Source organism: Equus asinus, chromosome 26, assembly GCF_041296235.1.
Source record: "Equus asinus isolate D_3611 breed Donkey chromosome 26, EquAss-T2T_v2, whole genome shotgun sequence".
NCBI classification, from domain to species: Eukaryota; Metazoa; Chordata; class Mammalia; order Perissodactyla; family Equidae; genus Equus; species Equus asinus.
Genome location: NC_091815.1, coordinates 22,012,404 through 22,083,185, shown reverse-complemented (window position 1 = coordinate 22,083,185; position 70,782 = coordinate 22,012,404). Strand labels below are relative to the sequence as shown.

General features: G+C 39.0%; 1 protein-coding gene across 1 annotated transcript; it reads right to left on the bottom strand.

Annotated features, from left to right (window-relative positions):
• Positions 1-22,259: 22,259 nt before the first annotated feature.
• LOC106836089 (zinc finger protein 420) lies at positions 22,260-67,844 on the bottom strand. Its single transcript, XM_070499527.1, has 8 exons — positions 67,691-67,844; positions 66,242-66,334; positions 55,463-56,811; positions 41,566-41,787; positions 36,951-37,037; positions 32,767-32,893; positions 31,562-31,660; positions 22,260-23,764 (listed from the first exon to the last, which is right to left on the bottom strand). The coding sequence occupies exons 1-8, from the start codon at positions 67,827-67,829 to the stop codon at positions 22,398-22,400; spliced, it is 3,483 nt and encodes a 1,160-aa protein (XP_070355628.1). The 5' UTR covers positions 67,830-67,844; the 3' UTR covers positions 22,260-22,397.
• Positions 67,845-70,782: the final 2,938 nt, after the last annotated feature.

Genomic DNA, 70,782 nt, shown 5'->3' with positions numbered 1-70,782 from the left:
TGCCTTGCAACGTAGAAGTTAATGCCTTACTACTTTCTGAAACTCGCCATTAATCTACAGGACTATATGTCCATTCCCGACAATTTCAACCTGGACTGAACCCTTTTCAATTAGGTGAAGAAAAAACGTGCCTTCAATCTGCATTTTCTTAATTGCCAGTGAGGCTGAGCATATTATACCGTGCCTAAGAGTCATTTGAATTTTATTTCCGTGAATTGCTTGTTTTTATCTATTCCCTTTTTTTAATTGGAGTCGTTTTGAAGTAATTTGTAGAAACTGTTAAGGAGGTTGTTTTGTCATTTACTTTGTAGTTTGTTTGCTTCGTCTAACATCTATCTTTTCCCTTTTTATGGCAAAAGGAGTCAACAAGCTTTTTCTGTGAAGGGCCAGATGGTAAATATTTTAGGCTTTGTGGTCATACATTCTCTCCTCCGCCTTTGTAGCGTGAAAACATGGACGACAGAAACCAGCGGTTCTGAACTAGGGCTAATTTTGCCTGCCTTGCCCCCAACCCTAGGAAACGTTTTCCGGTGTCACTATGAAGGGAGGTGCTGCTGGCATCTGGTGGGTAAAGGCTGGAGACGCTGCTCAACATCCTCCAGTGTATAGTGCAGCCCCCCACAGGAGAATTATCTGTCCAGAATGTCACTAGCGCTGAAGCTGAGAAATCCTGACCTGTAAGCAAATGGGCATGGCTGGGTTCCAATAACACTTTGTTTACAAAAATAAGCAACTGGCCACATTTGGCCTACAGGTTGCAGTTGGCTGACCCCTGTTTTAAATAATCTTTTTTGCTGTGTAGTATCTAGTTTTCTGGTTTTGTTCCTGAATTGTCTCTCTCACCTCATTTTCCTAAATTTTCTTCTATCTTATTTCATGGTTTTAAATATTCTTGAGTGAATAAAATAATACAGAAAAACAGCACCTGTGTAACTACTATGTAATAATTAGTCATCTTACTGTCTCTTGATTAAAATTTTGTAAGAGAAGGAAATCATTTCAGAAACAGGCGAAGTCTCTGTTCCTTTCTTCAGTCCTGCTCTCCTCCCTGTGTCTACAGTGCGCCTGGTATCTACAAAACCAGTGCTTAGGTGCACACACAGATGGCACATGGTATTATGGGGTTCTAAGTAACACAAGTGGTGACACATCTTTCTGTAATTTTCTTTATTGACGAGATGTAGGATCTAAAACTATTGAAAAATACTGATCCAATTCTTTTATCTGTGTTGTATTTTTATACAGTTTATTCATTGATGTCTCTTTATTGGTGAAATAGAGAAAGATAATTGTAGATAAAATCCATTCTATATATTTTAAGCAGAAAGGGATTTAATAAAGGCTATTTTGTAATTTGAAGAATTTTCAGGAGACCAAGGAATCAGGCTTATGGGCTGCACAACCCTGAAGAAAGTAGTAAGGATAAAGGCCCAGCTATACCACAAGTATGCAGATAAAAGCTCAGATACACTGTTCCTCAAATGATGCTTGACACAGGACAGTCACGTGCCACATAACAATGTTTCCGTCAACGACAGACTGCATAACGGCTGGTGATCCTGTAAGATTAGTACCCTGTAGCCTAGGTGTGTGGTAGGCTGTACTGTCTAGGTTTGTGTAAGTCCACTCTATGATGCTCACCCCATTATGCTTGCTTTCTCCACCTCCAAAGTTCAGGTAGTGGCTGGTGGAACCAAGATTGCCTGCCAACTTCCAGCCACAGTGGCGTTGGGGTGAAGTATGTAAATTGTAATGAGTAGTCACAACTTGGGGGATGATAAGGCAGATTCATTCTTGTCTGGCACTGTCCCATTAAATTTTTTTGGTGAAACAAATACTTTCTCTGACCCTGGATGAAATCATGTGCAAACCATGCCCTGACTTTGAATCCTATGTAGAAAGCAAAACCATAAGCATTGTTCACAGATGGGGCTTCTCCCCTCCCTTAGCTCAGGCGTGTTGCAAGGTGGGTAAGATGGCAGATGAGGAAAGAACACATAGGATGGCATCTGCCTTTCCAGTCCTCTTTCTCATCTCTCAGCTTGCTGTCCCTGGTTTCTGAATACTTCGTGGGTGAGCTTAAATATTGGAGAGAAAAAGAGATCAAGTTCCTACTTGCATGATAACTCATGGTCTTGCCACACTGCGCTCTGCACTTGGCTGGTTCCCTGCTGGAGCCCTTTTATAAAATTCTTTGGAGGTCCTCGATATATGAGAGAGATCATCTGTCCAATAATCTTTTTGCATTCCTTTTCTGATTTGTGTCTACATTGCTGTACTCTTCTTAAATTTGTCTAAATAATATGATTTTTCTTATTTAATCTGTTAATGCAATGAATTATATCACTCAATTTAGTTTGTTAAAGGTTTCCTCATAATTCGGTTCAGAATATGTATCTTTGCATTAATGAATTTTTGACAGAAATACTATATAATATATCTTCAGGCATTATGTCGGGGTGCATGATGTGGCTCTGACCTATTGGTGATGATAACTAATCACCTCATTAAAGTTGCACTTTCCAGGTTTCTCCACTGGGAAGAACACTTTTCTCTTTGTAATTAAGCAGTAGTATGTGGGGAAATGCTTTCAAATTATCAAAATAGAATCCCATTCCACATCAAAAGTTTAATATCCATTGATGATTCTTCATTGAATCAATTATTAGTATGATGGTCATATCCTATATGATTCTAATCCTTTAGAAATTTGTTGAAATTTGTTTTATGGCTCAGCATATTTGAAATTTGCAGAAAAGTTCTGTGCTTGCTTGAAAAAATGCCCACCCATCAACTCACTATTCATGAGCTTCCCAGGCTGCTTCTAAAGGTTGTACAAAGAATCATCCATTCAATGAATTAATATGTTTAAAGTGTTTAGAACAGATCTTGATTGACCTATTAACTGTTGATGATAATAATAATTCACATACTATTATGTAAATACATTTTAGCTGCTGTTACAACTGCCTTCATCAACAGTTGTGAATTTTCCTTTATTGTATAGTATATTAATATAATTGCAGCAATGTCCCATTGTGGAATTGACTCTTTGGTTTCAGGCTGAGTCTCTAGAAGGAAAGGAATCCAAAATGGAAATGCGTTCTGTCTGCTAATATTTGAGAGGGAAACTCCCCTGAGTATAGGTAGAAACTGACAACAACAGTTATCCATAGTCTTGACTACCTTTAAAGATAACTTAGCACATTTCAGAAATCTACATATTGTGACAATTACGATGGAGGTGTGATAACAAAACTGGGAGGGTTCACATAGGATAACTAAACAAGGAGCAGAATGACCAGAAAAGTGAAGAGACACAGACTAGTGAATGCATACAGTGCTTAATTCTGTTCCTTCCTAAAATCCCATTAAAATGACAGTAAAGGAAAGGAAGTATAAAATCAAAAGAACAGAGAGAAGGGAAGGGGAAATAGTAGAAAAACACGTCAAATTTTTGGAAGCTGGAAAGCATATGGAAGATTGTCAACTGATACCATAACCTTAGGAGCGTAAAGAAGTCTTAAAGAAAAGAATCTTAGAAAAGTGAGACATTTTATCAGAGAGGCTCCCAACAATCCCATAGCAGCAATGGCGGTAACAGCAGAGGCAGCTGGGCCAGTGCCTAAAATTCCAAGGGAGGAAAACCACCCTCTGACCAGAGGAACTGTTTCTGAGAACATATGGGGAATCCTGTTGCTTTTTTTCTCTCTATCCTTTCGCTACTTGGCCCAAGAGGTTCATAGGAAATGCACGGCAGAACAGAAAAGCTAATTCCCTCACCTTTCTACCCAGAAGATAGGGAGGAGGGGTCTCTGAGTTGGAACATGTTAGGAAGATTGGAGAGAACGGAGCTCAAGGAAACAAACTCATAAAGTTGTGTGAACTGGAGTCACCCCCAAGATGTGCATTTGTGGGACTAACCTCAAATAGCATATCAAAGCCTTGAGAACTGAAATATGGGGTAGACTACTGCCCAGGTTTCAGACTGGCCATCGTGTGGCACAAATATGGAACTGTTCTGAAGAGAACTGCAACGGCCTTGAAAACTGAACTGATATTGAAACCACAGAACACGGAAGGTGAGTAGGAGCTTGTGGTCTGAACTTTACTGGGTCAGTTGTCTGCTAATCCAAAAAATAATTTAAACACTATCCAGAGAAACATAACAGTAAAATGTCCAAGATGCAGTCCAACATTGGCTGGATGTAGAAAGAACCAGGAAAACCATGTCGTCTCTCAGGGATAGAGATAATAAAAAGACACCAATCCTGAGATGACACAGGTGTTGGAATTATCAGATAATGACTTTAAAGTAGCTATTATAACCAAGCTCCTTATAGCTATTATAAGGGTAAATACACTTGGAATAAATGGAAAAATAGAAAGTGCAGAGAAATGAAAGATATAAAAAATATACAAATGGAAATATTAGAACCAAAAAATACACCATCTCAAATAAAAAGTTCACCATAGGACTCACTATCAGAATGAAGATGATAGAGGAAACATTAAGTGAACTTGAAGATTGATTAACGGAAATATTCTAATCTGTGAGACAGAAAAAAAAAGACTGAAAAAAATGACCACAAACTGCTGGTTTCAGCACTGACATGCAAAATGCTTGGAAGTCATCACTCGCATCCTCACAACAAGAAAAAGCTGGACAAATTAAAAATCAATAACTTTTCTTAGACACATGAGAAAACAGGTTGCAGAGCAAATCACTTCCCTGAAATCTAGAGAGACAGGCAAACCCAGACACAGTCAAGATCTGTTTACCTGGATCACAGCAGACTTCAGAATAAAGAACATTTTCAGGGATAAAGGGGGCACAGCATAATGATAAAGGAGCAATTTTCCAAGAAGATGTAATAACCATGAAGGTGTATGCACCTGACAACAGAGCATCAAAATACGTGAAGCAAAAAATAATAGAATTGAAAGGAGAAATAGACAAATCCACCAGTGTAGTTGAAGACTTCAACACTCTCCTGTCAGTAATTGATAGATCAAACAGGTAGAAAATTAATGAGGATATAGTTGACCTTAACAGCACTATTAACCCACTTGATTGAACTGACATTGTTTTTTTTTGAGTTTTGAGTCATTTTTATTTTTTCTCAGTTTTATTGAGGTATAATTGGCATACAGCACTGTGTAAGTTTAACGTGTACAACATAACGACTTGGCATACATATATTGTGAAATGATTACCACAATAAGTTTAGTTAACATCCATCACCTCATATGGTTACAGAAAAATATTTTTCCTTGTGATCAGAACTTTTAGGATTTACTCTGTTAGCAACTATATACCATACAGCAGTGTTAACTATGGTCATCATGTTGTACATTACATACCCAGTACTTATTGATCTTACAACTGCAAGTTTGCACCTTTATAGAATACTCCATCCAGCAACAACAGAACACACATTCTTATGCTCCCACTGAACATTTACCAAGTTAGACTACATTATTGGCCATTAGACACCTTAACAAATTTCAAAGAATAAAAATCATGCAAATACATTCTCAGGCCTCAATAGAATTAAAGTAGAAATTAATAACAGAAAGATAGCTGGAAAAATGTCCAACTGTATGGAAATTAAATAACACGGTTCTTTATAATAAATGGATGAAAGAAGTATCAAGAGAAATTTTTAAAAATATTTTTAACTAAATGAAAATAAAATACAACTGTAGTAAGTTGGAAAAATGGCCCCCCAATGATTCCTAATCCCTAAACCTATGACTGTTACCTTCTTTGGAAAAAAGTGTCTTTGTAGATGTGATTAAGTTACAGATCTTGAAATGGAGAGATTATTATGGCTTATCTCATTGAGTCCTAGGAGGGAGATTTGATGCACAGAGAGGAAAAAGTGATGTGAAGACACAGGCAAAGTATATTTGAAGATGCCAGTGCTAAAGACTGAAGTGAAATGGCTCATGGACTGAAGTGAAATGGCTCAAGGACGGAAGTGAAATGACTCAAAGACTGAAGTGAAATGGCTCAAGGAATTCCAGCAACTGCCAGAAGCTGGGAAAGTCAAGGAATGGATTCTCTCCTGGAGCCCATGGAGGAAACCTGACACATGAACCCTTGATTTCAGCCAAGTTCTACTGATTTCAGACTTCTGGCCTCCAGAACTGTGAGCGAATGATTTCCTGTCGTTTTAAGCCATTGAGTGTGTGGTAATGAGTGAAAGCAGTGGTTAAAGGGAAATGTATAGCATTGAAGAGAGAGATAAACTCAATAACCTGAGCTTTCACTGTAGGAAAGTAGAGAAAGAAGAATAATTTCAGCCTAAAAAAAAAAATTTAGAGCAGAAATCATTGAAATAAAAGACAAGAAAACGATAGAAGAAATCAATGAAAGCAAAAGCTATTGAAAAGATGACTAAGTGAAAAGATGACAAATCTCTAGCCAGAGTAACCAAGAAAAAAGAGAAAAGACACAAATGACCAATATCAGAAATGAAAGCGGGGTCATCAGTACTGATCCCACAGACATTAAAAGAATAACAAGGGAATCCTATGAACAACTCTTTGTCCACAACCTTGATAATTTAGATGAAATGGACCAATTCCCTGAAAACATAAACTACCAAAACTCACACAAGGAGAAATAGACAACTGAATAGCCCTTTATAATGAAGAAATTGAATCGATAATTAATAACACCCTGAAGAAGAAAGACCAGGCACAGATGGTTTCAACAGTGAATGCTACCAAACATGTAAGGAAGAAATGACAACCAATTTCCACAATCTCTTTCAGAAAGTAGAATCATGACAGAACACTAATAGCTCATTCTATGAGGGCAGCATTATCTTAATACCAAAAGCAGATAAAAATATTATAAGAAAACTACAGACCAATATCTCTTATCAACATAGATGAAAAAATTATCACAAAATATTAACAAGTTGAATCCAATAATATATTAAAAGAATTATACACCACGACCAAGTAGGATTTATTCCAGTTATGCAAGGCTGGTTAGCATTCAAAAATCAAATGATGTAATCTATCACATCAACAGACTAAAGAATAAAGATCATATGATCGTGTCAATGACACAGAAGAAGATTTTGACAAAATCCAACATCCATTCATGATAAAAAAAAAAAAATCCCAGAAAATTAAGAAAAGAGGAAAACTTCCTCAACTTGATCAAGAGTGTCTACAGAAAACCTGCAGCTAAACGTCATCCCTAGTGAGGAGAAACTGGATACTTTCCTCCCCATCAGATCAGGAACAACACAAGAATATCCTCTTTCACCATTCCTATTCAACATCACACTAGAAGCCCTTACTGGTTTAATAAGACAAGAAAATTAAATAAAAGGTATACAGATTGGAATAGGAACCAAAACTTTTTTTGTTCACAGATGATACAATTGCCTACGTAACCCCAAAGGATCAAGAAATTCCTGGAACTAAAATGCAAGTATAACAAGGTCACAGGATATCAGGTTAATATACAAAAATCAATTGCTTTCCTTTATACCAGTAATGAACAATTGGAATTTGAAATTAAAAATGCCATTTTAAAAAGTGTTGCTTTTAAAAGTACCATTTATATTAGCGTGAAAAAAAAATTAGGTACAAATCTGTTGAGAGTTTAGCTAAGCTACCCATCATATTGCTGCCTCAGCATCCATTTTGTTCGGCCAAGCAGCCTGCAGGGGACCTTAAACTGACACTCAAGCAAGTGCATACCCTAAATAACAGCCCACCGCGTCACAAGCAAACGTAAGCTCCTGATACGACGTCCTCAATAGCCCTTGCGATCCACACTCTCCTCTGCCTCCAGCGCCTTCTTGTGCACCCTCACGTAAGACTCCTGTGGGACCGACCAAAACGCCACTCTTTTGGTTTGAATTGACCAATCCAACCTTAGCCCAGGAAGCCCAAATCACTCCAGCATGGACCCTAATAAAGTGTGTGCCCCGCGTCCTACCTCTCTCTATCCGTGCTCTGCCTTGACCTCCCCATGTGGCCCCTGAGGCATGCCTGCTGATTCCTCCAGGACCTGTGAGTGACAAACTTCTTTATTTCAGTTTCTCTTGTGGTCTGTTGTTGAACCATGGCTCACTCTCTGGCACCCTGTGCTGCCCTTAACAAGTGTTAATTTGACAGATTCATAACAAAATCTAAGAAAATATGTGCAGGATCTATGCGTGGAAAACTACAAAGTTCTGACGAAAGAAATCAAAGATCTAAATAAATGGAGAGGGAATCTAAGTTCATGAATCGCAATACTCCATATTATGAAGAAGTCAATTGTTCCAGACTTGATCTGTAGATTCAACACAATCTCAACCAAAATGCTAGAAAATTATTTTGTAGATATCAGCAAAGTCATTCTAAAGTTTATATGAAAAACAAAATCCCCAGAATAGTCAACACAGTACTAAAAAGGAAGAACAAATTTGTATGGCTCACATTACACATTTTCAAGACTTACTATAAAGCTACAGTAATCAAGGCCACATGGTATTTGAGAAAGAAAAACACATACATCAATTGAACAGAATAGAGAGCCCAGAAATGGACCCACACAAATGCAGTCAACAGATCTTCGATAAAGCGGCAAAGGCAATTTAATAGAGAAAGGATAGTCTCTTCAACAAATGGTGCTGGAACAATTGGATGTACGTATTTAAAAAAAGAACCTAGACATGACCTTCCTTATACCTTACAGAAAAATTAAAATGATCATAAATCTAAATGTGAAATTTTAAACTACAACATATCTTGAAGAAAACATAGCAGAAAATGTACATGACCTTGGGTTTGGTGATGAATTTTTAAATACAGTGTCAATAGCAAGATCCATGAAAGGAAATATTAATAAGTTGGACTTTTTATTAAAATTTAAAATGTCTGCTCCATGGAAATATGCAAAGATAATGAAAAGATAAATCACAGGCTTGGAGAAAATGTTTGCAAACCACATATCTCATTAAAGATTGTATACAAAAAAAATCCTTTTTTTTTTTTTTTGAGGAAGATTAGCCCTGAGCTAACATCTGCTGCCAATCTTCCTCTTTTTGCTGAGGAAGACTGCCCCTCAGCTAACATCCGTGCCCATCTTCCTCCAGTTTATATGTGGGACGCCTGCCACAGCATGGCTTGCCAAGCAGTGCCATGTCTGCACCTGGGATCCGAACTGGCGAACCCCGGGCCACCAAAGCAGAATGTGCGCACTTAGCTGCTGCACCACCAGGCCGGCCCCAGAACTCTTAAAACTCAACAAGCAGAAAAATCAAAAACCTATTAAAAAATGGGCAAAAGATCTAAGTAAACATCTCGCTAAGGAAGATATACAGATGCCAAATAAGCATAAAAAGATACTTGACATTGTTTTTTGTCATTAAGGAATTGCAAAGTAAAACAAGATACTGTACACACTTGTTAGAATGGCTAATATCCCCCCAAAACTGACAATACACTAACTGCTGGCAACACTAACGTGAAGAGCAACAGGAACTCTCATTAATTATTGGTAGGAATGAAAAATGACACAGCCAGTTAGGAAGGCAGTTTGGCAATTTCTTACGAAACTAAACATCATCTTACCCTATGATCCAGCAACTGCACTCCTTAATATTTCCCCAGCTGAGTTGAAAACTTATGTCCACACAAAACACTGCAGGTGAATATTCATAGCCACTTTATACATAACTTTCAAAAAGCTGGAGGCAACCAGGATGTCCTTCAATAGGTGAACGGACAAGCAAATGTGATGCATCTATGAAAATGAATATTATTTGGCAATAAAAAGAAATTAACTATCAAGCTATGAAAAGACATAGAGGAATTTTAAATGTATATTGCTAAGTCAAAGGAGGCAGTCTGAAAAGTCTACATACTACACCATTCCAATTATATTGGAAGCCAAATATATGACATTCTGAAAAATGCAAAACTGTGGAAATAGTAAATAGGTGAGTGGTTGCCAGGAGTTCAAGGATGGGAGTGGGAGAGGAGAGTTGATAAGTGAAGCAGGGAGATACTTTTTTTAAGGTAGTGAAACTGTTCCATATGATACTGTTAACGGTGAATCAAGACATTAAGCATTTATCAAGCCCACAGAACTCTAAGGCACAAAGAGTAAACCTTAATGTATACAAGTTTAAAAATATTTAGGAGATCAGAGAATCCCAAGATGGGCTGCAGAATGTGATAAAATAATCTAAATGTGTTGTTCAGGTTAGCAAGTCCATTATAACAGACGTGATAGTGAGAGTTGGAATCATCATGAAATTGTTCTCTTTGGCATTTGTATTGTTTGAACTGAGTAATTAAGGAATTTTTGTGGTTTTGTTGGCATTCATTACTCCAGTTCTCTCACATTCAAAAACATATTGGGGATGCTGGCCCGGTGGCGCAGCGGTTAAGTGCGCACGTTCTGCTTCACAGCCTGGGGTTCGCTGGTTCGGATCCCGGGTGCAGACGTGGCACCACTGGGCAAGCCATGCTGTGGCAGGCGTCCCACATATAAAGTAGAGGAAGATGGGCACGGATGTTAGCTCAGGGCCAGTCTTCCTCAGCAAAAAGAGGAGGATTGGCAGCACTTAGATCAGGGCTAATCTTCTTCAAAAAAAACCATATTGGCTCTCTTTAACAGAAGCAGTTGAGAGAATCCTCAGTTTATTTGAAGCATTAAAGTCACAATTTAATTCTGAAGAAAAGGCCGTCCCAAATTTTTGTGGACTTTTTAAATAATCTATTGAGCGAAACTTACTTGTTAAATAATCTAACAATGAAGCCTACTTCTCTCTTGTCCATAGTTTTTAATATCTCTTTGTGATGGTTAATTTTATGTGTCAGCTTGGCTGGGCCATGGTGTCCAGATATTTGGTCAAACGTTATTCTGGATCTGCTGGATCACATGGCCGAAGTGACAGAGCAGCTTGCACGGCAGCCTGTTGCAGAGCTTTCTCTTGTTCTGGGCCCCACTCAAAACTAGCAGCTTTCCAGGTCACTTGGCCAATGGGCCAGAATAGCACATCCCAGTGAGGAATATATTGCCTCCAAAGTCCAAAGAGGCCCACTGGGCACTGCGCCCCCTTTTTGGTTCTAGGAGTCGGACGCAACAACATCCCTCACCTTAGGAGGGATATCCTGCCATGCCCCACACCGCCGGACCCATGGAAATTTCACTGAGGTAGAAGGCCTCTGAGTGTTTCTCAGATTTATTTCCCACCCTCTGACACACAAATATTTTACCAATAAATCTAGAGTGGTTGCTACTTCTTGCTCACTAGATCCAACCAGCAATAACGTCATTTTGTTCATTTTGCTTAGAAGGAGAAAAAGCCAGACGTATGATTATGTACCAGTTCATGGGCGTAGCCAATGGTTCAGCTGGATGGTCAGGGACCTGGAAGGAACATGATTGGAAAATTGATGACAAGGATGTCTGGGTAAGAGATCTGTGGATAGACCTCTCTGAACCGGCGAAAAATGTGAAGATGTTTGTGTCTCATGTGAATGCTCACCAAAGCATGACCTCAGCAGAGAAGGATTCTAATAATCGAGGGGATAGGAGGACGTGTTCTGTGGATATCAGTCAGTCTCTTTCCCCAGCCCATGGGCTCATGAACAAAGAGGCCATGGTGGCAGGGCTGGAGATTATGCACGGGCTCAGCAACACTCACCAAGACCTACCCGGCTACAATCGCTGCTGGGTGCCCAATCTGCCAGCAGCAGAGACTAACGCAGGTCCTCAATGAGGCATCATTCCCCAGGTTGATCAGACAGCTATCTGGCGGCAGGTTGATTACACTGGACTGCTTCCGTCACAGAAGGGGCAGCATTTTGTTCTTACTGGAATAGATACTCTGAACACGGATTTGCCTTCCTTGCACACAATGCTTCTGTGCAAACCACCACCCATGGACTCACAGAATGTCTTATGCACCATAGTGGTGTCCCAGACAGGGTTGCTTCTGATTAAGGAACTGACTTTACAGCAAATGAAGTGCAGTGATGGGCCCATGCTCATGGGATTCTCTGGTTTTATCATGTTCCCCACCATCCTGATGCAGCTGCTGTGATAGAATGGTGGAATGGCCTTTTGAAGACCGAGTTATTGCACTTGCTGGGTGGCAATGCGGGCTCTGAATCAGTGTCCACTATATAGTGCTATTTCTCCAGCAGGATCCACTGGTCCAGGATTCACTGGTCCAGGGGTGGAGAAATGGGAATGGTACCACTGCTATTACCCCTACTGTCACACTAACAAAATTTTTGCTTCCCGTTCCTGCAACCTTATTCTCTGTTGGCCTAGAGGTCTCAGTTCCAAAGGAGGAGTAGGGGGCCGGCCCTATTGCCAAGTGGTTAAAAGTTCACGGACTCCATTTTGGAGGCCTGGGGTTCCCCAGTTTGGATCCTGGGCACGGACCTACACACCACTCATCAGGCCATGCTGTGGCAGCATCCCACATAGAAGAACTAGAATGACTTTCAACTAGGATATACAACTATGAGCTGGGGCTTTGGGGAGAAAAAAATAAAAAGAGGAAGATTGGCAACAGATGTTAGCTCAGGGCCAACCTTCCTCACCAAAAAGCATACTTAAAAAATAAAAAATAAATAAAAGGGAGGAATGCTTCCACCGGGGGGCACAACAATTCCATTGAACTGGAAGTTAAAATTGTGATCATTTGGATGTTGAAGGTGAGAAAAAAAATGGCATTCTCACACGATGCTGATGGTAGTTATATTATATCTTCTTGGGAAATTCAGTTGCTTCATATCCCAACATTATAGATGAACATATAATTTGAACTTCTGATTCCACCTCCTAACATTTAATAGTTTAAAATAAAAAAGTGAAAAAAAAAACGGAAAAAGCATGTGACTGTTTAAATACACTGTGATCCATCTGTCAAAGTCGTGAGGTAAGTTCACATGTGGTGACACAATGACGCTGCACTGATATTTTCCGAGAGCTCTACAAACTTTCAACAGTGGCTGCCTCTGGGATGTGAGATACAGACGGTCTCACGTGCCACAGAGTTTTACATTTGATCATGGACTCTCATTTTCTTTCAAAGTTTTACCATATGCAGGTGTATTTTTTTACTTTTTCAAGGAAAAATATTCCTTTTCAAAAGCATTTTTGCGTCTGTTTGAGGATCCATGCAACTAACTATATGCCTAGAGGCAGGATTTCTTTTCCCTTTTATCTCAAGGAAACCAATACAAAACATGTTGCCTGAAGATGTTCACTTTAAAATTATTTAAATAGTAAAACATTTGAAAATCTAAAATTTTCACTTATAAAATTATGAAAAAATAAAAACTAATTGTGTCCTAGTGGCAATTATTTTGCCACAACACCAGATAAGAAAAAACTAAAATGTCATTGCATAGCGAATTCTACAATGCCTGACACTGATGAACGTGGCCCCAAATCAGAAAGTAACAAAAAGCTGTAGTAGTCAGTTGTGCTATGATTGATTTCTCCCTTTTAATATTCTTTATAACTTTTATATTCTTTTAAAGGACATTCTATTTTGTGGTTGGGAATTAAGGAATAGAAAAAAAAACCTGTTAGGTAAGAGAAACAAATTTTAATTATTTTTTGAGCATAAAGGTAAATTGGCTCATTTTATATTGGTTCTTAACAGCATATACACATATGTGCACTAAGACGAAAAGCCTTTCTCTCCCCATTTACCACTCACACAAATGCAGTGGCCCAGGACTCGACTACCAAATCACAGGGCAGTGCAGCCCTTTCCAAAGAGATGTACTAACCTGATTACATCGCAGTATCCCCATCCCACCCCAAATTCACACATCGCGTCTCATTCAGTTTCTTGTTCAGCCTGAAACAACCTATTAATGGCAGAAATATCAGCAAAAGTGGGAAGTAATTAGCTGTTCCCTGTTTTCACCGATTGAACTAAAAACATTTGTCACAGGTGATCTTAAGGCTTTGATTAAATAAGGAAATGTACAACTTCCTTAGTGTTGAACCCAACTAAGCTTCTCGTCAGTCAGTTCAAAAACTGAACCCTAAAGAAAACCTGTGTATCTTTATGCTAATATTTTTCACTGAGCATATGAGTTACATGGCAAAGGAGTGTCAGCGTCCTCCAGCCAAACTCCACCAGGAACGTTACTGTAGCCAAGCAAGTTTGGTTTACTGCTCATTGCAGCAAAGAACACCATTGGGAGCCAAGGGGACCTGTCTGCAAAAAGGTGTTAGAAAAGATTTGGGCTTGTGTTTACTAACTTAGAGGTTTAAGAAAGTGGGGCTTTGCTCCATATTGGGATGTTGTCAGGAATCAGGGGTAATTAATAAATCTTACCTCTAGGGAGGGCAGACTAAAGCAAGGCTAAAATTGTAATTGGTAAAGAAATCGCAGTCATTCATATTACCCAGGAGTATGTCTGGCATTCTGTGGCTTGAACAATGTTCATGTTTCATCCGTGTTTAGATATGATTACAGAGTGCTCTTGTTTTTGTCTTGATCCATCAGAGTCACAGAGCTGGCTACCTGTTGATGTTCTGTGAATTCATTTACGAGCAACAAGATACCAAGATGTACCAGGCCAGGTCCTGCCCATCAGGGGCTGCTTGTCTCTTTCTCACGTGCATAAAGGGCATAAATCCTAACTGTACAGCTTGATGTCATTTTATCCACTTTATTGAGGTATAATTTATATACAACAAATTGCACCCATTTTCTCCCGTCATCACAACACAGTTACGAAACTTTGTTCTTGTGATGACAACTTTTAAGACTTACTCTTTTAGCAACTTTCAAATATACAATACACCCATTTTAAGTGTATAGTTGAGTTTTGAAAAATGACATACATGTAACCACCATGACAGTAAGATGCAGAACATTTCCACTGCTTGAGAAAGTTCCCTCATGGTCCCTTACAGTTAACCTCTCCCTCCACACCTTGTCCCAGACAACCACTGATCTGCTCTCTGTCAATTGTATTAGTTTGAATTTTCCAGAATTTCACAAAAAGGAATCACACAGGGTTTGCTCATTTGCATATGGCTTTTTTCACTTAGCATGCTTTGTGCATATAGTTGTATTTCTTTTGGGTAAATTCCTAGGAGTGGAATTTCTCATTTGTTAAGTTTATTTCTTATTAGAAAATGCTAACCTGCCTTCAAAAATGGTTGTACCACTTTTTACTCCCACAAACAGAATTTAAGAGTTCCAGTTGCTCCATATCCTTGCCAACACTTTGTCAATCTTTTTAATTTTGGCTATTCTAATGTTTCAGTTGTGGTGTCTCATTGTGGTTTTAATTTGCATTTCTGTGATAACGAGTGACATTGAGCATCTTTTCACGTGTATATTGGCCATTCCTGTATCTTCTTTTTGAAGTATCTATTAAATAAGACTGAAAGTTTTTGCTGCATGTCAGTACTTTCCTCAAAAGAGCAAATAGGGCCCAGAGGTCTAGGTTCTGAGCATGTTGGTTATAGCAGAGAAATACTGGGTAATACTCGGATACTAAAGATGTAGAGGTCTGAAGGACTGCACGCTCGAATAATGGAAAGATAGAAGAACTGACTGTTTTAAAAAATATGACCTATAAGCAAGAGTCCTAGACCAGAGAGGGGGACATTTTTCCTTCAGTTGAGATTTGACCTGAAGACTCAATTCAATAGAGAACTAGACAAAAATTTGATAAGAACCAATTAAAAAGAAACCTGAATATGGAGTACTTAATGACCCCAGAAGAGGCACTTCCACATAGTTGGTTTTCACACCCTTCAAATATCTCTTTATCAAATTCCCCTGCTCCTCCCACTTCACATGAGACAGAGGGAAAGAAGATAAACACCAAAATACCCTGATATGTTGCAGCACAGCAAATAGATAAGTCTGGTTCAAACCGTAAACGGGTGCTGCGTAATAGGATGACCAACTTTTTAGAGAGGCAACTGGGGCACAGCCCTATGGAACAAACAAAAAACCTCCCACAGCAATATGATATATAATAAATAATCATACACGTATGTATTAATATGAAAAATTAGTTTATTTGAAATTGAATATCATTCTGTATTATTTACTCTTCTGTTACATATAGGCTATCATTTAAACAAAACAGGACTAGTTAGTAGCTAACTAGTAATAATTTTTATTACTAATAATTAGTAATAATTATTGGGGCTAATTAAATGTGTAAGAAAATATAACAGTACTTTTATAAAGCTTCTGTTCTCTGATTCAGCAACTTAATTCTACTTGATATTTAAATTTCGTATGGGGCTGGCCCCGTGGCCGAGTGGTTAAGTTCGTGCGCTCCGCTGCAGTGGCCCAGGGTTTCACCAGTTGGGATCCTGGGCGCGGCCATGGCACCACTCACAGAGCAAGCTGAGGCGGTGTCCCACATGCCACAACTAGAAGGACCTGCAACTATGATATACAACTATGTACCGGGGGCATTTGGGGAGATAAAGCAAAAAAAAAAAAAAAGAAAGATTGGCAACATTTGTTAGCTCAGGTGCCAATCTTAAGAAAAAAAAAAGATTAAAAAAAAAACGAAAACAAAAAAATAAAGAAATAAATTTTGTAGGCCATAGTACTGTGTATTCTTAAGATACATATATGTAAGACTTTCTAAAAAGAGGACGGAAATATAATAGGACCAATTAAACAGATACTACCTATACATAATAAAAATTAACAATGACATGTTTCTGTCTATCCCTTGGTGTAGCAGGGTATTTTTACTCGTTTCCTTTTCCAATAACACTTCTTCTGAACTGCCCGCAGCCTTTAAGACATCATTTTATTCTCATACATTGGTAGAATGGAATACAGGCAAACAGAAAATTCACTCTGACCTGCAGCCTTGCTCTTCTCAAGCCCACATTACACTGATCCTGGGTGTCAGGCCAACGTGATGACATCACATTAAATATCCTCTCAACGAAAGCATTTGAGCACGGAACATACAGGATTTTACTTACAGGCAAGAACATGTTTTTAGACTTGCAGGTGATGTATGGGCCCCTGGAATGTCCTGCCTGACAGGAGTGTCTTTGTTTCCTTGGAGACTTTGAACACTAGAGGTCTGGGGCCATGCCCTATCAGTTCTGACTTCTGGAAGAACTGGAGACTAAAGGTATGAGCTCCAACCTTCTGAAGGCGCTGAAGACTAAATACCAGAATGTGACTGACCCCAATAAAAACTCTGGAGACCAAAAGTCTAAGCAACCTTTCCTGTGCATATTGTCACGTGTCATGGCCAAGAGGAGAAAACGCCATCCATGACTCCAAAGGGAGGGGACGACTGGAAGCTTGCAGGTGGATCTCTCCCACACTTTGCCCTATGTGTCTCTTCCTTTAGCTGATTCTAATTTGTACCTTTTCACTATAATAAAACTAATCACAGGTGCACTTCTTTCCTGAGTTCTGTTGGTTGTTGTAGTGAATTAGTGAACCTAAGAATGGTCACAGGAACCCCTGAATTTGTCAAGAAGTCTGTATAATTCATCACATAAGGAAATTAAAGGAGAAAAACAAGTTTACCAATGGATGATAAAACAGCTCTGATAAAACTGAGCAGGCATTAAGTAAACTAGGACTGAATGAAACTACTTATATACAACAAAGACTATTTACTCTAAATCAATAAGCACCACACTAAATGTTTAAATAAAAATGTGATTTCCATTAAATTGGAAAAATGAGGGAAATGTCTACTATCTCCACAAATACTCAAACTTATTCTGAAAATTCCAGCTACTGCAGTAAGAAATGTAAACAAAATAAATAATATAAATATTGAGGAAACATTTCTATTTGGAGATACCATGACCAAATGGCAGAAAACACAAAACAAATAAAAAGAAAAAAAAAGAATACAAGTATTTGGTAAGGTTGAAAACAAAGACTGCATCTAAATTTTAAATGTTAGCAAGACAATAAACACCATAACACAATTACAACACAAGCCACCTTGAGAGAAAGTAAATCCAACATTTATAAATGTATAATGCCTGGAATTACCAAAACCTGGATTCAAGAATCCTGAAAAATCAATGAGATAACCAACAAGAAATGGAGAAAACGCATGAATCACAAAGCGCTGTAAGGGAAACGTGATTGGCCAACAAACACACATGAAAAAAAGATGCTCAACTCACTTGTAATCAGGGAAACTAAATATTGAAACCCGTAACCGAGGCAGGGAAATACGGACACTCATACTCAATAAGTGGAGGGAGTCAAAATTGGTGCAATGATGGGGCAACAATCCGGCAACACGTGAAACTGGAAGTCCACACAGCCTACAGCGAACAACTTCACTTCTATACATGCACCTGTGAGATTCTCGACTCTTTAAAGAAAATACACAAAACGGTATTCAACACTCCATTTTTATTATAACGAAAAATCATTTATGTCCTAATCACTGTTTAATAGAACACTTAAGCATGTTATATATATCTATTAGCAAGGACCAGGCTGGAATCTTTTCCGCTCCATAGAAAAACAGGGAGCTGCTTTCAGAGCATGATGTGAGCTGCAAAGAAAGGCGCCCTTCCTCAGCCCTTCCCAACGCGCTCGCTCACCGCACTGCCCGAAACGACATCTGTGAAGACATTCATTGTGGGTACGGTAGCAGCTACCGAAGTGGTTCACATTCTAAAGATGTTAAGAGAGACTGGAGTGAGAATTCCACGATGAAGTAAGCTTGAGATACACTGTGTTAAATAAAAATTTCTTTCCTTTTTTTGACAAGCTGATAACGTGTACTTGAATTTCCCCGAAAGTAGATTTTTCATACTTTGCTTCATTTACTCTTTTTCCCAAGAAATCTTTTTTCCAAATATCATCAAGGACTAGCATTCCATGAAACAAACTTGCGCAGACTGTTGGGTTACGGCCTTATGCTGTGTTAACCACAGGTCGTGTGGAGATACCTGCTACCTGGGAAAGGCCACACACGGACCCCCATTAGCAAAGACTGATTTCATAATACAGTCTAAATATACCTTATTTAGAAATACGAAGAATAGATTTTTCATAAATGAAGCTGGTCTACACTTTGCTTTTTAGGAGCTATCTTCATCTAGTTTTCTATCAGGATTATCTTAGCTGTGTAAAATTAACTAGTAAAATCTTAAGGATTATCTGTTTCTTAAGGCCACAACTATCAGACTTTTTCTTAAACAGGAACTTTATACCCACACACATTTGTTTGTTGGCCTATTTGGGTCATACAACAGTCAACTGCGGTAACATTCTTATAGAAAAAAATGTAATCCTTCTAAATTTTACACGTACTGGAATACTTATAGTCCACACATATAGTATTAACTTATGAACAAAACAAAATTTCCTTGGTAATCTGTAGTTATGTCACTTTTATCATCATTAATGCTCTAAATGTATTATCTTTCTTTTTTTTCCCCTTGACTAGATTTGCCAAAATATAGTCATTAACATTGGGTTAAGTATACCGTTATCTAGCCCCTTACTTTCTCCTTTTAATTGTACTTTGCTTCTTGTGTTGATTTTATTTTGCTGTTTCTAGTTTCTTGACATAAATGCTTATTTATTCCTTTCACACATTTATCTGTGTGAGAGGTCCAGTGCTGACTGCTGCGACTAAGTGAAGAGGAAGATGAAGATGGCCCCCAAAGTTTCCTTACTGGATTAATGCAGTAAAGGGCACTAATTTCTCACTGAACAGAACTTTGGTGACATTTGACAATTTTAGATATGCAGGCATCTGATTAACAATCATTTCATTTTGATTTTAAATACTTTATTATTGAAACTTTCAAATACATAAAAAAGTACAAATATTAGAACAATGAACCCCCACAAACAAAGCACTCCACTTTAGTAATTATCAACATTTTGCCAATCTACTTTCTGGCTCTGTTTGCCAATTTCTTTTCCTTTGCCGGAGTATGGTAATGCTAAACTGGATAGCTTATCATTTCATAAATATGTAAGTGTCTCTAACACATACGATCCTTTATTTTTTAATAACCACATTGATATTATCATCCCTAACAAAATTAATATTTCTAAATGTCACCTAACACTGAGTGCACGTCCACGTTTCCCCCACTGTCTCCAAAATGTTTTTTTAACATTTTGTTCGAACTAGGTCCGAGTAACGCCTACACGTTGAATTTAGTTGATACGTCTCTTAAGTCTCCTTTAATCTGTTAACAGTTGCCCTTTTCTTTTTCACGCCATTCATTAGCTGAAGAAATCAGGCCGTGTGTTTTGCAGAATTTTACACATTCTGGATCTGCTCGGCTGTGGTGAAATTAACTTCATTCATCTATTCCCCAAATTCTTGGTTTTAAAGAATTTGATTTAAAGGTTTGAGTCCTTCAGTTCATCATTTTGGCAATAAGGCTTCATAGGCAGTGGCATGTACTTCCCATTGCATTATAGCTGGAGGTGCATATTGTGGGGCAGTCCCACTTTGATAGAGGTTAAAATTGACCAAAGTGTTCAGAGGTGGTCAGCTTGATAAATCCACTATAAAGTTGTCACTATAAAATCTTTCACCTAATAGTTTTAATATCCACTGAAGATCATTTTCTGGATCCATTATTCCACGAGGGAACTACAAAGTGATGATTTTTCTAATCGTATCAATCTTTTTGTATTTACTGGTTTGATTTCTTAAATTAAAAAAAAAAACTACACACTTTAATTTGATGAGCTTTTGGTGGTCCTGAAATTTGGTTCACATGGGAAGAGAAAAATAAATGCTTATTTTCCCCCTTATTTACAGATTTCAGAATGATGAGTTGGCCCAAACATCTTCCATAGCTGACCAAATCGGGCAGCCATAACCAAGTAAACTATCAGACTACCATTGGCGTCACACCCGAAGACCCAACTCCCACTGGTTGAAGATGGGGCAATTTGAGCATCAAAAGGTATACTGACTGAAATGGAATGACGTTTCCTTTCTTTTATACAAGCACTTTACACATACACACATGAACATGTACACACACAATGTTAAATTTCCAAGTGGTTAGTTTCCTTTTCACCATCTCTTTGATAGCTTCTAATTAATCTTGAACAGTGGTCAGAAAATAGGGATTATAAAACATTTATATTTCAGAATTTATTATGGGAAAATAATATCCTATTTCTCTTTGATACTTCAAAAGTTGTACTCTTTACAACCTCACATTCATGAAATTCATAATGTTTCTTTTCCACATGAAATTTCTAATGCAACTTAAGTGATGAAGAACTTCTCACATTCAATATAACCTCTAGATTTTATCCAGAATAAATTATCTTAAGTTTAATAAGTGCTGAGCAGTGACAGGAGGCATTTCTACATTTATTACTTCTATAGGATACTCCTTTCACATGAATTCACTAATACTAATGACAATAACAATTATAGATAATATTTACAGAAAACATGCTATGTGGCTGCTATTTTTCCAAGTATTAACTACTTATTCCTTACAACAATCCTATTACACAATGTGGCAGGCTGACTCTGAACTGGCCCCTAATGGTCCCTGCCTCCTGGTGTTCATACTCTTGTGTAATCCTCTTCCCTTCGGTGTAGGGCAGTTTAACTTGCTTTTAACCAGTAGAAGACAGCATAGGCGATGAAATGTTACTCCAGTGGTTAGATTACACAAGAAGGTAACTTCTATGATGCTAGCAGATCTATTGCTTTCTTGGCTTGCAAGCTTTAATAAAGTAAGCAGCCACGTTGAAGAGACCCACGTGGCAAGGAATGAGATCAGCCTTCAGCCAACAGCCAGCTAGAAACAGGATTCCAGTGCAACAGCCCTCAAGGAAATGAATTCAGCCAACATCCACTTAAGGTTGGAAGTGGATGCCTCTCCCAGTCAAGCCTTCAGATGAGACATAGCCCTGACTGAAACCTTGATTTTAGCCTTTTGAGAGACCCAGAAGCAGAGGACTCAGCTAAGTTACACCCAGACTCCTGACCCACAGAAAGTGTCAGATAATAAATGTGTATAACTTTAAGCTACTAAGTTTGTGGTAATTTATTACATAGCAATAAATAATTAGTATACATAGGTACTATTATCACCATTTTACAAGTGAGCAAAATGAGGCACAAAAGTTTAAGTACCTTGTCTAACAACATACTGTTAATAAAGAGGTGAAATGGAGATAATGATAGATAAGGCTAAAGATTTTCCTACATTCATTGTATTATTCTCTCACATGAATTTGCTGAAGACAAACAATGTTTGAATGTGATGGAAGGCTTTTAAAGCAACATATTTTTTTAGGTAAATTATATATTTAACTTAGGCTTAGTTGTGAGCATGAAACAAATTTTCTCAAAAATGAATTTTCTGATGTTCTGTAACATAATGTACATTTGAAGGCTTACTTGTATCAAATTCCATTATGAATTTTCTGATGTTGAGTCAGGTGTGAATGTTGTCTAAAGGCCTTCTTACATTCCTTACATTTGTAAGGTTTCTCACCAGTATGAATTCTCTGGTGTTGAGTAAGAAATGAATAAAGTCTAAAAGCCTTACCACATTCCTTACATTCATAAGGTTTCTCACCAGTATGAATACTCTGGTGCTGAGTAAGTTGTGAGAGCAGTCTAAAAGGTTTTCTACATTCCTTACATTCATAAGGTTTCTCACCAGTGTGAATACTCTGATGTTGAGTAAGTTGTGAGAGCAGTCTAAAGGCCTTCCCACATTCTTCACATTCATAAGGCCTCTCACCAATATGAATGCTCTGATGTGAAATAAGTTGTGAGTAACTACTAAAGGTCTTCCAACATTCCATACATTCATAGGGTTTCTCACGAGTATGGATTCTCTGATGGCGAACAAGTTGTTGCCTTAATCTAAAAGTCTTCCCACATTCCTTACATTCATAAGGTTTCTCACCAGTGTGAATACTCTGATGGACAGTAAGTTGTTGGCATATTCTAAAAGCCTTTCCACACTCCTTACATTCATAGGGTTTCTCACCAAAATGAATTTTCTGATGTACTCTAAGGTCTGGACCACATACGAAGGCTTTCCCACATTCCTTACATTCATAGAGCTTCTCAGCAGTGTGAAGTCTCTGATGTCGAGTAAGGTGTGTACACTGCCTAAAGGTCTTGCCACATGCCTTACATTCATAGGGTTTCTCACCAGTGTGAATTCTCTGATGTCGAGCAAGTTGCTGATGTACTCTAAAGGCCTTCCCACATTCCTTACATTCATAGGGCTTTTCACCTGTATGAAGTCTCTGATGTTGAGTAAGTTCTTGGAGCACCGTAAAGGCCTTCCCACATTCCTTACATTCATAGGGTTTCTCACCAGTATGAAGTTTGTGATGTCGAATAAGGTGTGCACGCTGTCTAAAGGCCTGCCCACATTCCTTACATTTATAAGGTTTCTCACCAGTATGAATTCTCAGATGTTGACTAAGTGTTGAGCGACGAATAAAGGTCTTCCTACATTCCTTACATTCATATAACTTTTCTCCATTATGAACTCTCTGATATTCAGCAAGGAAATTATGCTTTTTGTAAGTGGTCATTTTTTCAGAAGTAATTTTCACTTGCCCAAAATATCCCTCTTGTGGTTCCTTTTGCCCCTCCATCTTGCTTTTGCATTCCCAATCATTTCTGAAAATGGAGTCCTGAAGGCTATAGCTTTTAATTCTTTCCATTATCTCCCATTGGAATGAATATATTTCATAAATGTCCTTTTCTGGAGATAACGTATTGGTCCTGTATCTGGACTCCAAATCTGAAAAAAAAAAAAAACAAGAAAGCAAACACAGGCTGTTTTCCTGTTTCAGAAGAAAACTTCTATAGAAAAATTAAAGGCACCTATAATAATGCCTGTTACAAGTGGATGGATTAGACATCTCTAGAACATAGGCATTTCTGCCACAATACCACATATGAGTACCTAAAAAACCCTTATCTTCTTCAAAATTACACACCAAAAATTAAGAGTTTATGAGGAAAATAGGGCTAGAGACGACCACTCAAATCTATGCAACTTTATTAGCAGAACACTAACAAATATAATTGATATTGAAAGAGATAACCCAAAACGCAGTCAGCATGGCTGAAGGCCACTTCATGAATATTAAAATACACAAAATAAAGTGGAAATGCTGGATTTCAGGTGCTGAGAAATTGCACATGAAAATAAAGTCTCGAGCCACTGAGGCTACCATTAAAGTGAGAACAGGGCGAAGTGTAACTGGTCTTTAGCTGGAGCTACGCAAGGCTGATGGTATATGTCTCTGGGGAAGGAACCCTGTGTGCAGGCATTTATTATTAATTTTCTTAATATAGAGGTGAAAGGGCTCCTAAGAATAAAGCATCAAATTGAAGGCTTTTGCCTTTCCTGCTGAATGTCATAAATCTACTTCTACTATTTTGTCTCCATTCAACTAGGAAAATTACCTGTGAACCAACTAGTTTCCACATTGACTGATATCATTCCCTGTTTCATTTCACTCTTTAGCAAATGTGTATCATGGATTATTAATTGTATTATAGAACAGACTGTATTTTCATACGTTTCAAAGAAAGGCAAAGGAAACACAGAGAATCTAAGGAGAGACCAGGAATGGAGGTGAGGCTGGTGATTAGGGAAATGAGCGACACCACTGGAGGCCGATTCAGGTGTGGGTGAGAGTCACCTGAAGATTTGTTAAAACCATACAGGGGGATTTGTAACTGACTGAATCCAAACCTACGGGACTAGGTCCCGGGCGTGTTTTTGTTTTGTTCTTATTTACGCTCTTCAACAAATGATTCTGATGCTGACCAATGTTTGAGCCTCTCTACTCCAATGTTTTCAATGATCTCTCTTTGCAATTAGAATAAAATACCGTTACCTGAGCAAGGACAATAAGGCTTCTGCTTATCAACTCCTCTCCCATTTACTCACTCTCTTCATGCCACAAAGGCCTCTTTTCAGCTCACAAAATGCACTACAACTGTTCCCATCAAACAGGACTGTCACAGGCGGCTCCTTCTTTGAGAAATCCTCTGACTCGGCATGGTTGGCTTCTTTTCATCCTCAGGTCTCGAATCAAACATCACTTCTTCAGAAAGGCTACTCCAGCTGACCCGATTTAAATCTATGCACTTTATGGTCTCTCTCAGCAACGTGGTGCTCTTCTTTAGAACACTACTGCCAATGTGGGGATACCGTATTTATTATCTTTCTCATTTCTTATTCTGTTAGCGTCTTACCCTAAGTTTCCCCAGTGGCAGAAACAACCTCTATTCATTTACCACTAAATAACCAACCCCAAATCCACAATAGATGTTACTCACAATTAATTCCTATAATTACGTAACCACTAATAAATATGTACATCTGTCTCTAATCTTTTATACTGCCCTACACGCCATGACTTACCTATCGGCACTAGAGTTTATTCCATTATTTATCAATGCTACATTTACTACAACATTTGTGCCTTCATATCTTCCCTGGGTGCTCCTCTCCCACCCTACATGGCCAAAACAACTTTTGGACTTCCCAGAAAACAATCTCAAAGATTTTTCAATCATGCTAACATTGACAGGCTTATGAAATCCTGAGCAAAAAGGCATGGGTGGATAGTGAGTATAGCAGAACGACTCCCAAATGTGGAATGGGGATGGGTATCACCTGAGTGCAAGAGAGTAAAAATAAAAGTTATGTTGGATGTGGGCTCAAAGACGGTGATCCAGATGGGGGACTTGCGTGAAGAAAATCTCTATGCGGACTGAAGTAAGCAAAGAGATGGGGAACGATGGCATAGGAGAGAGAGGAAAGTTTTTTCTGTGACTACAATATAAACGTATAAAACTGTCGAAATGACTCAAACAACAGTCTGATCACTATGAAACAAAATGAGAAATAATAAAATCATAAAACCAAGAGATTTTCACTTCCAATTTTAAAAGCTCTCTACTAAATTGCAGAATTTCTAGAATATTGAAAATAACACATTTCACGAATCTATGAAATCTAGCTACAGATCTTAGAAGAAAATTAATTGACATTTAAATTCTTACAGCAATAAAAATAAAGGAAAAAATATATGAGTATCCCATTCAACACTTAGAAAAAGAACAACAAAATATACTGAGGAACCTAGGAGGGAATACATTAAAATAAAAGCAGAACTTCATTAATTAGGTAACAGAAAAAGAATTAATATACAAAAAACCCAGGTTGTTTAAAAAAAATAGTGAAATATATTAACCACTAGCTAAGATAATAAGAAAAAAAAGGAAAGTATTCAAACAAAACAAAAATAGCAACTAGATACTCAGAGCAATTCACCATTTTTGCCCATCTTGCGAGCAGAAGCACTGACTACCTTTGTTCTGGGCTGTCTTTTCAAGAATGTTTGCAGAACAAACCACCCTGGAAGGTAGAGATAGTGTCTCTCTCTGGATAAATAGGCAGGCGTGCTAACTGCTCAGTATAATAGAGGTATTATCTCCCCCAGAGCTAAAGTCATACATGCTTATTGCCCATTCTGAACCATGTGGTTCTCTAAGCTCAGGGTTCCTCTCCAATAATGCAGCTCACGCGCAATCAGGGGTCTATGGAGACCCATCCGCACCACCCCCACGGGATGTGTAGGCAAAGAGGCACGATGCCAACATGCTGATGCTCATGCTGCTTGCTGTGCCGTGAGCAATAAAACCCTTTCTTTGGCTTAGGACTCTGTGTCTTCTGCCAGCATCCATGACACTGTGGCAGGCTAACTGCAAGTAGGGGAAAATTGCAGACCCTTCACAGTTCTTTATTAAAATTCCTAAAACTGGACACTAAAGAGTGAATTTTGATGCATGTAAACTATATTTTCACCAACAAACCAGATTTTAAAAAGTATTTAAAAAATCTACACACAAAAAAAGACATCACTGCCCACTGATTTATAAAAAGAATGCAATCCTCAGGGAGCATATGGAAAATTTCCATACCTTCCACTCAATTTTGCTGTGAACCTAAAAGTGCTCTAAAAATGAAGTCTATTCAAAAAAAAAAAAAGAATGTAAAGTGTCTTTTCCCCTAAGGCATTCATATTCTATTTCTTTTTTCTTGTTCTGAAGTATTTAATAATGAACTCAAAGTAGTGTTTCTGTTTGCCCATACTCTCCTCCAAAAATTAATTTGTAATGGTTTTCTTTAGTCAAAAGATTATCACCTAGAATAGAAAAAACCTGTAGGTCAGAGATTTAAGCAGCCTGATGCAATGTAATAATAATTCAATCATGACAGTATTTTGAATTAAGGATCAACACTATTTTACATGAATCTGTGTAACTGGCTTTTTTGTTTGTTTGTTAAGATTTTATTTTTCCTTTTTCTACCCAAAGCCACCCGGTACATAGTTGTATATTTTTAGTTGTGGGTCCTCCTAGTTGTGGCATGTGGGATGACGCCTCAGCGTGGTCTGATGAGCGGTTGCCCAGGATCTGAACCAGCGAAACCCTGGGCCGCTGAAGCAGAGCCTGAGAACTTAACCACTCGGCCACAGGGCCGGCCCCTGTAAGTGGCTTTTAAGCATACGTTTTAAAAGGAGTGGGGAGCTATTTTTGTTTGGGGTTTTCTATCACTAATATATAACTGCCATTGATAAGCTCGGGTAGCTGATCCCCTAAACCCAGGTCAGCCTACACGAGATTAGACTGCCCAGCCCTTATTTACGAGGGTAACACCAGCTGTCCCCATAACACGGAAGGGCTGGAGGACATCTCAGCAGGACAGCCAAAGAGACCAGGATCCGGCGGCACAGGTGCCGTAACCCGCTGAGCCCTCCGAGAGGAAGCGCTTCCGGCTCTGGCTGAAGCAGCTTCCAGAGGAAACACCACTGAGCAGCTCCTCCCTGAGAGATCCCAAAAGCATAAGAGTGGTGGCCATAAGCTGGCCTGTATTTTTTTTTTTTTTAAGATTTTATTTTTCCTTTTTCTCCCCAAAGTCCCCTGGTACATAGTTGTGTACTTTTAGTTGTGGGTCCTTCTAGTTGTGGCATGCGGGACGCTGCCCCAGCATGGCCTGAAGAGTGGTGCCAAGTCTGCGCCCAGAACCCCAACCAGCGAAACCCCGGGTCGCCAGAGCGGAGCGCGTGAACGTAACCACTCGGCCCCTGGGGCTGGCCTGTATTTTTAATTGATGCTCTGTGATTCTGTATCTCATTGGAACTCTACTCAACAAGAGGAGAAAGAACATAATTTATTTCTCTAGAATCAGAAAATTAGTCTGTTACCAGAATAATATGCAGGCTAAGGATTGATTTCTTTCTTTAATGCCCTTCGGAAATGCAATTTGCTGTAAGGACCAACAGAAGCCTATTATGCAAACAGAGTGGTGGGACAAAAACAATGCATTCCAAATAGAAAATACCAAAGGATTTATTTCCCCTAGAATTAGACATGTCGATTCAAAAATCCACATAGAAAAATAACCAAGAATAATTTTTAAAAACTGGAAAAGAAGAGTAATGAAAGGTAGTACCCCAATAGTTATTAAAAGCACACTAAAAAGCTTCAATAATTAAAATAGTATGATGGTGATGACAACTGAATAAAAATATTAAAAATTTTCAGTAAACATACTGTTGATAACAATATTCTGTTCTTATGCTAAAACTTAAATGTGTGTATGCATGTGTACTTGAATAAAGTAAATTATCAAGCATGTAGATTTCATTAGGACCCATGAACCTTTCTTGAGGAATGCAACAAAAAATAAACTAAGAGCTCAAAAGAAAGAAAAACAAAACTAAATCATAAGGACGAGTATGAGCACTGAATCTTTTTAACTCTATGACTAGTATTAATACACCGTTAATCATGTAAGGATCACAGTTACAGAACATAATTCACAGGTTATTTGATCTAAAATATAGAAATACTCTAACAGAAGATGGGAAAGGCGACTTCCGTTTCTGGCTATCATGCAGAAGCTGCTATCAGCCTAACCTACTAAAAATAACTAAAAAGGTTAATTAAAGTAAAAATTGTTTTATGACACTAATGAACAACCACATAAGCCAGGACTAGACAGCCAAGGTCCTGGGCGAAAGCAAACAGGCTGAATAAAGCCGACACTGCAGGGAACTTCCCCTGAGGCATGTGCTGACTCTTGAGTTGTGCATCTACCCCGGGCGAGAAATTAAACAGAAAGCAGCTTCTAAAAGGCTAAGATCCAAGGAGAGATGTTGGCGGTCTCACAGCGCTAGTGAGAATAACCCTCCTCCTCATTCTAATCACCCTGGCTGTTCTTCAGGAATCTTCCTGCTGTTCCTCAAACACACGAAGCTCCCGTCCCCCGACCCGAGGCCTCTGCATCTGCTGTTCTATCAGGACTGCTCCCGCTTTCGATATTCCTACGGCCTGAGCTCTTTTCCCATGTCTCCACTCAAATTTCACTCCTCAAAGAGCCCTGACCACCCTAAAACAAACCTGTCTACACCCGCGAATTTCCATTCCCTTACTCTTCTCACTTTTCTTAAAAATACCTGTCACTACCTATACTGTTTATTTATTTGGTTACTTACTGTCCTTACTCCTATTATAATGTAAACAACATGACTGCTGGGACCCCTCACTCTCGCTTACAATTGTTCCACTGGGGTCTAGCACAGTGCGGTTCAGACTGAGCACTCAATCTAGCTACCACTGGGGGCCGGGCGAGTGGCTGAGTGGTTAAGTTCACACGCTTCCACTTCAGTGGCCCAGGGTTCACCAGTTCGGATCCTGGGCATGGACCTACACACCGCTCATCAAGCCATGCTGTGGCAGCATCTCACATAGAAGAACTAAACCAACTTACAACTAGGATATACAACTATGTACTGGGGCTTTGGGGAGAAGAAAAAAAAACCAGGAGATTGGCAACAGATGTTAGCTCAGGGCCAATCTTCCTCATCAAAAAAAAATAAATAAATAAAATAAATATATATAGCTACCATTGATAGGCTTGGGGAGCTGCCCCCTAAATCCAGGTCAGCCTACATGAGATTAGACTGCCCGGCTGTTAATAAATGAATGCATTTATTTTTAGGCAATGAAAGAAATACATAAACTAATCAAAATAGAAGCTGGAAAGAACCTGGATCCTATATGCTATGGATTGAACTTGTCCGTCCGAAATTGCACATTGAAGCCCTAAGTGCCAGTGTGACCGTATTTGGAAACAGTGCTTTTAGGAGGTAAAGTTAAATGAAGTCCTAAGGGTGGAGTCCTAACCTGATAGGATTGGTGGCCTTGTAAGAGGAAGAGAGAAAGATCTCTCTCCTTCCCCTCTGCCACCTGAGGACAGCGTGAGAAAGGGGCCATCTGCAAGTCAGCAAGAGAGCCCTCATCAGAGCCCCAAAATGCTAATCTCCATTTCCAGCCTTCAGAACTGTGAGAAAACAAATTACTGTTGTTTAAGTCACCCACTCTATGGTATTTTGCTACCGCAGTTCAAGCTAATCCAGATTTGGATATAAACAAATTGTAGTCACTGATCAAGAAAAAGAATACTTGGCCCTTTGTTCAAATATTTCACCCATCAACCCCAATGGGACACTTTTGTTTACTTTTCATTTTGAAATAATTATAGATTCACAGGATGTTGAAATGTAAAATGTAAAAGGAAAGTCTCTTACATAACTACGGTACAATATTCAAATCAAGAAATTAATGTTATTTAGCTTATTTAGACTTCACCCGCTATCCATGACCTCCTGTGTGTATGTATATACTTTTATACAATTCTATATCACACATCTAGTCTGGCATGACTCCACCACAATCAAGACACTCAACCGTACCACAACCACAAGACTCCCTTGTGCTACTCCTTTACAGCCCTAACCATCCCCTCTCCCCTACACCCCTATCCCCTGGCAACCAGTAATCCATTTTCCATCTCCATAATTTTGTTATTTCATTAATATTACATAATTGGAGTCATGCGGTACATAACCTTTTGTTATCGGTTTTTCTTACTCAGCATAACTTCCTTGAGGTTCTCTCAAGACATTGCGTAAATCAATAGTTTATTCCCTTTTGCTGCTGAGTATTATTTCATGGTATGGATGTACCTTTTATCCCTTTTTTTTGAGGGGAGGGCAGGTAAGATTTGCCCTGAGCTAACATCTGTGCCCATCTTCCTCTGTTTTGTATGTGAGACAGCACCACTGCACGGCTTGACGAGCAGTGTGTAGGTCTGTGCCCAGGATCCAAACCCGTGAACCCCAGGCTGCTGAAGCGGAATGTGCAAACTTAACCACTACACTACCAGGCCAGCTCCCCTTTAACCCATTTTTAATTGGGTTGTTTATCATTACAGTCATGTGTCCCATAATGACGTTTTGGTCAACAACGGACTGCATTTACGACAGTTCTTTTGCTAGTCCAGGCTTAAAAGCTTTTAATTTGCTTCCCAGGTCTCAGGTCTTTCCTCCACAGGACACAGGTTTTTGAAGAGAGATCCCAATGCCATCTCAAGGCTGTATCTCTACCCTAACAGGCTTGCTATGACCTGTAGTAATGACTTCCCCATGCCTGCTCAGCCCTCACTCACCAGGGCAGTGTCTTCTTGTCCCTTCCCTCACAACCATCCAGGGCTCCTTCCCTTCATCCAATAAGGTAATTGTGTCTGGTTTAGAAATGGAAGGTCCTGCTTAAAAGATAATGTGATATGAAATTATAAGCTCAAAAGTCCTTAGGTTCAGATTTGGTTAAATTTATAATTAACCATGGATCAAAATGGTACTTTATAAAGCCTAAGAGCAAAGCAACACGAGGGAGTTGAAGAACACTCATATTAGGGTAACCTCAGGACCATAAGAATTGGACACCAGATGGTTAAGAACAGGACTTAATACAATTTAAATTCATACAAGCTCCAGTGAGAAGAAGTCTTGTGTAGCGGTTGAGACACAGAACCTGGATCCAGATTGCCTGGGTTCAAATTGTGCCTCTGATGCTGCGTTATCTCAGCAAATTATTAACCACTCGTGCCTAAGTCTTCCCATCTGAACTGAGGATAATAGTATGTTTCTCACAGAGTTGTCGTGAGGATTAATTAATAATGTACAATGCTCAGAATAATACCTAAGCACATATACAATTATATGTGTGTGTATATATATATATACACATAATATGTGTATTAGCTATTAATTTTTATCGTTATCAATTTGCTGAGAGGAGAATAAGAGGCTTCCTGAGACATCCTCAGATCCTTTCTGAGATATTCATTCAATATTAAATGCAGCGTTCTCATATTTTAACTTTCAACCACAAAGCAGGTGGAACTGAATATGTCTGTGATAGGAAACAGAAGGTGTTTACCTGCGTTTTAAATAAACTTTGTGGCTCTATCTCATACTATATAAGTTCTCCAGCCTGCTTCAATTTTTAGAGAGACTCGGAACCCCTGTGTCTAAGTAGTCTCCTTGCAGGTGGATCAGAAAGGCGTGGTAAGCACCTACATCAATTCTGAGCTCAAATACAATGTGAAATCTAGCTTCTTGATTTCTGTTGTAAGCAACCCAGAATTTAAACCCAGCCCCTTGAATACTAAGGAAACAAGGAAATTACAGAGCCTGAAAGGACAAGGCAGATGGGAGGGAAGAAGTGTTAAGTGGAGGGGCCTATTTCTAACCTAACAAAGTATAAACCATGCCTTTGGAACAGGGAGAAAAAATGTATCCAGTTTCTCAAAACATCTTCCTGAAATTGGCAGTAGAGAAAGTGAACATGGTTTGAGACGAAGAGCCTTACCCAGCGAGACGAAGTTGCTGTAATTCTCCCACATCACATCCCGATACAGGTCCCTCTGAGCCGAGTCCAGGCACTCCCATTCTTCCTGTGAGAAGTCTATGGCCACGTCCCTGAATGTCACCGAACTCTGCAAAAATAAAACGCATGTACTACTTGTGAAAACAAATGAAATACTTTTAAAATAGAAAGAGAGGAGATTGAGGACTGCATTGCAGACAGGGGGTCACACATCAAGCAAACAGGGTAGGGCTGAAAACTTATGACATCCATAGCGGACAGTAAGAAAATTAGTGTCACTGAAGCAGAGTGCTACATGTCTTGAATAGTCAGTCCTGTGGCTACATGTAAGATTAAATTTTTACCCAAAACTATCTGGAAATAAATAAAATAATCAAAAAAAGTCCCAATGAAACGCAACAGTGCACACAAGCCTTCTGCAAGCTGTGTGTCCACCACAAACTCTTAAGAAATATGAGGTCTTCCACTTTTTTTTCCATTTAAGGATCATGAAAAAAAAATTGGTAGAAATTTCTCCTGGATGTATTACAAAATCTCTAAGGAAATAGACTCCAGTCCATAAAGTCAGATTTTACTATAAATATTTTCCCTTTTATGACCAATTCTTTTTTTTTTATTGGGCCATTTTCCAGGATTTATTTTCCAAAGGTAAAGTTTTAATTTAAAACACAATATTACACACTGTCGTCTCTTTCATATTTCAGGAAAGCATGATCTTGTTAAAACAGTTATTCAAGTTGAAGAACATTGCATTGCACTAATTATTTTGAAGCAACAGCAATTTCCAATTTACTTCAATGAAATTTAACTTCCTCATAACATGTTAACATACGTCTATTAAGATATTACAATGTATGACCAATTCTTTAGTAAACATTTAAAAATTTCGACATGGTAATCCACATCTTGAATATTTTAGATTTAATCTTTCTCTGTTTTTTCTATTTAGAGATTTCAAGTCAATATAAACTCAAAAATCTTCCTCAACTACATGGTCTACACTACCTATTACTTATGCATCTGGGTGACCTTCTTCTCTTTGTCACCCATCATCTCTCACTGAACACCTCTCCTCATTCTCAAGTGAGAGGACACTGAATCGTGAAGACATCCGTCTGGACCAGAGCTTTCCAATGAGGACTGATTTTACTCCCTAGAAGACAAGGGGCCATGTCTCGGGACAATTTTAGTGGCCACAACTGCAGGGAAGGGGTGTGAGTGTTACAGGCATGTGACGGATAGAGGCTGGGATACTGTTAGACACCCTACAATGCAAAGGACACACAAAATAAAAGATTTCTTGGCTCAAAATATTAATAGTTCCAAGGTTGAGAAGCCCTTCTCTAGACCAGCACATCCTGTAAAACGACACAATGCACTCTGCTCCTGGTTTTCTTCTCTCAGGGTCCCCCAGAGATGATTCTTGATCTCTCCATTTGCAGTCCTGTTCTGATCGCCTCCTCTTCACACCATTGGTGGCGGGGGGGTGGGGGGGCGGGGGGGGGGCCCTCGCCCTAAGCTGTATGAGATGGCTGAACACCCGACACCAGAGAGATGAGCCTGACGGCAGTTTATCAGTCAAATACACTCACAGCCGGGGGAAGAAGGACACCACACGTCATGCAGGGCCACACAGGGGTTGCACTCAGGAATACAGTGAACAAGCAGGGTGTGTGGGAGGCAGGCTTTGTCGTAAATAGAGGGTGAGGTGTTCCCTGGTTCCTGCAGGAGGACATGACTGGCTTGTGTGAGTAATTCTGCGGGCTGGCAGGGAGGTGAAACCCAATAGGTTGAGGACCAGGATGAGTTTAGCTGGTGTGGCTGATGGGGGAACTGGCCAGGTAGGGAGTCTTCTCCACTGGCTGAGGGACATATCTGGTGAGAGCAGGGGAACTCATGGGTAGGCCTTTGAGGCCCCGACACAGACATCAAGGCAGCACATGAAATTTTAGGTCTTCAGAGGCCCCAACCACATCCCTACCTAATCCACCCGATCCTAAAAGCATTACAACCATAAGATCTCAACACGTACAGAGACTGAGAGCAGCCTACACTGAACCCCATCTTACGCACTTGGAAAGCTCAGGGCTGTGGAGAAGTTTCGAGTTTTCCCTGTGAGCAGTCAAATAGGGCCAAATTCTCTTTCACCAAATCACAGGTCTTCAAGGAAAAGTCAAAACAGGGATCTCCCACTTAACATCAATAATCCATTCCTGCAAATCAGGCGCTGTCACACTACATTATGAACCAGCTGCCTATTTTCCCACCATATTAAAGCAAAGAATTATAAGGCATTATACATCAATTCTAACCCTCCAACTAGCTTCACATTTCCCCCCAATAAAGAATGACAGTACTGGTGCCAGCCCCATAGCATAGTGAAGTTTGGCACGCTTCACTGTGGTGGCCTTGGTTCATGGATTTGGATCCTACACCACGTGTCAGCCATGTTGTGGTGGCGACCTACACAAAAAGTGGAGGAACGGGGCCAGCCCCATGGCCGAGTGGTTAAGTTCCTGCGCTCCACTTTGGCAGCCCAGGGTTTCACTGGTTCAGATCCTGGGCACCGACATGGCACCGCTCATCAGGCCATGCTGAGGTGGCGTCCCACATAGCAGAACCAGAAGGACCTACAACTAGAATATACAACTATGTACTGGGGGGCTTTGGGGAGAAGAGGAAAAAAAAAAGAAGATGACTGGCAACAGATGTAAGCTCAGGTGCCAATAAAAAAAAAAGTGGAGGAAGACTGGCACAGATGTTAGCTCAGGGTTAATCTTCCTCAGCAAAAAAAAAAAGGAAGAAGCTAATACACATGGGTCAGTGCACACATGATATCTTTGGCTTTGTATTTTCATTGTCTCTTTTACTGAACTCATTTTTCTCATCTGTTTTGTTTCTTTCTCCACAATTTTCTTCAACACTTTTCCAACTGTTTAGGAACTCATTTTATACTAGACAAAAACAATGGCCATATGTGAGGTGCACTATGAAAATGCACAAAGGCAGGGATGGCTCACACTCACTATCATGCTCGGATGCCTCTTTTATCACCAGCAGCCCCAGATGCACACATCCCCTTTCAAGATACTTGTGTGCATTTCAAAACATCTGCCAATGCTTCTGACAGTCTAGCAATTAAACTTGGAATATGACAAGACTCTTTCTGCATATTGTTTTTTGTTAAAAAATGTTGCATTGAACTATACGATTTCACTTACATAAAGTTCTAAAAACAGGCAAAATTAATATATGGTATTTGAAGTGAGGGCAGAGGTTACATTTGGACTGGGTGGGGAGGGGGTGGCTCAAGCACAGCATCACAAGTGCGAGTAATATTCTCTTTCTTGACTCGAGTGCTGGCAGCATAGATGCACTCAATTTATGAAAACGCATTCAGCTGTACACTTACGATTTGTGCACTTTTCTCCATGTACATTATATGTCAACGAAAAGTTCAAAAAACTTTAAAAAAAGGTCAAATTGTGTATTGGGGACATAAATTTTCCTACACACAACTAAACTAAAAATCACTGTACTCAGAGAAATACGCTTTCTCTGAAGTTGAAGTATTAAAAACAAAAGCTATTCTGTTGGAAAATGTTAACAGAGGGGACATCCTGCAGAGAATGCCTACATTTTTCGCAAGCATTTCACTTTTGCTCCCTCATGGCTCTTGACAGATGATTTTGTAGAGAGCAGATGCTCCACATTAGTGGAGAAAAGGGAAGGATGCACGGAGAGGATACTGAGCTATTTGTCCCCAACTCTCACAGGAATGAGAGGAACTAGAACAGGTTCTTAGATGGAGTTCTGCTAAATAGGAAATTTCAAGATAACAAATGAGTATGTAGACACGACCTAGAAATTGACAATATCTCAAAACAGAGAAAGAGGGGCCAGCCCCCTGGCCAACTGGTTAAGTTCACACTTTGGCGACCCAGAGTTTCACCAGTACGGATCCAGGGCGCGGACCTAGCACCACTCATCAGGTCATGCTGAGGTGGCGTCCCACATAGCACAACCAGAAGAACCTACAGCTGGAATATACAACTACTTATAGGGGGGCCTTGGGAAGAAGAAGGAAAAAAAGAAGATTGGCAACAGATGTTACCGCAGGTGCCAATTTTTTAAAAAAAAAAAAGGAGAAAGAAACATCAGCTTACATGGGCCATGGTTTCGAACTGCAAGAACTGGTCAGTCCTTCTCCAGACTTCTCTGTTGGAGAACAGCAGTGTCCAGAAAAGCCAGATCTGGAGGAAGAAAAGGAATCCATGAAACCAGATGTGCCTCAGAGCTCCCCAAGTGACTTACATTAACACAGCTTTTTTTCTCTTCCATTCCTGCTTCTCAACTATTCCCACCACTATACCCACACCAACCCCAGACCCACACAAACTGGGGGAGAGTATAGGGAGTCTGAAGCAATCCAGAGCCTGAAGAAATCCAGATGGACAACGACAGACTTGGGGTAGAAGCCGATACTTCTACAAGAGGATTCTCACCAATTCTCTGTTTGGCAATGCGGATCTGGTCCTGACACTAGAGGACTCCAACTTGTCCTGAGCAGCTCTTCCTCCCTCTAGCACAACTTTTCAGGGCTCAGAAAGGGCCACAGCATCCAAATAGAGCCTCCTTTGAGCCCCCAGGATCCTGCCTGAGCTTCCTGAACACAAAGACTGAAAAGCACACGGATTGAGCCTGGCAGCTACGGCCCCTGCAAGGCCGCACTGGCCTTTTCCCCACCAGGACAGCTCACTACTGTTTCCCAAGCAGGACCTCTCAGACCATGACATCCTCTGCCAACCCCTCTCTTTCAGGATCCAAGCTGGGGAGGGGGGGATCCATGATGCTGTGGTTAGTCCCCAACGAACAGTCATGGAGAACTTGTGTGTGATGGGCGTTGCTCCTCAGCACTGTTCTGCAATGTAGTGCTTCTCTCCTTCCAACAGCTCAGGAAACGGATGCTCGGGAGCCCGATCATTTGCCCCGATTCAGATAGTAAGTGGCAGAGCTCTGTTCTGCATCCACATGTCTCTAACTAAAAAGCCACCTTTCAACTTTGGTTTTTGCCTCTGAAGGCTAGCATTTCTATTGCAAGGGCAATTCACCAAAAAACAGAAATCCCCTTTCAAAAGATACTGAACCTCATCACTAATTAAGGAGATGTGTGTTAAACAATCAAAAAAATATCTTTTCCAGTGACTAGATGGGGAGATCTAAAAGACTAATGATGCCCCGTCTCAGCAGGGTCACAGGGAAATGCACACTAGGTTGGTCCAAACTTAGAATGGTGAGAAGCACCATTTAGACCCTGTAGCCCTGAAAACCCCGTGAAGCAGAAACTCCACTTCCGGGACCAAAGGAACTATTTGTACATGTACCTAAAAATGTCTGCAGAGGGATGCTGAAAAGAATCTAGTCAGAGAAATGATTAAATAAACTGTAATGCATTTATACCACTGAAAACCATGTAAATATTAAAAAGTGACAATGTTGCCACAATTTTGATGAAATGAGTGAAGCCAGTGTGTTTAAAATGAAAAAAACAGGAGCCGGCCGGTAGTGTAGTGGTTAAGTTCGTGAGCTCCATTCTGCTGCCCAGCATTCACAGGTTCGGATTCTGGGTATGGATCTAGCACTGCTCGTCAAGCCACACTGTGGTGGCATCCTACATAAAATAGAGGAAGATTGACACAGATGTTAGCTCAGTGACAATCTTCCTCAAGCAAACAGAGGAAGACTGACTACAGATGTTAACTCAGGGACAATTTTCCTCAAAGAAAAAAAACAACCTCAACATATGTGACATTAAACTATTTTGGCAGGAAAAAAAAATCACACATATGCCTAGAAGGACCAGTCAAATGTTTACAGTGACAGCCAGTGACGCTCACCACCATATTAAATACAGCGTGAACCTCAAGTACACAAATACTCCAAAGAAGGAGACTTTCCCAGTTCAAGGGTTTCTTTCGGTCTTCTGCTGAACTGAGAAAAAAGCTGAGGATACTCTAAAAACAGCTGTCGTTTTTCCTGAGTGACTTTTCTACTTCAGCTTCTAATTCACGAACCAACTCTATGATTTAATTTGCCCCTGGATGTTGGAGTACCACCCAGAAGAGAACGGCAAAAAGCCCGTGACGGACGTCCTCAGCAATGATGGCCATCTCACGGCTGCTGCCTTTCATGTCCTTCTGACAAATGACTTTATTTTGCTTCTTAGTCAATCCTTTGGGCTAAGATGTCTATGAAGCCCTCCCCTGGCTGCTGGATCTTCCTGTCCTACTACTCTCACTTGGCATTGAACATCATTAAAATAAACATTGTAAGGCATAAATCCTACTGTATGAAATCCATTTACCTCCAGACCCCACAGCTTCAGTATGACCGGGACATAACTTGACAGTGCTTGCTGTCATCAGATTAACATCTTCTCTCTCCATCATGATGGATTACTGAGTAAGGTAGGAAGGATTCTTTTTAAAGTATACATAATGAGACTTGGTATACTGTTGTAATTATTAACACAGGCTTTGCTGTCAAACTTCCAGGATACAAATCTCAGCTCTGATAGTTAATAGCTGTGTCATCTTGGACCTGTTACTTTTCAGCCTTAGTTTCCTTCTATATGGTGATAATTATAGATTCCATCTCAAAGGGTTGCTATGAGGATTGAATAAGACAGTATATATAATAAAGCACTAAAGTAGCAAATAAACATTTACCTGAAGTCAGCTACATCACTGAAGGTGAAGAATATTACCTACTCTTCTTCCCAGAATTAAAGAAAATTCTCTTCTGCTCTTCCTTTTTCCTTCCATAAAAAGTTTGAGTTCTCAGCCCTGCTTTTTCTTATAACACTAACTACTAAATTTCAAAGTTTCATGTTAATAGGTACTTCCTCTTGATTAGCAACAATTTACGAAACGGGGCTACATGGATGGATGAAGTAAATGGGACAAAATTCTCATAATTTTTGGATCCGAGTGATAAGGAAAAACATGGAATTACAACATAAGCACACCAATTAAATCTATGGAGCACTTATCACATGGCAAGCATTATCTGAGGACTTTACATATATTAATTCATCTATTCAAAGCAATCCCACACAGAGGTTCTATCATCATCCTCCTTTCACTGATGAAGAAACTGTGACACAAAGAAATAAAATAAATTGCCCCAAATTCACCTAACTCTAAGTGGTAGGTGTAGGATTAGAATCCTGGTAATTCAGCTCCATACCCCATACTACTGCCACTACACTAAACTGCTTCTCATAAGACCACATAAATATGTGGCCTGAAACAAATTCACTGTTAGAAACTTCAAACCACTTCTCAAATTTCTACTAAGGTCTTCCCTTCCCACCCCTGTCAACACAGATCTCTCTGTTAGAAACCCTACCACATTTTCACTTCTTAAAAGCCTCAAAAGCAGAAGACTCTGTCACCAACCAAACCACCTCCTTAATCTTCTCAACAAATCACGGCCTAAAATAAAGCTCTGCAGGCGGCCTCCCTTCAGGAGGTTTAGGTGGAGACCACCCAAATGATGAGACAGCAGCGGCTCCCAGGAGGGATTCAATGTTCAGGCGAACACCCACTGGAAGGGGGCTACCCTCAGCGCCCCCACCGCTCACCGGGAAGGAAGGGCAAAGCACCAGGTCAAGGACAGGGTATTTCCGAGGTTAAAGCCTAACCAGCTCAAGCCTGCATAGTCCGACAAAGTCAGATTTATTGACTCGAGAGAGAGAGGAAATTCCACAGGAGCGTTTGGAATGCGATGGAGGAGAGGGAGAAGAAAAGCTCTTTTGTAAAAGGTTAAGTTCCAAGAGAAGGATTTTGAGGAGGAGCTCAAAAGGGAAGCGGGGAACAATTCTGGAATAGTTCCTGTTTCTGAGGAGAAACTGGGATTAACTGGAGACAGTGCTATCATGAAGCGAGGATGGTTTAGCAATTGGGTATCCCCAGCACCAAAAACAGCAAAGTGCGTTGGAGCATCACTGGTAAGACAGCAGCTACTCTCAAAGAAGGAGTCGCTATGGCATCTTACAACTGCTGCATGACCTGGGGAGACATAATATTTTCTATTAACTTTGCAGCTGGCTTTGTCTCTTCTCGCCCAGCCTGATTAATAGCAGGGATGCTTTTTAACTGTTCAGTCCTAGCTGATTTTCACGCTTTCACAGGGAAAGCAAATGTTCTCATGCCCCGAAAAATAAAAATTGTATCTCACGGGCCAAAGAGGAAACACAATCTTCCTAAAGACCAGCGAGATTGGGGACGGAGACCGAAATCTCGAGACAGGGAGCCTCCCGGGAGCCCAGCTGGCCCGGCTGACTCAGGACACGCCCCCGCTCCCACCGTCCACACACAGAACCCGAAAGGAGCAAGAGGGGGCCTGGGGGCAAGCTGGCCCTTCCCGGGATCAGAGAGAAAGGCCAGAGGACAAAGGCCAGCTCCGGCATCTGTCCCCAGGTCCACGGCAGCTCCCTGGCGAGGGCGCTCTGGTGTGGCCGTGCTCCCAAGATCTGCAGCGGTTCTTTCCCACACTGCGTCTTTTTGTTGGGGGCCTTCACAGACATCTAACTCGGAGCCATTCCGGGCCGCGGGGTTTGTGCGGCCCTGAAGCAGGGGGTCAGAGGACGCCTCGGGGCACCCAGTGCCCAGTCACCGTCACAAGCTCCACAGTGCCTGCAAACCGGTTCACTCGGAGGCCCGCACCACCCCCGCGCCGCCCCCGCGCCCATTTCCTCAATGCACGCGACCAACTCACCTCTCGGAGCCGACACCAGCAAGGAAGCCGGAAGGAAACTGGTCGCAGAGGCCTGTGGGAAATGTAGTCCGCAGTAGTCAATGCCCCAACGGGCTGCGCGGAGTGCGCAAGCGCGGGAGCTAGGGCTCTGGGCTTGAAGATGATCTGGCGAGGGAGGGGCTCCCGGGACCTGAACAAAGGGCGGTCTGCGAGCGCTCGTATGTGATTGTCGCTGAGGAAGCCCTACCAGAGCTTAGAAAGAAGTCTTGGCATCAACAGGCGCCCAATATACGTACTAGGCACACAGCAGGTGTTCAGTATATATATCCAAGTAGAATGTGGGTACTCAATAAACATATGCTCCAAACCCTACAGAACCTGGAGCTGCACTTTAGGCGGCTGGCGCTCTGGCTCTCTCCCTCCCTCCCTCCTTGCGGCTTTTTCCTCTTTCCGTCATGCAGTTATGAACGTATTGTTTTATAAAAGTCTATTAGGTTAAGGTGGTTGATAGTGTCACTCAGATGTTCTTTATCCCTACTGATTTTTAAAAATCTAGTTCTGGTAATTACTGAGAGGTGTGTCTATTTCTGTTCTCCGTTTAGTTCTGTCAGGTTTTTGCTTCAAGTATTTTCAAGCTCCGTTAAGCACGTGCATTTATAATTGTTTGCCTTCCTAATGAGGAGGATTGGAGAGTGAATATTAGGAAGAATATCTTCAGAAGCCTTTCTCAGAGGAGTGATAATGGGTTTGTCCTGTCCTGGGTTTGTTCAGGAAGGAAACGGGATAAGCCCACTGGGGACTACAGTGCGGCATCTTCTCCATCTCACATTCTATGATATATTATTTAATAGATGGAAGAATTTGTTCTTCTAAGAATATAAAACTTTAGAAGTCATTTGAAAATGGCTGGGCCAATCTTAAGTCTCGTTTTGCAAACAGTAGAATATATGTGAAGTAGGAGTTAGGTGGAAACTACGATTGTGGGTTTGTCTATTTCTCCGTTTAGTTTGCTCACTTTTTGCTTCCTGTTTCATATATATATATATGTTGTATACACATTTATGATTGTGTGTCCCCCATGAATTGACTGTTCTATTATGAAACATTTCTCTATGTCTCTTGTCTTAACATCTGTTTTGTCTAAAATTATAGTCAGTCTAGTTTTCTTATCCTTTCTGTTTGGATGGTTTATTTTTCCATATTTTTTCCTTGAACCTATCTGATTTTATATTTAATATACATTTCTAGTCGATATCATGTAGTTTGGGTTTCATATTTTTTATCCAATATGACAGTTTTTGGCTTTTCATTAAAATATAAAGTTTGTTTATATTTATGCAATTATTAGTTTGGTTGGATTTATGTTTACTATATTGTTAGTTTCTATTTGCCGCATTTTTTATTAACTATTTCTCCTTTCCTGCCTTTTTTGGGGAGGTTGATCAATTTTTTCTGATGTATTTGAATTCTTCTGTTGGCTCTTCAGCTGTACCTTTATGCATCTTGTTAGAGGTTGCTCTAAGAATTAAAATATGCATCCTTTTTTTTCTTTAAGATTTTATTTTTCCTTTTTCTCCCCAAAGGCCCCCTGGCACATAGTTGTATATTTCTAGTTGTGGGTGCTTCTAGTTGTGGCATGCAGGACACCGCCCCATCGTGGCCTGACTAGCAGCGCCATGTCCGCACCTGGGATTCGAACCTGCGAAACCCTGAGCCCCCGAAGCGAAGTGCGCAAACTCAACCACTTGGCCACAAGGCTGGCCCCTAAAATATGCATCCTAATTTAACATGGTTCTACTTAGAATTAACACTGTACCGCTCCATGTAAAACATAAGAACTTTGTAACAATATCCTTTCACTTACACTCCTTATTTGTTGTCCTACTGTTGTCATACATTCAGCTACATATATTATAAAGCCCACCACACAGTGTTGCATTATTTTGCTTTAAAGTCATATATTTTAATAACATTTATAGAAAACATATTTTATATATACCTACATATTTACCATTTCTGATGCTCTTCCTTTCTTCGTTTGTCTGTATTTTCATGTAATGTCAACTCCCTTCAACTGAAGAACGTCCATTAGCACTTTTTATACTGCAATTCTGCTAGTTATGATCTAACTTTTCATTTACCTGAAAATATCTTTATTTCATCTTCATTTTAAAAGGATATTTTCTCTGGAGATAGAATTCTTAGTTGACATTTTTTTATTTAGTGCTTTGAAGATATTATTCCATTGTCTTTTGGCTTCTGTTGTTTCTGAGTAGGAATCATTCATATTTTTGTTTCCCAATATGTTATATGTTGTTTTTCTCTGTCTGATTACAAGATTTTATCAAATTTGAGAGATTTTGGTAGTTTTGGTCATAGTTTTTGTTCTACCATATTCTGTCAATCCTCTCATTCTAGGACTCTATTTAGAAGTACAGGGGCTGGACCCATGGCCAAGTGGTTAAGTTCAGGGGCTCCACTTCGGCAGCCCAGGGTTTTCCAGGTTTGGATCTTGGGCACAGACATGGCACTGCTCTTCAAGCCATGCTGAGGTGGCGTCCCACATGCCACAACTAGAAGGACCCACAACTAAAAATATACAACTATGTACCAGGGGGTTTTGGGAAGAAAAAGGGAAAAAACAAAAAAAATTAAAAAATATTAGAAGTACAATATGTCACTTAATAGTATTGTTCCTTAAGTACCTTTGCTCTTTTTTTCAATCTTTTTCCTTTTTGTACTTCAGATTGGATAATTATTAGTGATCTATCATGGAGATCACTGACCCTTTCTTTTGATTCCTCTCATCTGCTCTTATGCTCATTCTGTCAAATTTTCATTTCAGTTTTTTCAGTTATAAAACTTTCATTCCCAGTTCTCTTTTATACTTTGCATTTTTCTTCTGAGGTTCCTGTCCACTTATTCATTATGACCATACTTTCCATTAATGTAATAAACATATTTGTTACTTTCTAATTCCAGTATCTGGGTAATCTCAAGTTCTCTTTCCATTGGTTGCTTTTTTCCTGTTTATGGATCACATTTTCCCTCTTTTTAAAATCAATATGAACTCATGTTTAGCTAATATAGTTGCTAACTCATGTTTAGTGTAAAATATATACACACACATATTGTATATACTTGCGTTAGTATATGCAAATATATTTTCTAGCTGCGTCTGCTGAGAGCTGGGCAGGGAATATACAAGATGAGCTGGGAATATCAGAAAGTAAAGGAAGTGCTCAAGATACAAAATGATAGAGCTATGTCAAAGAGACACAGGAGCCAAATGAAAGAGCTCACAATGGCCAAAGTTGGAAAAGTTTGAGCAAAAGAAAAAAAGGTAACATAGTATTGTGTTATAACCCAAAGTATAAAATAAATATCCATGAGTCTATCCTGACATGAACAAATAAACAAATGGAGGAAAATGAACAAATCTCCCATGTAGGAGAATTCTGGATACTTTGTTTGGATTACCCCTCCTCAAGTGGTTGGAGCTTTACTCCCCACCCTTTAAGTGTGAGCTGTGCATAGTGACTTCCTTCCCAAGAGTGCAGTATGGGAAGGCAGATAAAGTAAGATTACAGTGGAGAAATCTGGCAAGCACTACCCCAGCTAGGCGTTCGAGGCTAACATCATCAGTGACACTTTAGTTATGTTGCTAGCGTGTACCTTTGATATGATGTTGTGAGAGTGGCAATTAATGTGGTCTTCCTCCCCCCATATCCAACCCCCCTGTCTAACTAGGAGAAAAATATTAGTCAATTCCAACTTACGGGACATTCTATAAAATAACTGACCAGTGCTCCTCAAACTGTCAAAGACATCAAAAACAAGGAAACTCTGAGAACCTGTCACAGTCTTGATGAACATAAGGAGACAGGATGACTCAATGTAATGTGGTATCCTGGATGGGATTCTGGAACAGAAGAAGGACATTAGATAAAAACAAAGGAAATTTGACTGGAGTATGGGCTTTAGTTAATAATAATGTATCAATATTGGTTTATTATTGTGACAAATCTACTGTAGTAATGTAAGATCTTAAAAGGGGAAACTGGGTGCTCATTATTTGGGAACTCAACTATTTTTGCAACTTTTCTGTAAATCTAAAGCCATTCTAAAATAAAAAGTTTATTTAAAACAAAGTATGAGGCTATAGGACAAGATAACGGACACAGGAAACTTTCATTAAACCTTTTTAATTAAGAAGTAACAAGTGAAAAGTGAAATTTATTCTGATGATATTAGAGTGTTTCATGGATCCCAATGGCAGAAAAGTGGCTCAGAAATATGGTACACAACCCTTAAAACCCAATTAAGCTTCTACATCTCCCACCCTACCTCAAGTCCCACCCCCTGAAATATTAGGAAAGAAAGAGTGTGCATAAAACCAGATTAGACTTAAAAAACAAAATAATCTGCTCTCTTGGAGATTAAACACATGAATTAAATAACTCAATTGCTTGGCTGATAGCAGACTGGAGATAGTGGAGGAGTGACTAAAAGAATAGAAAAATCGATCTTAGAGTTTCTCCCCAAACTCTGCACAAAAGAATAAAGATGGAAAACATGAGAGAAAATGACATGTAAAGGCAGTGCCTGAAATTCTAATGTCTGTCTAATAGGACTTCTAGAAGGAGAAACCAATAATAAGGAAGGAGAGGGAATAGGAAAGGAAAAAAAGACAAAAGAAGAAAATTTCTTGGAGGCAAAAAAAAGACACAAATTTTCAAAAAATTTAAAAAGCTAAAATTTATAGTGCTCTTTCTATTTGGCAGGCCTAATTTTAAGAATGTTACATGTATTCCTTATATCAACCCCCTTATGTGGGTGCCATTTTGATCCTCATGTGATGGACACAGAGGCACAGTGAGGTGACATAATTTGCCCAACATCACAGAGCAATTAATGGAGGAGGCAGAACGCAAACCTGCTCTTTGTTAATAAAACTTATTATTTTGAAATAATTTCGAACTTACAGAAAAGTTGCAAGTATAGCACAAAGAATTCCTTATAACTTTCATATAGATTCTGCAATTGCTAACATTTATTGCACTTGCTGTATGACTATTTTTTTCTGAACAATTGGAATTTCATTCAGAAAGGTCAGTTGCACCTTTTCCTCTGAATGCTTCAGTGTTATTCATCCTAAAAACAAAGACATTCTCTTCCATAATCACAGTACAATGATGAAAATGAGAAAATTTACACTGATAACAATACTTTTATTTGATCTACAAACCTTATTCAAATTTCACGATTGTGTCAATAAAGCTTTAGAGGAAAAAAAAATTTTCTGGTCCAGGATCATACATTAAATTGTCATGTTTCTTTAGTCTCCTGTATTCTGAAATCATTCCTCAAGCTTTGTATTTCTTGACCTTGACATATTTGCAGGCCAGTTATTTTGTAGAACATTGCTCAATCTGCAGTTTTCTGTGATTTCCTTATGATTAGGTTCTGGTTATGCCCTTTGGCAGGAATATCACAGGAGTTGCTCTGTTCTTCTCAGTGCATTATAACAGGAGGTACAGCATGTCATTTTGTCTCATGCTGGTTATGTTAACTTTGATTACTTGGTTAAGGTGGTGCCTCCAGATTTCTTCACTGCAATGTTACTATTTTTCCCTTTGTGGAGAAACACTTTGATATCAGCATGGGCCTGGCCCTGTGGCCGAGTGGTTAAGTTTGCGCGCTCTGTTTCAGCAGCCCAGGGTTTCCCCGGTTCGAATCCTGGGCGCGGACATAGCACCACACATCAGGTGACACTGAGGTGGCATCCCACATACCACACCTAGAAGGACTCACAACTAAAAATACACAACTATGTACCGGGAGGCTTTGGGGAGAAAAAGGAAAAATAAAATCTTTTAAAAACAAAAATGAACTATAAATCAACACAATAATGATTAAAAAAAGAAGATATCAACATCTGTTTCTTATCAAACTTTTACCCACTAGTTTTAACATCCATTGATGATTCTTACCAGAATCAATTATTACTGTGATGGTTTATCGATGGCGATTTTCTAATTCCACCATTCTTTCTATGTCAATAAGTTGGCCTTCTACTATAAAGCATGTTTCATGGATTCTTATTTCAGTCACTGGGTTACTCAATGGTTTTACTCAGTCTGTTACTATCATGACATATTTTGATGCTCAGATTGTCCCAGGTTTGGCAAGTGGGAACTCCTTCAGACTGAAACTGTGACCTTTTGACATATTTCAATCCTTTTTTGAGCACTTCCCTACTTTCTGCCCCCACAAAATGTTCCAACCCCATTTGTGTTTTCTCTACTCAGTGCTGGCATATGCTGTTTTTCCAGGGAGCCCTGTTTCCTTGGATCTGGGTGCTGGAGATTCTCATTGCTACTGAGATGTCATTGCTTCTATGTCCTCTCCACTAGGAAATATATATATGTATTCATATACATATAAATATATATGTATTTGTATATAAGACAAATATATGTATATATGTATACACAGACTATGCAGTTCTATATTTATATATTTTTTAAAACCATGACTTTATAGTGATACCTCCAATTGCTATCCAGCACCACACGGTTCATTCTAGCCGCCTCCTTTGCATATTGCAACTTCCTTCTCCAGCAATGATAAACCTGGTTCCCATTATATTTACTCACTCCTACAATGTATTTACTTTTTTGCTTGATTCTAGTAGTTTCAGAATTGTTAATCTATATAACTGTGTAAATCAATCCTACTAACTGGGAGTTTATTTATATACAACTTTTTTTCTTAGACTGAGGGAATATGGTCAAATTGTCTTCAACAGTTGCCTGGGATAGTTCTTTTTTCCCCTTTAGTGTGGGGGAAATATTTGTTTTTGCTTATATTCCAATTTACAGCCTCTCCACTCTTTGTTGATATTTTTAAAATATGTAAAACATTAACATAGTCCCCGTAGTAAAAAATATACAAAAAGGTATTTTCAGAGAACAGTCACTTCCTCTATTCCTTCATGTACTAAATTCTCTGTATATTTGGGTCGATTTATGGACTTTCTGTTCTATTCTACTGGCCTGTTCATGCATGTTCTGTTCATCACATTATTTTGATTATACAGGTTTTTTAGTATTTTTAAATATCTGGGAGGACTAGTATCCCTTTGTAGCTTTTCTTTTTCAGTGTTAGCCTGGCTATTCTTGCAAAAAACCTGTACTGCTACCACTATGGATACCGTACATACTTCAGACGAAACAACCAACTGAATTGTCCCCCTCCAGTAATTCTCCTTCCCGGTACCTTTTCTCTTCATGGCCCTTATCAGTATGAAGTTAGGTACTCACTTGTCTGCTCCCCAGAGTTTCTTGGTGATCAGGGATGTTGTCTTTAGCATTCCCTAGTGTACTGTCAAAGGCTAGAGTGCTCTGGGGCACACTGAAGGTACGCATGATGCACAAGCACTTTGTGCACATTTTTTTCATTAGCTATTCTGGTGGGTGTATAGTCCTATCACATTGTGGTTTTAATTTCTCCATTTTCTTGATAATTAATGAACTTGAGCACCTTTTGATATCTTTATTGGCCATTTGGATATCCATTTTATTGAGGTGCTTATTTTTTTCCCCATTTTCTATTTGGTTGTCATTTATTGATCTGTAGGAGTTCTTTATATATTCTGGATGAGTCTTCATGCAAAAATATATATTGTGGATATATTCTCCCACTCTGTGGCTTGCCCTTTCACTTTTTTTTTTTTAAGATTTTATTTTTCCTTTCTCTCCCCAAAGCCCCCCAGTACATAGTTGTATATTCTAGTTGTGGCATGTGGGACGCCGTCTCAGCATGGCCTGATGAGCGGTGCCACGTCTGTGCCCAGGGTCCAAAGCAGCGAAACCCTGGGCCGCTGAAGCAGAGCACGTGAACTTAACCACTTGGCCATGGGTTTCACTCGGCCCCAACCTTTCACTGTCTTAATGGTGTCTTTTGATGAAAATAGATTCTTACACTCAATATAGTAAAATTTACCATGTTTTCTCCATATGGTTAGTGCTTTTTGTGTTCCGTTTAAGAAATCTTTGCTACCTCAAGGCTAGAAAGATATTCTATGTTTTCTTTTAAAGCCTTTATCTTTTACCATTAGATCACTAATGCATCTGGAATTGATTAGTGTGTAGTGTGAGGTAAGAGCCGAGATTAATTTATCAATATGGATATGCAACTGAGCCAGAGCTATTTATTGAAAAGACCACCATTTCCCAACCACACTGCAGAGAGGACCCTTTGTCATAAATCAAATGGCCACATATAAGTGTAGGTCTATTTCAGGGCTCCTTATTTTGCTTTATTGGTCTACTTGTTCCTTCTTGCACCAATACCATACTGCCTTAATGACCAAAGTACAACTTATCACAGTAACAAATTCAAGAAGAAAAATATTATATCGATGTGCCCAAATAGCATTTCAGCAGGCATTTCTATTAAAAAAGTTAAACAGAGACTGAAGGAAACAGCTGAGCCACACAAAGTCTGTTTACCTCAAACCGAGAGCAAACATTGCACCAAGGGTTTCCACTGAAGTGGGGAAAACAATTAGATGCCTGCTATCATCACTAATCCTAAATTGTTCTGGAAATTCTTTCTATTACAATAAGAATAATTAATAATCACTATAAATATTCAGAAAAAAACAAAATTATATCTATTTGCAGTTGACATAACTAACTGCCTAGAAAACCAAGGGTCTAGTAAAAAATAAATTAAAAAGATTATTGGGTAATAATGAAAGCTATGATTGTATCCATATTTAAAATTTTAATATGACAATATCACCATAAATACAGACATAAGCCACAATCTGGGAGAAGGTAAGTCCATCATTTACAATACTAAGTAAAGGATTACTATCTAGAAAATTATTTTTAAGAATCGCACAATTCTTACATGAACGTTCTTAAAAAAAGGAATATGGGCAAAAGACATGAATTGGCAAATTACAGTGTTTAGCAATAAACAGATGTGGAAAGACGCTCAACTCACTAATAACCAGAAAAATGTTAAAGCACATACCAGAATTGGAGATACAATGAAATACTATTTCACTGGTTGGAGGGGTTGTAAATTGGCACAATGGTGTCCTCCACTTTTATGGCAATATCTAGTGAGGTTGAAAGTGAATATAACCTATGACTGAGCAATTCCACTTTTCGATCAATACTTCAGAGAGACTCTTGCTTATGTATAGCAAGAAACACACATATCTATAAGATATTTTTCAGTGAGAAATTGTATATAATCTAAATAGTGACCAATAAAAGGTCTAAATACATATAGTATATTTATATAAAGAATAGGGCTGGGGTTTTCTATTCTATTGAAAAGCACCATTTTAAATTTTAAAGACAGCCAGTAGCTAACAGTTGGACAGCATGACGTGAGTTGCTTTCCTTGCCACACAACCACACACCTGCCATAATGCAGACATTTCCATCCTTGAAGCCACTCCTTTTGGTTACAGCAAAACTGCCAAAGTGGAATCACATCTGCAGTAGGCACTGGGAATGGGAATTCTAGAGCGAAGTCTGAGAGACATCGGGTTAGATAAAAGGACATCTTTTTTTTGATCGTCTTTTGATAGGCACTTAATGTGAATAATTTTTTTCCCAAGAAATACAGTATACAGAGCTCCCACGCTTGTTTGACCAGAAAATCATTTTCTTCAAGTACCATTAAGTACTATTGTTTTGTGGAACATAGTTTCAGAAATTTGGAGTTAGGTGCCAGTCGTGGCATCCCACATATAAAGTAGAGGAAGATGGGCACAGATGTTAGCTCAGGGCCAGGCTTCCTTAGCAAAAAAAAGAGGGGGACTGGCAGTAGTTAGCTCAGGGCTAATCTTCCTCAAAAAAAGAAAAGAAAAGAAAAGAAAAAGAATACTTAAAATCTGAATACCTAATTAAACCACAATGGGTCAGGCCCCCAGATATTCCTGGCAGATCATTTTACATTTTATAATTGTTTTAATAGACTGAGTTCAATTTATAGAACTTTTTTTGGAGTGTTTGCATGTATCTTAAGTAATACTGGTCCAGATTTTCCTTTTTAGGGGCTATCCTCATCTAATTTTATTATTGGGATATTGCCTTATAGAATGATCTGGCAAAAATTTGTTAAAGGTTATCTCCTCTTTAAAGCTTTTTATTGCCAGCAAAACTATTGATTCTAGTTTTTAAAAATCAAGATCATAACTACATTTACATTTTTCCTTTGTTTATAGATCTATTCAGGTTTTCTATAGTATGTTGTTTTTTTTTTAGAGATTGTTATCTGAGCTAACATCTGTTGCCAATCTTTTTTTCTTCTTCTTCTCCCCAAAGACCCCCAGTACGTAGGTGTATATTCTAGTGGTAGGTCCTTCTGGTTGTGCTATGTGGGACGCCGCCTCAGCGTGGCTTGATGGGCGGTGTCATGTCCGTGCCCAGGAACCCAATGGGGGAAACCCTGGGCCATCAAAACGGAGTGGGTGAAGTTGAGCACTTGGCCCTGGGGTCAGCCCCTCTGTAGTATCTTGAGTCAATTTTGATCATTTAGGTTTCTCTAGATAATTCATTATTTTTATACATATTGAAATATATGTATATAGTAATACACATATAACTTAAAAAAATGTTTAATCTCCTTAATATATGTAGCGATTTCACCTTTCCCCTACATACAGCTGTAACTGAGGCATCTCTTTTTTCCTCAATAATAACTGCCAATTCTATATTCATGGTCTTTTCAAAGAGAACATCTTTGGATAAAGTCTACTGTTTTATTAACTATTCCATTAATTTCTACTTTTAGCGTATGAATTACTTCCTTCCACTTAGTTTTTTTTCTAGCTCAACTTAATGCTTACTTTTTTCAATTTATCACATTTATCAATTTTTTCACATTTATCAATTGCCTGTTATGTGACAGGCACTGTAGGTGTGGGGACTGAGTGGTAAACAAGAGAAACACTAGTTCCTCAATCTAGGTTTTCTAAATGCATTAAGGTGATTAATTTTCTACCAAGTAGAGCTTTGGTGATTTCCTACAAATTTTTATTTGTAGGCATCACTTTATCATTTATCACTAAGTAATCTAAAATTTCCTATTTGATTTTCTACTTAAAAAAACTTTACTATGGAAATTTTAAAATATACGCAAAGGTAGTAAGAATAACACAATGAACCCTGTGTACTCATCATCAACCTTCAACACTTAGCAACATTTTGCCAATCTTTTTTCATCTATCACCCCCACCCTTTGTTTTTCTGAAGTATTACAAAGCAAATCATAGACACGCCATAATTTCACCCTTGAATACTTCAGTATAAGGACTTACACACACATACACACTCCCACGCCCATGCCAGCATTGTGCCTAATCAAATGAACAATAATTGCTTCACATAATTTAACTCACTCTAGGTTTACATTTTCACAATAGTCTAAATTTTTTTCATGTATTTGTCCAAATCAGGATTGCATTGACTGTATTTTCTTATTTTCTGTATTCTTGATGGTCTGGCATTTGATGACTTGATCCTGGAAAGATTACCCCTCCGAGGGCTAGCAAATTCCTAGAGATGGCAAATGATACCCGCCTCCCCTGACCATCTCCTTTATCAAACTCATATACCAAGCCAATATTCCTCCTGCCCTAAATCACCCCAGGTACCGGACAACTAGGGCCTATCCCTATGGCTCAAAGCCCACCAAAATTATTCAAACTATCCAATCCTAAACTCACTTAGTGTACCTCCCAGTGTGGCCCATTCCTTCATAGGAAAACTCCAGTAAAGGCTCTGAACGATGCTCTGTCTTCTCCCCTCTTCTGCCTCCCCAAAAAACTAGGTGCTTCCCCATGTGGACCTGTGTGGCATGCGGTGCCTCCTATTTCTAGTGATCTCTGAGGATAAATGTCTTCCTTTATGACAACCATTCGTGTGTCTACGTGTCTAACCATATGTGATTAAAATAAAATCTCACTACATTTTAATGCAAGGATCCCAGTACATTCCATATATTGTATTTAATTGATACGTCTTAAGTGCCTTTTAATTTGCAAGATTACCTTTTTATTTTGTCTTGACATATATTGGTTAGAAAACTAGATCATTTATTATGTGGAATTTCCCACATTCTGGATTTGGTTGGTTGCTTCTTTGTGTCATTAATTTCTTTAATCCCCAAGTTTCCTGTAAACTACTAATTAGATTTAGAGATTAAATTATACTTCTGGATCAATATTTTGGGCAAGAATACTTCACAGGTGGTGCTGTGTACATCTTTGGCATCATATCAAGAAGCACACAGCCTGGCTGATCCAATTTTAAGATGTTTATAAATATAGATTAGGGTTCATTCTGCTCCATCTATTAAAACCTTCCTATCAATCTTTCACCCAAGGGTCTTCACATCCATTGATATCACCACCAAGATTCATTATTTAATAAATTTAAAACGTGATTTTTCAAATGCTATCATTCCTTTGACCTTTATTAGCTAGAATTCTCTAATAATAAAGAACTGTCCTTCACCAACTTTTGGTTGTCTTGAAATATAGTTCATAAAGGAAAAGCAAGATAAATGCTCCATTTTCCCCCTTTATTGATCAATAAATGCCCAAATATGCTCCAGAGCTGACTAATGCATTTGGTCAGAAAAATAAGAAGCTATCAAATGCTACAGCAGTCATGACAAAAAGACACAGGAACCAACTTGAGGAAATTCCCAGTGGCCAAGATAGGACAATTTGAGTATAAAAAAAGGCTACAATGGATTTAAAAAAAATTATTGCAGGAATTATAATACAGGTGATTTTAAATTTCCAAATAGTTTCTTTTTGTTACTTTTAAATTAAATTTAGACTGGGGTCAGAGAATGCAGATTGTAGAATACCTACTTTTTTATGAACAATTTGAGAAAGAATTTCTCTTTCATTATTTTAACAAGAATAAGTTACTGAAATTCAATAAGGATAAGCATTGGTGGAGGGCATTTCTATATTCATTGTGCCCATCGTCTTTAATACGAATTTTCAAAACAGTAATTTTAATGATGATATAATAAAACAAAATTTAGTGGCTTAAAACAAGAACCATTTTATTATATCTCATGATTTTGTAGGTCAGGAATTTAGGCAGCGGCTCAGTTAGTCGATTCTTCTGTTCTATGTGGTGTCAACTGAGGTCACTCAGTGGCATCCAGCTGGTGGCCAGTGAAACTATTTCACTCAAATGTCTGGTGTATTGGTGGGCATGTCTGGAAGACTGAGCTCAGCAGAGTGCCTCTCCCTCTCTATGTAGTCTCAGGGCCTCTCCATGTGGTCTCTTCAGCAGAGTTGCCAGACTTTTTAACATAAAGTTCAAGGTCTGAACTTGAGAGAGTATTCCAGGAGATGAAGTAAAATCTATCAGTAAAACCTGGGTCTAAAAACCGGCACGGCAGTACTTCTACTATATTCTACTGGTCAAGTCAGTCTGCCTGGATTCAAGGGGAAAGGATGTGGATGCCACCTCTTAATGGGAGGAGTCTCAATGAATGTGCAGCAATTTTTACTCTGCCACAGTATTATAGCACCATTTTATAAATGAATAAATTACAGCACAGAGCAGAGAAGCATCTTCTTCAATATAACACAAGCAGGAAAGTGATGGGATAGAGATGATGATGTGTCTTTCCCACATTCATTATATTAATAGGATTAGTTTTTAGAATGAATGTGAAGTTTACCAGGTTTGAGTGATGGTTTATCAGGTTTGAGTGATGGTGGAAGACATTAAATTAACATATTCTTTTAAGATATAAAATGTCTTATGCCAAGTCAATTACATGTATGAAGCAAAAGGGATTAATTACTATATTCACAGAGTGTTCTACAACACAGAACAAAAGGATTTTCTTATATTTTAACATTATGAATTTTCAGATGATGGGTAAGGTGTGAATGTTGTCTAAAGGCCTTCTTACATTCCTTACATTCATAGGGTTTCTCACCAGAATGAATTCTCAGATGTTGAATAAGGGATGAATTAAGTCTAAAGGCCTTCCTACATTCTTTACATTCAAAGGGTTTTTCACCAGTATGAATGCTCTGATGTAGAGTAAGTTTTTGGCGCAATCTAAAGGCTTTCCCGCATTCCTTACATTTATAGGGTTTCTCACCGATATGAATACTCTGATGTTGTGTAAGTTGGGAGAGTAGTCTAAAGGCCTTCCCGCATTCCTTACAGTCATAGGGTTTAACACCAATATGAATACTCTGATGTGAAATAAGTTGTGAGTAACGACTAAAGGCCTTCCAGCATTCCTTACATTCATAAGGTTTCTCACCAGTATGAATTCTGTGATGAAGAATAAGATGATAACCACGACTAAAGGTCTTTCCACATTCCTTACATTCATAGGGTTTCTCACCAGTATGAATTCTCTGGTGGAGTGTTAGTTGTTGCCGAACTCTAAAGGCCTTCCCACATTCCTTACATTCATAGGGTTTCTCACCAGTATGAAGCTTGTGATGTACTCTAAGGCCAGAGCCACACAAAAAGGCCTTCCCACATTCTTTACATTCATAGAGTTTGTCAGCAATATTAAGCTTCTGATGTCGAGTAAGGTGTGCATACTGTCTAAAGGCCTTTCCACATTCTGTACATACATAGGGTTTCTCACCAGTATGAATCCTCTGATGGAGAGTAAGCTGTCCACGCACTCTGAAGGCCTTCCCACATTCTTTACATTCATAGGGCTTCTCACCAATATGAATTTTCTGATGTACTCTGAGGTCTGGGCCACATATGAATGATTCTCTACATTCCTTACATTCATATAGTTTTTCACCAGAATGAAGTCTCTGATGTCGAGTAAGGTGTGCAGTTTGTCTGAAGGCCATCCCACATTCCTTACATTCATAGGGTTTCTCACCAGTATGAATTCTGTGATGAAAAGTAAGTTGTTGGCGTACTCTAAATGCCTTCCCACATTCCTTACATTCATAGGGTTTCTCAACAAAATGAATTCTCTGATGTGGAGTAAGAGATGTGCGTTTCTGGTAAGAGGACACTTTTTGAGATGGAATTTTCATCTGACTGACATATCCTTGTCGTTCAAATTTTCTTTTGGACTCCCAATCATTTTTTAAAATAAGGTCCTTAAGGCCATGGCTTTTAATTCTTTCCATTATCTTCCACTGGGATAAGTTTATTTCATAAATGTCATTTTCTGAAGATAACTTCTTGCTCTCATACCGGGTCTCCAAATCTGAAAGAAAATAAGAAAGCTAACATGTAGTTCCTTTTTCTAAAAGAAACAAAATTTCTACAGTAAAAATAAAAGATAACCAAAGTAACGCCCAATGAAATTCTAAAAGTATTGTTATACAATTTGAAAACAAAAAAACAAACAGAAGGGAACACTAGGGAAAATGAAAGTTCATGTAAGAAAGTGAGATTGGTGATTAAGTAAACACTTTATGTCAGTGGTTCTCAAATTGAGATGTGGATCAGAATCACCAGGGAGCTTGTTACAAATACTGAGGTTTAAATATCACCAAAATCATTTGGATCAGATTCTAAAGTCCTGGGCACTCCTATATTTAATATTCTCCACACAATTCTGATGGAGATAAAAAGTGGAGAATTCATGCTTAACTTTTTTCAACAATTTCTCTTTATTCTTAGAATAAAATCAAACTGCCTGTGGTTAAAAGGCCTCTGCTTACCTATAACACGTCTCAAACCACTGTCCTCTTTACTGCTACCTGGAGACCTCTTTTCGGATCTGAGAACACATCACAACTTACTTCCACCTCTTAGGACTTTTCACAGTCTGCTCTAGCTCCCACAGATCTTCTCACTGAGCTCCTTGCATGGTTGGCTCCTTCTCATCCTGAGGTTAAAGTCACTTCCTTTAAGGCTGACTCTACTGACAGTATCTAAATCTGTGTTGTTATTTATTGTGTTGTTATTATGTATCATCAACATACACTTATGTGAAAATTATATATTTATTAATTTTTCAAATTGCTATCTGCTTATTTTCTTACCCCTAAACCTCTTCAAGGGCAGAAACAATCTCTACTTTACTTTCTATTAAACAATAAATCCATAGCACACAATACGTTCCACTCCTTTAATTCCCATAGTTATATACTTATTCTGAATATATTTCTCTGCCTCTAATCTCTCACACCTTACTACAATGATTAAACACTGCCTTTATTCATCTAAGTTAGCCCAGCTAAATACATAAACAGAAAAGGGTGGTTGTCTATTACTATATAACCTTCCATTGCTTACACCCTTATCTATGCAGTGTTCTCTGCACTGCCCATTCCCTCCTTCAAATAGCTATGGGTTACTTTTTATTTGTCTCCACATCACAACAAGGTACTGAGGAGTTCTACTTATTTAATCTCCCTTTCAACCTATTCTATTACTCATCCACTTTATGAATGCTCAGCTGGTTTTGTTCCTTCATCCCCTTGCTCAGGTCTTCTCCCTTCCACTCTCTCAGGAGCAAGGCCATTCCTACGTTTCCTAGAAATGTGTACCAGTGACTTTTAGATAGGGAAACTCCTTTATACCTTACTGAAGTTCTTATGAAATCCTTAGTTTAAAAAAAAAAAAAAGGTGTGAAATGTAAAGAACTCACTAATAGGGACAAAGGGACTTGCAGTCATTTGAGTGTGAAGAACTTTGCTAACAAAGGTCATATAGACCAGAGGATGGTAAGCCAGTAGGAGAAATAGCCAGAGGAAAATTTATGCGCTGATGAGTTGTGTCTAAGAGAAAAAAAGGATGATGTTTTCAATTATTATTATATGGTCTGTATAAAAAAGTTAAAATCATATAGATATTTTCTACTAAAACTAGAAATTAATAACAAAGTAAAAAACAAGTAAATCCACTTGAAATTTTAGGAATCTATATAAAATACATCTTAGATCAACAGGGAAATAAGATCCAAAATAGTATTTTTGTTTTTTAGAAAACAATGGTAAGAAAAACTTAAAACCCTACATTAATTTAGTATCTATAAAATATAACCATAGTGCTTAGAAGAAAATTCAAAAACTTAAATACTTATAGAATAAAAATGAAAGAAAAAATTAATTAAAAATCTCGCTCAAAAAATTAGAAAAAAAGAACAAAGTAAACTGAAGAAGAGGGAAGAAATTAACTGTTATAAAAGCTTTGGTTTGTTAGAAAACAGAAAAAAAAACTAATTCATAAAGCAAAAACAGATTCTTTTAAAAAAAAATCAGTAAGATAAACAACTAGTAAATATAATGAAAACGGCCAAGAAAGCACAGACATAAAAATAAGAAATGGCAAGGTGAAAATAATCATGAATACAGAAAGATAGCTGAAATAAAGATTACTTTGCCAATAAATTTTAAAACATAGCTAAAATGAATAATTTTCTAGGAAAACATAATTTATCAAAACTGATGACAGAAGAGATATACTGTTTAAATAGATTAATTTCCACAGAGCAAATAGAGAATGTGGTCAGATTTACCACCTCTTTCTCCCAGGATAAAAGCTCTAAAAAGGTTACTAAAATTTTAAAGAACAGGCCATCCAAATTCTATTTAGACTGAGAACTAAGAAAAAGGACTTCCAAACTATTTTCATGAAGTAATATCATGCTAAATAAAGATTGTTCATAAAAAGAAAACTACATACTAGTTTCCTGAAAATTGATGTAAAAACTCTAAACATCTAACAAAATAGCACACTAAAAGACTCAGTGTAGGGGCTGGCCCCGTGGCTGAGTGGTTAAGTTCGCACGCTCTGCTGCAGGCGGCCCAGTGTTTCGTTGGTTCGAATCCTGGGTGTGGACATGGCACTGCTCATCACACCACGCTGGGGCGGCATCCCACATGCCACAACTAGAAGGACCCACAACAAAGAAAATACAACTAGGTCCCGGGGGGCTTTGGGGAGAAAAAGGAAAAAAATGAAATCGTTAAAAAAAAAAAAAAAGACTCAGTGTTGTTTATTTGAAGAATGTTAGAGTGGTCCAATGTGGGAAAATCTATTAAGATAATTTAACATATTAATAGAGCAGAGGAAGGGGAAAAATCGCATGATCAACTCCAAAGATGCTGAAAAGACAAATAAAAAAAGAACCATTATTGATTTTAAAAAAACAGCTCCATAAAACAGGAATGATTCCTTCCCTAAAATGATAAACTATATAATCTTAACATAAAAAGGCAGCTTTGGAGTTATTAGTCAACACACTTAAATAGAAAAAAATCAGAGGTAGAATAATTTAAAAGAAGGAGGTAAAACTATTTCCAGATGATATCAGTGCATAAATGAAAAACTGAAGAGGTTTAAATAATATAAATGGTAACAGAACTAAGTAAGGCAACACGATATAAATTCAAAATACAAAGACTAATAGCCTTTATATATATATATACCTTTAACAATAAAATATGATGGACAAAAAAGATACCAGTCTAGACAGTAACAAAAAGAGCAAACTTAAAATAAATATGTAGGGGCCGGCCCCATGGCTGAGTGGTTGGGTCTGCGTGCTCCACTTTGGTGGCCTGGCGTTTCGCTGGTTTGGATCCTGGGCATGGACATGGCACCACTCATCGGGCCATGGTGAGGCGGCATCCCACATGTGGAGGGACCCACAACTAAAAATATACAACTATGTACGGGGGTCTTTGGGAAACAAAGGGAAAAATTCAAAAAATCTTAAAAAAAAAAAAAAAAATATATATATATAATATGTATGAGGAAAACTCTAAAACACTCATGAAGCATTTGGCATTAGATTTTCTACAGAAATCATACACCGAATCACAAAAAGGGGAACTCTGCATAAAGTGAAAGTGGCCTACCAGGGGTGTTCATGAAGAGAAATTGAGCAGGTATGGAGACAATAGCTAAGAACAGAGTAAATACCGTGTTCAACGTGGCCAGGCATATGGTCCCCATGATGGGCGCTCAGTGAGCCAAGAAGTTGAAAGAAAGATTTCTTGGACTCTGAAGGCCTGGCAGTAGTGCTCTTTTATTCAGAGAATAGCATGGAGTAGCATGGGGACAGGACCCATGGGCAGTGAAGAGCTGCAAACATGGGTTGAGGGTAGGGCTAAATTTAAGGCATAGGTATGTGAGTTATATCTTTACAAGACAAAGGAAAGATTATGTAAAAAAGTCAGTGTACGTGGGGTCTGGTTATCAGGTGGTCCTACAACTTTAGATAAGAATCAGATCAGATCAGGTCAGGTCGTCCTATGGTTCCAGGAGGATGCTACAGATCGGTATGTAGGGCAGGTCATCTTGGGCTTCTCTCCCTGGGGCAGCCTTGATCCTCATCACCCCTGCTGCAGCTCTTCACTGCCCATGGGTCCTGTCCCCATGGTATTCTCTGAATAAAGGAGCACTACTACCAGACCTTGAGAGTCCAGGAAATCTTGCAACTCCTCAGCTCGCCGGGCCCACATCATTAAAAGTGAGACACAATAGAAAGAAAGGCTTGGACACATATCAGAAGTGTTGGCAAACAGACATACATTTTAATTTTGAGAGTTAAAATAATACTTTTATGGTATATACATAAAATATCTAACCCATGTGGGGGACTGGAATTGGCCACCCCAAGATCCGTCTATTTGGCATGAGGATTATTTTGGACTGGTTACTTTTAAAAACTGCAGACATGAGAGAAACTCTGAAAAGTAGAAGTTACCCTTTGTTAAGAGACATTTACTTTTGTAAAGGAAATCTCCATCTGTAAAGGTGTTTCCCTCTCTGCACCAGGAAGAAGGGGGATGACCTGATCTCTAGAAACTCTTACCAATGCAGAGGCAAGGACTTAAACCTGCATAATGACCTTACTCTTGTTTACTGTGCTTTTCTGGTAATCTCCCATAACTCCCAACATCCTCCTTTGCCTTGAGCTGAGGAGGGTATTTAAGACGACAGCCTCTGCTATTTTGGTGAGTTGCTCAGTTTGCCTGAGTCTCTCCCATGTATACATGTTATAAAGCTTTGTTCAATTTTCTCCTGTTATTCTGTCTCATGTCAATTTAATTCCTAGTCCGGCCAGAAGGACCTAGACTGAGCAGAGGAAATGTCTTCCTCCTCTACACCCATTTTTACGAATTAATAGAACAAATACCAAAGGATTTTAGTCTATTAAAGACTGCTGATGAGAATACAGAAAAACATACGCTCTTTCTTTAATCAGCTAAAAATATGTAAACATAAAAACATAAATGTAATTCCCCTTTTACAGAGAACCAGCTTTAACTGAACGGAAAATGTCACACAAATCACCTAGACTTATTAGTATGTTTGGGCATTTTATTTTTAACCACCTTGCTTTGTTGATACAAGGTCTGGGATACAGAAGATTTGGTTCCAAGGAAGTCCTATTTGCATTTCAACACTGGGGACAGTGTATAAAGATCTGAAAATAATAAAATCTGACATCCAAGGAACTGTACTTCTGAGAACCAATTTTAATCACATCCTGACAAGCCCATACTGAATGCTAATATTGAACAATCTTCACAGTCTATTCATGATCATCTTTCTTATTTCACTGAGAAAATAGCAACAATAGAAGAATATGCTATCCTCTCCACCATGCTGACCAACCTACGTGCATTCATAACTACACTGCTTTCCCTTTTACTCCCTCTTGTTCCCTGGATCCTATCCTCTTCCTCCATCCCCACCTCAAAGGCACTGCTCCCACATTTATGCTCTCTCTCTATTGCATCAATTTCCCCCACCTATAGAATCATTCCCATGAGCACACAAACATGCTCTAATATTTCATATCATAAAATACACTGCTTATAACCCATATCCCCAGGGTAACTATGAACTCTACTTCCCAGTTTCCCTCCATATATAATTCCTCCAAAGAGTTGTCTTACACTCATTCTCATCACCGTCTCATCTACCCTTTCCTCATTAAGTCGTTCCAATTATGTTTTCACCCTGACTCTACTAAAATCACTCGTGACAAGGTCACCATCTTGCCAGAACCTGTGGTCAATTCTCAGTCCTCGTTCTCTATTCTTCCCATTTGAAACACTTTCTTTTGTTTCTATTTTATATCAGTGGCTGCTCCTTCTCCACCTCCTTTGCTGCTCCCTCTTTCAAAGGTCTAAATGGAGGAGTGCCCCAGAAATCGATCCTCAGGCCACTTCTCCTATCTGCTTTCTTCTATCTGCATGCCTTCCTTAGATGATCACATTCAGACCTATGGATTTAAACTTCAAGTAAAGACACCCAGGTGGACATCAGGCCATAATCTCTCCCTGACTCCAGGGGTACATATTCAGCTGCCTTCTCAACATCTCAAACTGGAAGAATAACAGACATCTCAAACTTAAAATATTCAAAACAGAAACTCTTAATGTCTACTTTCCAACCTGCTCTTCTTATCTTTCCCCCCTCAGTAAACTGTGCTTCCATTCACCCAGCTATTCAAGCTAAGATCCTTATCTCCTCCTCTGATATCACTCTTTCCCACTTACTCCACTTATACTTCCATCAGCATGTTCTTTTTGGCACTACCTTCACATATCACAAGTCTAACAGCTTCTTACCATCTCCTACCCTTGCCTTTCTTATCCAAACCACTGTTATTTCTAGTCTGAACGGCTGAAATTGCCTCCGTATCAGTCCTTCCTGCTTTTGTGCTCAACCAGAGGGATCATTTTAGAACACAGAGCAGACTATAGCTTCCAACTTGTCTTAATGATTATATTATCGGGGCCTTGCCTGACTCTGATCTCATCTCTTGTTACTTTCCCCTCCCCTTCCCTGTTCTAGCCATAATGGTCTCCTAGTTATTCCTCAAATATGCAAAGGTAGCTTTTTTCTATCTGCTCATTAAGTCATTCCAATCACGTTTTCTATCTGCTCAGATTGCTCTTCCCCTAGAGAGTTACATGGCTTGAGCCCTTCATGTCTCTCCTTAAATATCACCTCCTCGAAAGTCTTCCCTCATTGGTCTACTTCTCTGTATGCATGTTATACTTCAGTAAAATTTACTTAAAGGAAGAAAGAAACAAAGGAAGAAAAGAAAAAAGACTAATGAATGATCTTGTTTAAGATGTCTAACTTTGGGGCCAGCCCTGTGGCGCAGTGGTTAAGTTCGCATGTTCTGCTTCAGTGGCCCGGGGTTCGCCAGTTTGGATCCCGGGTGCAGACCTAGCACCACTTATCAAGCCACGCTGTGGCAGGCATCCGACATATAAAGTAGAGGAAGATGGGCACGGATGTTAGCTCAGGGCCAGTCTTCCTCAGCAAAAAGAGGAGGATTGGTGGCAGATGTTAGCTCAGGGCTAATGTTCCTCAAAAAAAATAATAAAATAAAATTAAAAAAAGATGTCTAACTTTGAGTCAACAATTATTATGGCCAAATGTTTACTGACTAAACTGATATTATCTTATTCACTTGGAACCTCTGCATTTCATTGTGTTTTTTAGTATTAATGACATTTAGTTGTAAACGTCATTTAATTACCTAAATGTAAATAAGAAAATAAGTTAAGAGAAGAAGGGCATGTTTTTCTTTCCTTTGGTAGAAAATGAGTCAGGAGATAGAACATTATAAACAGTGGGGGCACTAAAATAGCTTATTGTTACAAAATAAGAACTTCTAGCCTAAAATGAGTCTCCTCAGCCAGACCTGAATATACAAAGAGTAAAATACAAAATGATAATGTACGTCTCTATGTAAAGAATTTCAAGGATCTTTTTTCAACAAGAGGTTCAAAGACAGATGAAAATAGCAGAGGGGCAGAAGCTAAACCAAGGGATCATTCTCCCTACAGGTTCTCACAATTCAATACATACATACACACATGGAAAAAAGCAAATAAGAATCCAAGGATCTAAGGATCTATCTTCTAGAGTAAGTCATATGAAACTTTAGTTGTTGATAAAACATATTATTACGTCAAGTATATTTTTTGTAGTCTTTTATTTCCCATTTAAAAATTTATGAGGAAGTTAAAAAAAGATTTCTCTGACCGTAACTGAAACAGCATTCCCATCCCACCCCATTCTCTATTCCCTTCCTCTGCTTACTTTTCTTCAGAGCACTCTCTTATTACCTGACATTCTATTTTCCATTGATCTACAGTTACTATGTTTCTCTTATTACAAGGTAAATTCCATGGGGACCAGGACTCTCTTAGTTTTGTTTACCACTCTATCAATAGTGTCTAGCACAGTGCCCAGCTCAGAGGTCAGTCTATCTGTTTGATCTATAAATGCAAAAGAAGAAAGCAACTGAATCAAAATATAGATAGAATGGCTGTCAGGAAGGAACAAAGGGAGAACCTCTCCACCCCATGCCCCCTTCAAAGGGAGAGAAAAGCGGAGAGAACAACAACAAAAAAGAAGAGTGGTAAATGAGATAAAGTAGTTCTGTTAGCATCGCCAGCTAAGACCTTAATTGCTCCCCAGGTCTCAGACCTTTTCTCCTTAAACCATGGACCTTCATAGAGGGCTTTCTAAACAACATGACAAGGGTGCGACTCATGAATAATCAGTCGCATGGTTTCCTCTGTGCCGGGAGCCGCCCACCAGTCAGCTAAGCCTCTATCCAAGGACAACAGTCTGGGAGAGAGATGAGGGAACGCACGGCGGACCCTCAGAAGATGGCGGTCGGCCGCTCCTGATCCTACTCATGCTACTAATCTTAGCAATATTGCTCTTGCTGTTCTTTTTCTGTACATGGGGATATGTGGGGAAGATCTCTCCAAGCAAGGGAAAGGAGCTGATGTAACCTGGCCTTCTAGGGAAGGTTCAGGGGAACAGCAGCCTGAAGGGAAAAAACCTTCTGACCCCCTCCTGGAAAGGCGGAAAAGGAGCTTGGACAGCCCTCAAGGAGGAAGGCTTCTAATAATCAGCCTCAAAGGAGAACATTCCCTCCTCAGGTCCTTCTAGGAGGTAGATATTATCCTAGGCCTGTTAGGACAGGAGGTAAATGGTGGCACCCACCCAGGAGCAAAGATATGCAAAAGGTACACTCTCCTAAAACAACTCATGATCCTGATAAAGTTGCAGAAAAATATCATAATATATTGACACAGAGGAACTGGGATTATGATGAGGATTGGGAACCCTATAAAATAGTTAACGGTAAAAGAGAAACCCCAAGCACTGTGCCTGCGTGGCTTTCGATCAGACAGAGCTGGGGGCCTATGTGTACTTGGTCCCCTTATACTGTGCGATACTTCTGCTTTCGTTATTACAGGAATAAAGATAGAGGCTTAGGGCCATTCGACCCATAGGGAACTGAATCTAGACGTTACACCCCGTTTTGCAATCAGTCTTAGACATCTAGACGCCTAGTAGACATATAGAAAAGGTCAATACCTATAATTAACAAGGGTTGCTTGCTTCTCATACACATACTGTGCTAATATTATAACAAGATATGCTTATGTACCCATTTTGTTTGCCAAAATTATGTACTGGGATAATTCCATGAAATCATAAATGCGTGATCTGGACCCTATATAAGTGCTTGAATGCTTTGAATAAATCAGACTTGGAAACCTCACTTCCAGTCTCACTGCCTCTCATTCGCCAACACCGTCCATCCCTCAGGAAACCTGGACTCTGCTGGAGCTGGACTCCGGCACCTCTGGTGATGGCTTCCCCCTGCCCAATTGGCCCTCACTCACCTGGATATCGTCTTTTTCCTTTCCTCACAACTTTCCAGGGCTCTTTTCCTTGCTCCAATAAAGAAATTACATCTGGTTTAGAAATGAAGCAACCTGGTTAGAAAAAAGGAAATGTAAGGTGATAAGGAAATAAAAAATAAATTCAAAAGCACTTTGATTCAGTGTTGGTTAAACTTTTAATAAACTATAGGTCAAATGGTAATTGATAAAACCTTTAGAACACAAAACGGAAAGATGGTTAAAAAACATTCACATTAAGGTTACAGAATAAATGGAGAATAGAGAGGGAGGGAAAAAGTTTTATTTTAATTTATATTCATAAAAGTACTCCTTCTTGAGAGGTAATAGTGGCTGAGAACACAGACTGCCTGGCTTCAAGTCCTGCCTCTGCCACATCCCAGTTGTGTGACCTTGGACAAGTTACCTCTATGCTTTATTTTCCTCATCTATAAAATACGGATAATAATTATACATATTTACATGATTGTTGTGAAGGTTATATTAATATATATCTATACCTCAACATTGCCTAGAATATATACTAAGCACTATATATATTTTATTAGCTATTATTTATTGTTATTGTTATTTTGCTGAGAGGAAAACAAGAAGCTTCCTGAGGCATTTATTGTTATTTCTTAGGATATTCAGACAATGTTAAATGCAAAGTTCTTGGATTTTTTCTTTTTTTCTGCTGAGGAAGATTCACCCTGAGCTAACATCTGCTGCCAATCTTCCTCTTTTTTTTTTTTTTGCCTGAGGAAAATTAGCCTTCAGCTAACATCTGTTCCAATTCTCTATTTTTTTGTATGTGGGACACCTCCACAGCCTGGTTGGTGAGTGGAGTAGGTCCACACCCAGGATCCAAACCCAGGCTGCCAAAGTGGAATGCACAGAACTTTAACCACTCAGCCAAAAGGCCAGGCCCAGTTCTTGGATTTTTAACCTTCAATCATAAAAGTAGATAAAAGTGAATCTGCTTGTTTATTAACAAAAGGAATGAGTTCTTTTGAATTGTAAATAAATCCTGTTGATCCAACTTACCACTACAATAATTATGTGTTCTTTTGATAGTCAGAGAAAAACCAAGACACAGAGTGTAGCTATTTTCCCTACAGGTATATCAAAAAACAGCAAAACACCTAGAGCAATTCTGAGTTCAAACACAAAATGAAACCTGGTTTCTTTGACGTTGGTAAGGCTGTAAATCCCCCAGGTTTCAAATTCAGCCTTTTCATCATTAAGGAAGGCCTGAAGGCCACTTAAGGATGAAGATGAATATGCTTACTGGAGGTGCTCAATTCCAAAGAAACAAAGTTCAAATCATTCGCTTGAGAACAGGGAGCAGAAATCTACATAATTTCTTGACAGATATTCCTGAAATTTCCAGAGAAGAAAGCTGGTATTCCAGAAAACAGAGTCTAAATTACTAGAGGCAGATAACTTTACCCAATGAGACCAAGTTGCTGTAGTTCTCCAACATTACATCTCTGTACAAGGCCCTCTGTTCCAAGTCCAGGTACTCCCACTCCTCCTGAGAGAAGTCTATGGACACGTCACTGAACATCACTGATCCCTGAAATGACATATACTATGTATAATACAATTAAAATTCAGGAAAATTTGCTTTAAGATGGAAGGAGAAAAGATAGAAGAGATACTGCAGGAAACAGACCACATAGCAAGCAAACAGGCTTGGGCCAGAAGCCTGTAACATAGTGAGTTAGGAAAAGAGTGTGCCCCAAGCAGCATGCCTATATGTTCTCGAAGGATCCTGCTGCTACAGACATAACCTCTTGTGTCCTCTGGCATATCTTAATTATCCAAACGTGTGGGAAAGAAAAAAAGACAATGAGTTTTCCAATTAAATGCAATACTGTATATAAACCTCCTGGCTGCTAAGTATCTCCCTCATAAATTCTCAAGAAATGTGAGTTTTTCTACCCTTTCCCCTTATAGAACAGATTTTTAAAAAAATTTTCCCTACAATTTTTATGTTAGAAAAGGATCTAAATACAATTAAAGAATTTCTCCCAAGTTCATCATTGAAACAGATATCATAAGCATTTTCCCATTTATGACAGATTCTTTAATTAACTTAAAAAAACCCAGGTTGTATAATAGTCTATGCAATGGATATATGAGATGATCATTCTTCTATACTTAAATATTTTTGGTATATATAAAACATTTAAGGTCCTCCTCAATTCTGAGAGTCTACAACTACTTATATATCTGCATGATCTTCTTACTGGCTCTCATTTTCTATCCCTCACTGCATGCATTCCTCGTTTCCTGAGGCAGAGGATACTGATGTAGGTTCTGGATACTGGTGATCAAGAATCACAAAGATGTCATTTTAGACCAGCACATCCAATTCACCTACAAATGGAACCCTGCTCCTGGTGGATAACTCTTAGGGATTCCCAGAAAAGATCCCTGATCTCTCTGGAGGCAACATCCAACCACGTCCCTACCCAGTCTTAAAAGCCTCACAAAGTATGAGATCTCATCATATACGGAGGCTGAGGCCAACCAAGAGCAAATCTTATCTTACATACTTGGAAAACTCAAATCCAGAAAAGTACAGAGTTTTCCCATGAGTAGTCAAATGAGGCCACCCTCTCTCATCAACTCACAGGAGATGGTCAAACATCTCCCTCAAGGGATTTCACTTCTGTTTCACTGCAGCTGTTAGCAAAAGATCAAGGACATACGAAAGAACTGAATGATTTGTTCCATGGATACACGAACAATGACTGAAAAAAAGAGGACTCATAGGATAGACACTGTGCTATTTAGCCTCATCCCTCACTGGATTTGAACGAACTGGGAGAAGAGTATTAGATGCGGCTCTGATAGGTAGAAAGTTTCAGGATAAAGAAATGTTCATAGGACCTTAACGATGACTATTTCTAGGAGAAAGAAAGAGTGACTTACATGGGCCATGGTTTAGAAATTCAAGAACTGGTCAGTCCTCCTTGGGGTTTACTTGCATGGAGAAGCAGAGTCCACAGAGGCCAAAGCTAGGGGGAGAAAAAGGAGGCCATGAGATCAGACAGGCCTCAGAACTCCCAAAATGACTTGAGCTAGTATGTCCTTTCCCCTCCCTTGACCTTCCCACCACACACACCCACACACATCAACACACATACACACATACACACTGAGGGAGATTTGAGGGAGTCTGGACAAATCTAATCCCTACTCATAAATTTCAGGGCTGATAAAGGTCCATATCATCTAAACTAGAATTTCTTTAAAAGAAAGGCCTGCTTGGATTCATCACATACAAAGAGAGAAGTTCATAAGAACCAACCCTGGCATCCATTACCGTTGCAAAACCGCTGCACTGGCAGCCGTGCCTGCCTGCAGCCAGAACAGTAACTCCCAGAATTTTGTGTGCTCATCAACCATTTTCAATGAGAATCATCCACATTGCTTTCCAAAATGACTATCATTTGCCGTTCTCTTTCTCACAACCTAGTCTAAAGAGGTGTGGATTCACGCTCTCAGCAGGCAGACAATAACACATATCTACTTAGCAAGAACTTTCACATGATGCCTATTTTATATACAGTAACTGTAGCCTGAGGATTGCCATGTAGTATAGTAATTATCCCCTCCATTCAATGGATCAGAAAATTCACACTAAAAGAAGTAAAATCACTGCAGAAATTTAGTTAATAACTGGTATACCTTACAGGTATACCAAAAAACTGGTAAAGCTGCATCTAGAATCCTTATTTTTCTAACCACAAAGTCAACTGTCATTCACCTCTAGCGCTTGGCTCTGCAACCAAGAATCTCTTGTCCCAATGAGAGAACCATGAGCACACATGACTCCCTAAAAAATAGAAATTAACACATCAAATCGCCAAAAGATATTAAACCTCACTTTGAGTACTGATGCCCCTATTAGCAAGTTTGTGAGGAAATGAGCATTCTGACTTGCATGCTTTGTAAATTTAAAAGTACGTACAAGCAGCATTTAAACCATGCAAACCCTCTGACTCAGAAATTCTAATTTCAGGATTAGAGAAAATAATTACTCAGGTAGACAAAGATGTAAGATTGTGCTGACATTATTATTCATAATGGAAAAAAGCTGGAAAGAACCTAAATGTCCTTCAGTAGGAAATAGATTAAATAAATTATAAAGCATCCACAGAGTGAAAAAACTTGTCATTTAAAAATAAGGACGTGGGGCTCTGCCGGTGGCGCAGCAATTAAGTTCGCACGTTCTGCTTCTCAGTGGCCCACGGTTCGTGGGTTTGGATCCCGGGTGCGGACATGGCACCACTTGGCAAAAGCCATGCTGTGGTAGGCATCCTACGTATAAAGCAGAGGAAGATGGGCATGGATGTTAGCTCAGGGCCAGTCTTCCTCAGCAAAAAGAGGAGGATTGGCAGTAGTTAGCTCAGGGCTAATCTTCCTCAAAAAAAAAAAAAAAAAAGAGGACATAGATCTTTAATTGGAAAGATGGAAATATGTTACTACATGTTGTTGAGTGAAGAATGCAGGGAACAACGGTTGTAAGT

Coding starts and splice junctions, on each gene's coding strand:
- LOC106836089 (XM_070499527.1), bottom strand. CDS start 67,829: ATGTCATTTCAGGGATCAGTGATGTTCAGTGACGTGTCCATAGACTTC. Junction 56,812..66,241: donor AGGAAAAAGACGATATCCAG/GTGAGTGAGGGC, acceptor ATTTTCTTTCAG/ATTTGGAGACCCGGTATGAG. Junction 41,788..55,462: donor TGAAAATTCATAATGTTAAA/ATATAAGAAAAT, acceptor AAGCTCTGGTAG/GGCTTCCTCAGCGACAATCA.